This window comes from Mycena indigotica (assembly GCF_014461135.1).
Source record: "Mycena indigotica strain 171206Taipei chromosome Unknown Mind.scaff0012, whole genome shotgun sequence".
In the NCBI taxonomy this organism is placed as follows: domain Eukaryota; kingdom Fungi; phylum Basidiomycota; class Agaricomycetes; order Agaricales; family Mycenaceae; genus Mycena; species Mycena indigotica.
In genome coordinates this window covers 2282381-2354094 of record NW_023503011.1, presented here as the reverse complement: position 1 = coordinate 2354094, position 71714 = coordinate 2282381, and the positions used below count along the sequence as shown (strand labels likewise).

At 50.8% G+C, this 71714-nt stretch overlaps 6 protein-coding genes across 6 annotated transcripts; 2 read left to right on the top strand and 4 right to left on the bottom strand.

The window, feature by feature from the left end:
• Positions 1-6111: 6111 nt before the first annotated feature.
• On the bottom strand, positions 6112-6842 carry MIND_01246800 (PX domain protein; the record flags this gene model as incomplete). The annotated part of the gene is made up of 4 exons (XM_037368954.1): positions 6112-6282; positions 6333-6436; positions 6485-6650; positions 6696-6842. 4 exons carry the CDS (start codon positions 6840-6842, stop codon positions 6112-6114), a joined length of 588 nt encoding a protein of 195 aa, XP_037214922.1.
• A 13816-nt stretch (positions 6843-20658) lies between these two features.
• MIND_01246700 (uncharacterized protein) lies at positions 20659-21123 on the bottom strand (the record flags this gene model as incomplete). The annotated part of the gene is made up of 2 exons (XM_037368953.1): positions 20659-20844; positions 20896-21123. The coding sequence occupies 2 exons, from the start codon at positions 21121-21123 to the stop codon at positions 20659-20661; spliced, it is 414 nt and encodes a 137-aa protein (XP_037214921.1).
• A 1937-nt stretch (positions 21124-23060) lies between these two features.
• On the top strand, positions 23061-25308 carry MIND_01246600 (Glycoside hydrolase family 76 protein; the record flags this gene model as incomplete). Its single annotated transcript, XM_037368952.1, has 8 exons — positions 23061-23141; positions 23193-23449; positions 23503-23517; positions 23571-23734; positions 23791-24189; positions 24239-24348; positions 24397-24658; positions 24710-25308. 8 exons carry the CDS (start codon positions 23061-23063, stop codon positions 25306-25308), a joined length of 1887 nt encoding a protein of 628 aa, XP_037214920.1.
• Positions 25309-45835: 20527 nt separating this feature from the next.
• On the bottom strand, positions 45836-47176 carry MIND_01246500 (uncharacterized protein; the record flags this gene model as incomplete). Its single annotated transcript, XM_037368951.1, has 1 exon — positions 45836-47176. One exon carries the CDS (start codon positions 47174-47176, stop codon positions 45836-45838), a length of 1341 nt encoding a protein of 446 aa, XP_037214919.1.
• A 14432-nt stretch (positions 47177-61608) lies between these two features.
• Positions 61609-65360, top strand: MIND_01246400 (uncharacterized protein; the record flags this gene model as incomplete). The annotated part of the gene is made up of 9 exons (XM_037368950.1): positions 61609-61893; positions 61945-62146; positions 62195-62423; positions 62471-62600; positions 62644-62819; positions 62873-62969; positions 63230-63563; positions 63711-64120; positions 64572-65360. 9 exons carry the CDS (start codon positions 61609-61611, stop codon positions 65358-65360), a joined length of 2652 nt encoding a protein of 883 aa, XP_037214918.1.
• Positions 65361-67627: 2267 nt separating this feature from the next.
• MIND_01246300 (uncharacterized protein) lies at positions 67628-68149 on the bottom strand (the record flags this gene model as incomplete). Its single annotated transcript, XM_037368949.1, has 1 exon — positions 67628-68149. One exon carries the CDS (start codon positions 68147-68149, stop codon positions 67628-67630), a length of 522 nt encoding a protein of 173 aa, XP_037214917.1.
• Positions 68150-71714: the final 3565 nt, after the last annotated feature.

The following is a 71714-nucleotide window of genomic DNA, read 5'->3' as shown; positions in this document are numbered from 1 at the left end:
ACTCTTCTGTTAAAGCGTTGTTAGCCATTTTACCCCTCAGAGGTAGTTTGAGTTTGATACTTAAATAGCTCCGGTTGCCCCTTGGAAACCGACATCGCTCCATTTTGAAGAAGCTCCGACATGTCAGCGGCGGTCCAGCTCGGGCGGTATGTCAACCAACCTTAAGCGAGCTCCACGCCTATAAGAACCCGCATGGCCTGTCAACCTCGCGCCCGTCTCTCTTTCCCTCCCCCATCCACTTTCGCCCCGGTGCCTCGATTCGTTGACTTGGCGCGCGTCATTGCCCTTGTCCCCGAAGTCATCGTTCCCTTTGCCTTGTTGCTCACTTACCTCTTCATAGTGTCCTGCGTCTCATCGTTCGCCAGTCCCGTTGCCCTTCTCGATCTCCACGCTCACCGCCCGGCCGCACTCCCCTGGATTTTCAGTGGTTTTGGCAGCAGAGGTACTTGTCTTGCCTACTAGTACCTCGGGCCACATTACTGACCTCGTTCCAGTGTCGTTTGTCGCTCAGCGCAGCGGGATCGGGATTGGCCAGCGGGGGAGCAGCGGGGAGAAGGGTTTTGCGTGGTGGTTGACTTTTGGCACGTGCTCGGATCTTCGCACCCGAGCGCCGGATGTCCTCCCACGCTCCCTCTTCCTGACTCCCACATACTTCTCTTGCTCCCGCTTCCCGCTGTGGGCCAGCGTCGAGTGTCTCCGTCCCCGGCGGGCGGTCGTCGGTGTCTCTGCCCGCCTCTGCCGGCTCTGTTCGAGACCGTTGTCGAGGTACGCTAACCGCCCTGGCCGCCCTCATGCATTGTCAGTGTTTTTTGGCGGTGGAGGGTACGAGTCCAGCATCCCTGGGCCACGTTGCTGACCGTTTTCCAGCAGCATTTGTCGCTCGGCGCATGGCAGTATCGCGATTTGCGAGCGGGGAAGCAGCGGGGAAAGCGGTGGTGGTTGACTTTTGGCACGTGCTCGGCTCTTCGCACCCGAGCGCCTAATGTTGTCCCACGCTGCTTCTTCCTGACTCCGACATGCTGCCCTCGCTGTCGCTGCCCGCTGCGGCCGAGAAGCAGATGTCTCCGTGCTCGCACGGTAGTGGAGGCCACTGCCTGCCTCCGCCCGCTCTTTTCAAGAGGCTGCAGGTTGTTGCCGATGGTGAGTCGTCACCATCGTTGTTTTTACTCTTGTCGCTCAGCGCAGCGGGATCGGGATTGGCCAGCGGGGGAGCAGCGGGGAGAAGGGTTTTGCGTGGTGGTTGACTTTTGGCACGTGCTCGGCTCTTCGCACCCGAGCGCCTAATGTTGTCCCACGCTCCTTCTTCCTGACTCCGACATGCTGCCCTCGCTGTCGCTGCCCGCTGCGGCCGAGAAGCAGATGTCTCCGTGCTCGCACGGTAGTGGAGGCCACTGCCTGCCTCCGCCCGCTCTTTTCAAGAGGCTGCAGGTTGTTGCCGATGGTGAGTCGTCACCATCGTTGTTTTTAGTCGTCTGCTTACCATGTTGCTAGAGGACCAGAGTGGTGTCGTCGACATCGAGGCTGAAGGGAGGTGCGTGGTCAGACATTGACGACGGCGCGTGCTTACTGTTCTTGGTAGACCTGTCCGCCGATGCCAATGGTTAGCCTGCGCTGCTGGATGTATTGTTGCTCACCGGCTGTCGTTCCCAACAGAGTCCGTCGTCCTCCGCTCAGCATCGCCTTCCGCTCCTCCGTTGCCCGCCTCCGCCCGCTCTGTTCGAGAACATGGTGCTTGTTAACCAAAGGTGAGTCATCACCTTCGTTGTCTTTGCTCGTTTGCTTACCGTTGTTCGGCAACGCTGGAGGTGCGTGGTTAGCCTCGGACATTGACGACATGATGTGCTTACCATTCTTTCTAGATGTGTCCGCCGTTGCCAATTGTGAGTCTGCGCCGCTGCATTTACTTGTTGTTGCTCACCGGCTGTGATTCGACGGCGCTCGTCTGCTTAGCGTCGCCTTCCCCTCCTTCGTTGGTCCCCGTCATTGTTTATGCTGGAGGTATGCTCCGACCTGTCGTCCGCCTTCGAACGCTCGCGAACTTCCGTTGAACGGCGAGGCTGTTTCTTTTGTTATGTTTTTGCTATGGTCCATTACAAGGCTCACCGTCTTGCAGCCCCACCAACGTCTATCCACTCCTCGGTCACGCAAAGCGTCGTTCCGTATGTCTCCGCTTGATTGCCTTGCTGACTTTGAATTCAATCCCAGTCGTAGAGCAAGAGTCAGGGACTCGGATTGCATTCGCGCAGCCATACCTTGTCATCGTTGTTGACACGCTGCCAGGTCGGCAAATGGTAAAGGTGCGTGTTCTGCTCGTGACGAGCTGCGCGGCGCTGACTTGTTGTCAGAGCAAGGCGAAGGTACTAGTAATCATACCATTCTGCGCTAGCGCTTCTCTCTCCCCTGCCGTCTCTCTCTCTAGCCGTGTGCTAACCGTCACTTTCAGGTCTTTCTCTCATGTCTTGTCCTTAGCCGGATGCTTGGTGCGTGTCTCGTTGATCATCGCAGCGTTGCGCTGTGCTTCACAAGCGCGATTCGAACGGCTGCGAGGGCGGTCTTGGCGATGAGAGTTCTTCGGGGGGTCTCGGCAAGAAGTAGTAGTTAGCGATGGTAGACAGATTCGGCAGGATTCGGCGTTGGTTTGGTGGCAGCCCGGGCCCGGCTTGTCGCCGAGCCGTTTGCGGGAGGGGACCGGCGCGTCTCAGGCTCTTAGCGGGAGGCGGACGTCGTGTGGTGCAGCCCCTGCCCGGGCCGCAGGCGCGCTGGTCAGTGCAGCGAGCGAGCCGTGTCCTGCGTTCCCGCCAGCATGCGGACGATTCTGCGGCAGGTTTCGGGCAACTTGAGCTCATCCAGAAGCTGCGCGCCGCTATCCGCGGCGTTGACGCCCACGCGGAGGAACTCGAGCGCGGGTGGCACGCGCACCATGTGATCGCGGACGAGTACAGACAGCGGTCTGGTGGAGGCGTCGACCTCTATGTCGATGACGAAGAACCACAGGCGGCGGAGGCCGGGATGCGCCGCCGCGACGGTCTCGAGGACGTCTACGATGCCGCCTGGTTTCGCATCGATACGGAGGGGCATCAGAAGGCGCAGGGTGTGGCACCTCCCCGCGGCGGCGTTGATAGCTGCGTGTGGCGGCTGTCTATAGTCTTCGGCGTAGCTGTTCACGAGATTGAGCGTGGTGATGCCGAGCCTGCCGTCAAGGAAAAGCGGGACGAGGCCGGGGGGCGTGGTGAGGGTGTGCAGGCTCGGGAGGGCCGTCGGGGGGAGCCGAAGGAGTTGGATCAATCGTGTCATCTCAGCTCCGGCAGGCTCCAACGGGGCCAATGGGTGGAGGTCACGGCGTTCGGGGCAGTACAGCGCGAGCTCGGTGAGAGATATGCATTGCGCAAGCACATCGACGACTAGTTCCATGTACATCTCGCTCGACAGCTCGAGGTACAGGTAGCGCAATACCGGCATCGGGCTTTGACATAAGCCGCGCAACAGCGGCGCGAGCGTAAATGGTGCCCGGAGGCTAAGCTGCTCGATCGTTGCAGGGTCGATGAGGCGCAGCGTCGAATCAGAGGACCACATGTCCAGAAGAGCCACTGAGTTTGCCGTGAACGAGACCTGTTCAAGGGGGAGAAGGCGGCCGTTCTAAGACAAATGTACGCACTAACGGCGCAAGAGTGGGGTGCTCCGTTATGTGGATGACGCGATCAAGAAAGGCGGAAGCTACAAGCGGGGGATCGCACTCGAGATCAGCGGGATCCCAACGAAGGATGGCCAGCAGATCGCGGAACAAGGCGGGAAGGGTGAGGTTGCGGAACGCATGGCATACGAGGGCAAGACTGCGCAGGTCCGCGCGGTCGAGGAAAGAGATGCTGTGTTGCCAGAGTTCGACGGCCATGGCGTCCGGCGGATGCATGGCAGTCGGGGACCGAAGAATGTCCATGGTGGACGTTAGAGTAGGGCTCCAACCTTTTTGTTTCCGTTTGTGGGTTGAGACAAATCAAACAGAAAGGGTTCAACAAACGTTTTAAAACATTTTAAATAGTTTTAATACAGTTTAAAAATCATTAATATATTTTTGTCTTCCTTATATGTAGAAAATGACGGAAATATGATATAATTATTATGTTGTTATGGCTGCAGGATGATAAATTATTCTAGGATAGTATTTCTGTGGTCTAGAGACATGAAATCACTGTGAAATTCCTTATAACAGACAATCATCAGTATTAAGTCAGACATGCTGACTAGTGCCATTGATATCTCTATTCCAGAAACCATATTCAGGTGAATCATTACTGAAACTAAGAATAGTTTCTTGAATTCAGAGAGCAGGTAAATTGCTAATGACTAAGTCATTAACTTTTGTTATAGTCTAATGTATGTACTTATTGCATACAACTAGCAAATGGGACAATTCAAGAGGAAACACAGGATATCTATACATATACATTGGATATTTTCTAATCATATTATTATGATTATTATTTAATATTGAGTAACCGTTTAAACCTTTTGTTTTCTTTTATTTACCATTTGCTCAACCCCACAAATAAAACGGAAATAAAAAGGGTTAAAACCGTTTATAAAGTTTGTCAAACGGAAAGTGTTGGAGCCTTACGTTAGAGACAAGAGGCAAAGCATTTGTCAGCCCCACGTGGTCGGAATGAGTCTGTCGCAGGCACGTGGGATGATCGATCCACATGGTCCGTGCGCGCCGTGATCCAACAAGATTAAGTAGTTATGTGCAATATCCGAGTCATAATGCTGCGCATGTAGAGAGAGAGCTGAGGGGCCATCAAGATGCACTGGTACCTAGTGATGATGCATTCGAAAAAGTTGGAGCTGTCACAAGGGGGGCGCAAGGTGGAAATTACATACATAGGGCTGAAAGTTTTTTTTTGCGCCCACTGGACCCCCCCCCTCCCCCTCCTGCCTTATATAGTAATGATCTCCCACGAAAACGTGACTGATGCGATCAAAATCGCATCAAAATGATCGATAGAGGTCTTGAAAATGGAAAATGTGATTAAATTAAATTGTAACTAGGCTATTATAATGTTCCTATGCCTTTAAATGAACTTTCATATAAAGTTGTATTGCTTCTTGCATCATGATGATATGTTGATGCTATCAAAGACTGTGACAAGTTTAGTCACTTCACCAAAAAAACTGGGTTTCACTGCATTCAAAGGTATCAAATGGCATTTAACATGGAAGATCTACATATGAAAGGCCTCCTAAGGCCTCCTAAGTACCTCTTGAAGCATCCCTACACCAAACACAAAAGTTTTTTTTCTAGGCTCTGGACCCCCCCCTGCCCCATAGCCGTGATAGGCATCTTGCGCCCCCCTTGAGCTGTCACTGGAAGACTTCGCTATACCCTGGCACAGCAAACGGCTGCACTCCCTCCTCAAGCCGGTGAGGGCAATACCGAGGGCTGTGTTTCGGCTGTATCGGCGTCGAGCGAACCGGGGAATGATGAGGCCAGTGAGAGCGCGCAGTCAAGTCGGAGGCGGCTCCAGACAGGACTGTGATGGCAGACTGGCAGGGACAAGGCCCGCACGACTTGTTCCAGTTCTAGTTCCATTTTTGCGACCAGTGCACGCGTCAAACAAAACATTCGCATGGAGAAAAACAGAACACAAAGCTCGTGCCACTTCTCAAGTGCTCGACGCCGCATCGAACGGCGAGGCCCGACTGATTTCTGCGTCGCTCAACGACAGGCCACGCAGGGACGCTAACAGCGCCGCTGCCACCGAGCTTGGTGGATTCCCGCTGCGGTGGTCGCCTTCAATACTGAGGCCGCCGATTGCGCGGCGCAGCACGCTGGTATTGGATAGGCATAGGCATGGCATGTGAAGAACTAGCGGGCGGCGGGTCGCATAAAAATTTGTGAGCTGAATTCAAGAAATTTGTTATAGAGTTAGAGGGCAACTCGACCCCGCTCCGAACGGTCTGCGGGCCGCGGCGCGGAACGAACGACGTTGGCGCCAACGGGCTGGCGGGACAGCACGTATATGCATTAGCGATACAGTCGAGGAGCAGGGATACATAGGAAGGTCTATAGCCATGTGATGCATCAAGCAGCACTTTTGCCACGTCAAACGAGAAAAAGCACTACGATGTGACCCAGCGTCGCGCGGGTTCGCAGCCGCCGATCTCTGGGTGCAGCAGGATCGTCGCGAGCCAGTACTCCAGCGCGCGGCGGCGGTTGGCGAGGAAGGCGGCGCGGTAGCGCGCGAGCGGGGACTTCGGGGGGAGGGACGGGACGGAGCGCCGGAGCGGGGGCTGTCGGAATACGATAAGCGTGAGCGGGAGTGAGATAGGCTATGACGCACCGGCAATGTCCTCAGCAGCTCGTGCTCCAGCTTGACAAAGTCGCTGTAGCGCTTGTGCGCATGGATGGCGAGCCCCTCCTTCGTCTTGATCACACAGTCGTACACTGTCCATCTTGCACTCAGTTAATAATGGAGTAAGCCATACTACGCACCGACATACGCCCCGCCGCGGACGTCGCCCACGCTTGTCCACCCGCCGATCTCCACGGCCCGCGCAAACGCCGCGCTCTCCCCAATATTGTCCCCCAGCCAGATGTCGTTGCTGAATATGCTCGGCGGGCCGGGCGACGGGTGGCGCGGTGTGATCGGGGACTCGTCCTAGCGAGAATTCAGCAGTCGCAGCGGAACAGCGGGAGAACGAACAAAGACGATGTCCTCGTACAGCCGGGCCTCCTCTTCGATGTCGATGCCCGCGGGGAGCACCTCGATGCGGGCGCTGCTGTGCGCAAAGGGGTGCAGTGGAAGCGGCGGTGGCAGTGGGCGCGTCTGTGCTGGGGCGGGCGAAGACATGGGTGTCGGGGAAGAAGGAGAGGTATGTCAGCATGAATGTGTCAGCGGCCCCAAAGAAAAAAAAATGACGTGATAGGACTTTGATGCCGTAAGGTTTAATCGGGACGCGTGGCACTTGCCTTTTGACCACCACCATCACCACTAACCAGCATCGAGATGCCCTGGATGAAACGATGTCCGCACGACCACCGAATAGAGTCACCAGACGGAGGTGCGTGTCGTTTCTTTTCGTGATACTCGTCATTGTCAAAAGTAAGCGTAAATCAATGTTTTACTCAGCGTACAAGAAAGATAGTATGGTACAAATGGTATGGACGTGTTCAGTAGCGAGTATGGCCACCCTTTGCGGCAATTACAGCAGACACGACATCTGGCATTCGGTCGATAAATGGATTGATTTCATCACATGTGATTTTGGACCAAATGTCAAAAACTGTTGCCCGTAACGTCTCCTCGTTGTATGGACGTGGCTGATACTCTTGGAGATGCTTCTTGAGGATGTGCCAAACAGGCTCGATAGGCGATACATCAGGAGATGTCGGTGGATGGGGGAAAATTGGGATGTCTCGATCAGCAAGCCATTTCTTGGTGATGATGGCGCCATGGGATGGAGCGCCGTCTTGCTGGAAGCGGAAGAGAGGTCGAGTTAGCTTCATACGGTGGTAGAACTTGAGGAATGGACCCTCGAGCACCTGCGTAATGTAGCGCTGTGCTGTCATTCCGCCGCCTCGGCCACCGGGGTACTCAAGAACCACGAGCGGGCCTTTCGGCGTTCTTCATCACAATTCCCCACACCATGATGCGGACTGGGCTCTGTGGCACATGTGGGACACAGCACTCATCGAGTAGCTCCTCCCCCGGTCGCCGCGTCACCCAGATCCGTCCTTTCTTGTCATCCAGGCAGATGTAAGCCTCGTCGGACCAAGCAATATTTGACCAATCATCCTCGGTCAATTCCTGGGCTTCTCCCTTGGCCCAGGCAAGCCGTTTTGCCTTTGTTTTGTCGGATCGGTATGGGACCTTCTTCGCCACACGCCTATGATAGCCCTCCTCGGCCAGAATGCGCCGGACCGTTGGCTCGCTGGCTTTTGGTGTCAGGGAGTTGCCGATGTCACGGAATGGCTCGCGGCGATGCTCAACAGCGTAATCTTGGATGAGAGCCTTCTCTGGGGCTGAGAAGAGGCTCTGACGACCACTTCGATGTCAATTTTTGGTCGTACCAATCTCCTGGAACTTTTTCCAGATCGTGTGAGCTGATGAGATCGGAATGTCGTGATCGCGAGCCGCACGGCTGACATTGTGATGTGTCTGCACCGCGCCAATGAAACGATTCTTCCTCGGGGAGTCATACTGTCGACGCGTAGTCTTGGGGGGCATTTGGTGGTAGGAAGTGAGTGGAGCAGAGTCACGCGCTATGACGCAGCGCGTTCATTTACGCTTACTTTTGACAATGACGACTCGGAGTATTCTGATGGCTGGACTTGGCGCGGGAGAGAGAGGGCTATTTCGCGCGCGTTCCACGACGTGTACGCGTGTGTTTGGAATCCCCCTCCTCCTCCATAGCACCCATAAGATGCTGATGAGACGTAGACTTGAATCTCTTGCGGCCTTTCAACCTTCCAGTTCCCGGCCCCACCTGGACATCTCAGCAAACACAAACTTTGCGCACTCCAGCTTTGGGCCATGGGCCATTCCAGTTTCTGAGGCCATGCGAACAACAAACTTGAACCAAGTGGCAAGACACGGGGCGACCTGAGGCCGATCTCCAGCACTTCGTTCCCCCCCAAAAACATCTCGCGGCAGCGTAAAGTCTCAGACTGATCTGCGGACCACACGAAACACGTCAACAGGCGTCTACTTAAACGGCGCAGCAGAAGGGAAAGCATTTTCTCCTTCAAGACTCATTGCCCTGTTGCCCTTGCGTTTTGTTCCACTTCTGCTTGCCTCTAAGCCTTGCCAGTGCGCAACGATTGAAGCATTCTTGATGTCGTTGCTGGCGGTCCCAGTGACGATGGCGGCGGCGCTACGCTGATGAGTCGGGCGAGGGTGAGCGACGTCACTGTGAGTGCGTGTGTTTGTCTCTTTTCGCGTGACTTATGGTCAACTTGAAGTTGTTTTCTGCAGCGGACGACATGCTCAACAAGCCTCTACGGTTAGGGAAGCGGGTGCGCGGACGTCGGGGTGATATTTGCGCGCACGCGGGCTGTGTCCCGTTCGCTCGCCCGTTGCACCTGTTAACAGCCATCTAGTAGAATTGATGTCTGGCTCGACCCACAGTTCCAAGCAGCCTCCTGGGCAACAAGGTTGCACGCGTTCCAGGGCATAGTGGCGCGCGACTACCCAGTGACACTCCATGGCTACCTTGGTGAAGGCGTCTCTCTCCGTGGCGCGCGCTTGCTTGTGGAGCTGCTCGACTTCTACTCCAATGCATGCCCTAGGACGCTGCCTGTCGTCTCTAAACATTGCTCCGGACCTTGCACCGCGGACGCGGCGGTGATCAGCATGCCACGGCCCACCTTTGCCAAATGGCACTGGCTGCATCTCTAGGAGGTGCGGGCATTGTGCGGGAATGGTAACATGGGTTGGGGGTTCGATTCCCCGTACAGCATGTATAGCCAAAGAACAACTTTTTGTTTTCATCTGCCTGCCTCCGAGTCCACATGCAGACCCGCACATGTGAAATATCTGCTGATCTCCCAAGCGAGAGTTTGGTAATAGCCAGTGGCCGTTTTGTACACTTAAAAGCAAATAACCTCCATTTCTGCCACCAGATGCCACTAAGATGATGGCATAGATCATGACTCAGCATGAGGAAAACACTTCGTATCATTCTTATGTGAAACACAAATATCTGAGCTGAATACCAGAGATGGAGATGGATTCTGATGGATTGACCTGAAGTGGTATAGATATAAGAGGTGCCAAGAATTTCCCAATTGTAAGGGCATGTCAGGGGAACCTCCCTTTCGGCCCCTCGGAGACGATCCCGATTCCGGTCCGACTCCGGTTCCGACTCCGGTGATCGCATCACCGCCTCCGTCAGGCGCATCGCCGCCCCCCGCCTGGCGATCCCCCTGCAGGCATACTGCACGGAGCAACGATCAACCTTGGCGCGTCAAGAGCGCAGTATATAGTTCCGCTACCTAGCAGGCGGACCCTTAGAGTTTCTTCTCTTTGGATCCTCCCCTGCTAGGTCAGCCTCACTTGTATTTGCTTACTTCTATTCACTCTTTGGATCCTCCCCTGCTAGGACCTTGATCTCAGGCCTCCGGGGTTGCCCTTACAGCAGAAGAAACTCTCTACGGGATCAACCGGACAAGATTGCTAGGTTCGGCGCTGACTCAGGCTCGGAATACGAGTCCGTTCCGCCCTCGTCACCGCCCCTACCACTTGTCCCCTCCTCCTCTGTCACTCCTGTCGTCCCCGCACCTGTCATGCCTTCCGGAGCTACTCCTGACGCTGACACTCGGCTGGATGCACTCGAGGCGAAAATCGACCGCCTAACTGAGGCCCTTACTCTTCTCACCACCCAGGCTTCCGCTGCCGCTGCCGCCGCTAATACTGCTGGCGGATACCAAACAACACCACCCCCGGAGACGTCGATTCCGACTCCGACTCCGGTTCAGGGCGATTCCGAAGCCCTCTTTGGCGACATCAACCCAGCTGGAACACCTGGTGCAATGCGCAACATCTTGGTTATAACCCAAAAGTGCAATGCACAACATATGGGATCTAACCCAGTCTCCTGCAACACAAGAATTATTTTATTTCATTTTTATCTCTTTTAACTGTTTTGGTGTCTTATATCATATATATAGTGATGGGATCAATGTTCCTTGTGTAATCTATTGTGTGTGGAACCATTTTTGTAAGAGATCACTGATTTTGATGACTGTGTGATCTTGCATCACTCCCACTTAATTTAATATTGATATTCTCTTTCTGCTCTATTAAGTCCATAATATTACATATCGAATCATCGGCCTGAAGAAAAGGTGATTTACCTTCTTATATATGACCTTATATTAGTCATATCATCTTCCCTTAATATAATATATCAAGATATAAGAATAGCCCACATGTTGTGCATTGCACTTTTGGGCTATAACCCAGATGCTGCACATTGCACTAGCTGCGAGAGGTGATCAACCTCGCCTCAAAATTGGTCTTGCGACCAAACCCTCCGTTCACCTTCAACGGCGATCGGAAACGCGGCCGCGCGTTCCTTTACGCGGTCCGCACCTACGCCCGCCTTGCCCCTGAGGCCTTTGTGGTCAACGGAGAGGCGAGTGAGGAAAAGGCCGTCCGCTATGCCATGTCGTTTATGGCAGAAGGACCCGCTCAGCAATGGGCGGAGCGCCACGGAAGCAAAGCCCCGTTTCCGTTTCCGTCCTGGGGCTCGTTCGTTTCCGAGTTTCGACTCCGGTTCGTCGAGGAGAACGAGCAAGATCATGCTCTCTCCAAACTGGAGACTTCCGCCTATCACATGGGCACAAAGGATGTCTACCAGTACACCGACGACTTCGAGGACCTGATGGACCTCGCCGGATTCGAAGACGCGTTGGTCAAGGTGACCAAGTTCCGCCACGGACTTGACCCCTTGATCAACAACGGAATCACGTCCTCGAACGACCCCCGGACCTCCGGGACTACCTTAGCTGGCGCACCCGGGCCTTCCGTCAATACGAGGCCCTGGTCCGGGCCAAGCTGATCAAGTCAGCCGCCCCCCAAGACGCCTGGCGGTTTGATTCGGACTCCGTTTCCGGTCAACCGCATCCCGGCTCCGGCCCCTTTCCGCCCGGTGGCTCCGGTCGTGCCACCCGCGGCCCGCGCCCCCCGCTCCGGCGCCTCCAGCTCCCGTCCCCATGGAGTTGGATCGCACTAGGGCTCGGGGTGCCCCTCGTCGCGCCTGCTTCAGGTGCGGCGACCCAAACCATCTCGCCCGGGATTGCCCCCTCCCCGCGGACGTCCGCTCAATGGACATCCTCGACGAGGTGATCCAACAACTCGGTGACGAGATGTTAGCGGAGTTGATCGCCCGCTACTCGGACACAGCTGCGCTGCCGGAGACGGCTGCGGAGTCGATGGCCGGAGAGGATTTTGTCCCCCGCGACGAGTGACTGGTGTGCCCTCGTTCGCGTCCATAAATCGTTTCGCTTGTTTGTATGACGAATCAATTCCTTTGCCCTACAACGAGCCTGAAACGAAAGACATACCCTCCCCTGTCCCCATTTCGACTCCGTCTCCGACTCCGCCCGCGACTCCGGTTGTCGTCCTTCGCCGCCTCACTGCCTGGGAAAAGAAATTGCCCAAGCAGTACACTGTCGCTGCCTCCCCTGGAGTAAACTCCCTCCACCTCCCGTTGGAGCTAGAGTCCACCACCAGTGCGTTGAAGCTCTCCCTTTCTGGGCTTGTTGACTGTGGTGCCACCTCCGACTTCATCGACACGAACTACGTCGCTCGGAATGGCATTCCGGTCCGCACCCTGGCGCAGCCGATTCCGGTCTTCAACGTCGATGGCACTCCGAATGATGCTGGCTCCATCAACCAGATCGCGGACTTGGTCCTACGCTACAAAGGCCATTCCGAGCGCGTTCAACTCGCCGTCACCCATCTCGGTAAACAAGACCTCATCCTGGGGTACTCTTGGCTGCGGAAGCATAACCCAGAGATCGATTGGGAAACCAAGGAGGTCAAGATGACGCGGTGCCCCCGGCTGCTCCACTTGCCGCGAGGAAGAACGCGTTGAACGGACTGAGCTACGGCGACTCCGGCTGCTCCAGAAGCGACTCCGCTCCGGCCCGTTCCCCTCGGTCTGCGCCATGGACCTTTCTGGGTCTGATGACGGAGACGATTCCGTCTCCGGCGACGACTCCGGCCTGCCTGATCTGACGCCGGACTCTGACGACGACGATGACGATGGTCAGCTTGAAGATGGTGACCGCATCTTCTACACCTCGTTCCGTCCCTCGGAGGAGATACGCGCTGGCAGTACTGTCTCGCAGCGCCTGGCTGAAGCCTTCGCCAGGAACTCCGCTCCCCCCGCCTCCGAGATCCCGGACTGGGCTAAAGAGTTCCAGGACGTCTTCAACAAGGAGTCTTTCGACACGCTCCCGGAACGGAGAACCTGGGACCACGCCATCGAACTCGTCCCCGACGCTAAGCCGGCCAACTGCAAGGTGTACCCCATCTCGCCCCTTGAGCAACGCGAGCTCGACGCGTTCATCGAGGAAGGGCTGTCGACGGGCCGGATTCGCCCCTCCAAGTCTCCGATGGCGTCTCCGGTCTTCTTCGTCAAGAAGAAGGACGGCGGACTCCGCTTTGTCCAGGACTATCGGGCCCTCAACGCGATGACCGTCAAAAACCGGTACCCCTTCCGCTGATCAACGACCTCATCAACCGGCTCAAAGGCGCTCGTTACTTCACCAAACTCGACGTTCGTTGGGGCTTCAACAACGTCCGGATCAAAGAAGGTGATGAGTGGAAGGCAGCTTTCCGGACTAACCGAGGCCTGTTCGAGCCCTTGGTGATGTACTTCGCCTGACAAACTCTCCCAGCGACGTTCCAAACGATGATGAATGACATTTTCCAGGACCTCATCCTTTCCGGAGACGTCATGATCTACCTGGACGACATCCTGATCGCCCATTCCGACCTCCGGAAACACCGACAGATCGTCCAGGAGGTCTTGCGCCGACTCCGAGAGCATAAGTTGTACCTCCGAGCGGAGAAGTGCGACTTCGAAAAATCGTCAATCAAATACCTCGAGTCATCATCTCCCACAACCACGTCGAAATGGACCCCGTCAAGGTCGCAGGCGTCTCCGCCTGGCCGACTCCGGAAAACAAGAAGGATGTTCAGCAGTTCCTTGGGTTCGCTAATTTCTACCGCAGGTTCATTCGCGACTTCTCGGCCCTCGCGTCCTCTCTTTGCGCTCACCAAGAAGGACCAGCAATGGACTTGGGGCGACGGAGGCCTCCGCGTTCCAAGCGATCAAGGACGCGGTCACCTCGGAACCGGTCCTGGCGATTCCGGACGACGCACGGCCTTTCCGACTCGAGGCGGACAGCTCTGATTATGCGACGGGGGCGGTTCTTTCACAATCCGCCCCGGACGGGAAGTGGCACCCTGTAGCATTCTATTCCAAAAGCTTAAATGATGTCCAGCGCAACTACGAAATCCACGACAAGGAGATGCTCGCGATCATCCGCGCACTCGAGGAGTATAGACACTTCCTCGAGGGTGCCGCGCATCCCGTCGAGATTTGGACTGACCATAAGAATTTGGAGTACTTCAGGAAGACGCAGCACCTCAACCGGAGACAGGCCCGCTGGTCCCTCTACCTCTCCCGGTTCGACTTCACGCTGCACCACAAGCCCGGTCGCGACATGGGCCGACCTGACGCCCTCTCTCGGAGACCCGACCACGGAATCGATTCCGACAACTCCGGCGTCGTCCTTTTGCGGCCCGAACTCTTCCACGTCCGCGCACTCGAGGGTGTTTCCGTTTCCGGTCCCGGTTCCGAACTTCTTCGCGACATTCGCGATGCCCTCTCCGGTGAGCCTGACCTGGAGGAGCCCGTCGCACTAGCGGCCCGGCAACTCCTAAAGGTCCAAGGTCAAGCTCGAGGCCCCCCGCTCCTCACGCTCCGACGAGTGGGCCGTCTCCGGTGGTCTTCTCCACTTTCGTGGGAAGATTGTCGTGCCCAAGGACAAGGACCTCCGGAGGCGCATCATCGAGCTCTGCCATGACACTCGAGTCGCCGGACATGCCGGTCGCTTCAAGACCTTGGAGTTGGTCTCCCGGAACTACTGGTGGCCTCAGATGTCTCGCCATATCGGCCGGTACGTCGCGACCTGCGACTTGTGCTGTCGCACCAAGGCGCTCCGGAGACTGCCCCACGGAGAGCTACACCCGACGGAAACACCCCGGGCGCTGGCATACCGTCTCCGTCGACTTCATTGTCGAGCTCCCCGAGGCCCATGGGTACGACGCGATCATGGTCGTCGTGGACACCCTTGGGAAGCGAGCCCACTTCTCCGAGTGCCATACCACGGTCGATGCAGTAGGAGCAGCCCGCCTCTACTACCGGAATGTCTGGCGCCATCACGGGACTCCGGAGAAGTACGTCTCCGACCGTGGCTCACAGTTCATCGCGGACTTCACCCGAGAACTCTGGCGTCTAATCGGCATCAAGCCAGCCACGTCCACCGCGTATCATCCGCAAACGGACGGTCAGACAGAGCGTCAACCAGGAGTTGGAGCAGTACCTGCGGATCTTCACCAACTATCAGCAGGACGACTGGGATGAGCTGATTCCGGCCGGGAGTTCGCTTACAACAACCACGTCCACTCATCCACGCAGCAAGTCCCCTTCATGACGGACACGGGACGGCTTCCGCGCATGGGCTTTGAACCCGGAGCCCGTTCCGCTATGGAGTCTGTGAACGAGTTCCGCGACCGAATTGCCACTGGGGTTGCCGAAGCCAAGGCCGCTCACTAAGGCCAAGGAAGAGTATAAGCGCTACTACGACCGGAGACGCACTCCGTCTCCGGAGTTCAAGGTTGGCGACCGTGTTTGGCTGGATGCCTCTGACATCAGGACGACTCGCCCCTCGGAGAAGTTCTCCCACCGCCGCCTCGGTCCGTTCAAGATAGTCGCGGAGATCAGCAAAGGTGCCTACAAGCTCGACCTCCCTCCGCGCTACTCGAAGCTCCACCCGGTCTTCCCCGTCGTCAAGCTTGAGCTCGCCCAAGACGACCCCTTCGACGGACGCCCCGGCTACGACCAGCCCCCTCCGGACCTCGAGGACGGAGTCCCGGAGTGGGAAGTAGAGGAGATCTTGGACGCAAGGGTGAGGTATAAACGGCTGAATTACTCGTCAGATGGAAAGGCTACGACGCGTCGCGCACGACCAGTGGGTCCGCTTCGACCGCGTCTTCGCCCCGGACAAAATCGCGGAGTTCTACCGTAAGTACCCTGGCAAACCACGGCACATCGCCTCCGCAACCTTCGACTCGATTCCGTTCCGGTCTATGCGTCGGGGACGCCGCATTCAAAGGGGGGTGATGTCAGGGGAACCTCCCTTTCGGCCCCTCGGAGACGATCCCGATTCCGGTCCGACTCCGGTCCGACTCCGGTGATCGCATCACCGCCTCCGTCAGGCGCATCGCCGCCCCCGCCTGGCGATCCCCCTGGGACCTGGCCTGCGACATGGCGCAGGCATACTGCACGGAGCAACGATCAACCTTGGCGCGTCAAAGAGCGCAGTATATAGTTAACCCCGGAGGCCTGAGATCAAGGTCCTAGCAGGGGAGGATCCAAAGAGAAGAAACTCTAAGGGTCTGCCTGCTAGGTAGCTGAACTATATACTGTGCTCTTGATGCGCCAAGTGTGATTGTTGCTCCCTGCAGTATGCCCACACTGTGTCGCAGGCCAGGTCCCAGGGGGGATCGCCAGGCGGGGGGTGGTGATGCGCCTGAGAGAGGCGGTGATGTGATCACTGGAGTCGGATTGCGTCGGGCCAAAAGGGAGGTTCCCCTGACAGGTTTTTTTAAACTGTATTAAAACTGTTTAAAATGTTTTAAAACATTTGTTGAACCCTGTTGTAAGGGCAACCCTGGGGGCCTGAGGTCAAGGTCCTGGCAGGGGAGGATCCAAAGAGTGAATAAGGGTAGACGAATACAAACAAGGCTGACCTGGCAGGGGAGGATCCAAAGAGAAGAAACTCTGAGGGTCCACCTGCCAGACAGCCAACTATATACTGCGCTCTTGATGCGCCAAGAATGATTGTTGCTCCATGCAATATGCCCGCGCCATGTCGCATGCCAGGTCCCAGGAGGATCTTCTTGCAGATCCTGATGCATTACCTACATTGATTCCTATCGGTGGACAGAACGATGGTCGCTTGGGCATCACGTAGGTAATTGATGGACAGGTGTCTGATGCTGAGATGCAATGGACAGATGCCAAGGTGGGGGTTCCCCTGACACCTGTGTGTTTGATTTGTCTCTACCAACAAAAGGGAACAAAAAGGTTGGAGCCCTAAGTAAGATTTCAATCAATGCAGCTACTCAGCAACACTGCATTGGTTGGAATAAGTAACTGTCGTAACTCGTTGTAGGTGGTGTACGCAGCCCCACTCAGCCTTGCCGGGCTTTTTTTTAAAAATATGTTGCATTGTGCACAGCGGGATCCTTGGCCAGCGCTCTGAATCAAGGTTCGTATAGGCGACCCCCATATCCATTAAGACCAATGGCTGAATTCGCAGGCTCCGTGTGATGCGGCTGCGGTAATCTATTTCGATGGTTGGCAACGAGTTTCTCATTTTTTTATTTGTGCAGCAGCACTTCTCTTTGTGCCTTGCTCGGAATAAAGCATTCTACAACGCGCGCGTATGGTGGATGATCACCACGGCTGCAACCTCAGAAAGTAATTGTGTCTCACGCTGTGGGGGAGGGGAGGGGAGGGGGGGAAATGGTGACCTGGGTCGTTGCCACAGTATCTTTCGACCCGCTCGGGGTTCGATTCCCCGCCACAGCACTATATCTTGATAGCGTTGTGCGTCCTTTTTAAGTTAGGACACTCTTACTCCACTTAGCTCTATGATTGGACTATGATCATCAGACGCTACATGAACGAAACCCCGATATGTATGCCGATTTTGTACAACCTTACTTCTGTATCAGAATCTGCATTTTGATAGGAATTCTCAGGGTGGGAAACGTGCAAAGCAGGGTAACAGATACCAGACTCATTTGTCTTCATTTGAGTACAGGAAGATGCATAATATCACACAGGTTTGCTTTGCATCCTACCTCGCCTAGTTTCCCTGCCGATCGATGTATTCCTTTACTTGTTTACGGTTCTGCTTTGATGCTTTCCATGCACGGGCGTCTGCCGGCGAGCGGGCCACCGGAACGATCCGCTGACTGAAGTTCACGTTCCGCAAGTTCTCGAACACACGGAGAAGGAACTGCGCGATGCCCTTGGTGTCCGCACCGACGAGGGAATTCCGGAGGTGCAGGCGGGTGAGGGCGCGCTGGGGCAGCTCATGAGCGGCGGCGGAGACGCTGTCCAGCCCGGGGACAACCAGCGCGTCTAGTTGGAGGCGCGCACTAACGAGGCGGGAGAGGCTGGCCAGCGGGAGCAGTGCGTCGAGGGTCAGTGTCGGCCAGTCGGACGACTCGATCGTGAGGTCCTCGAGGTTTGGCATGCTCTCCGCCAGACTGCGCATGGTGGCGCTGGTGAAACCAAGCGCTAATCCGGAGGTCAGATTGAGGGAGCGCAGGCCCGAGAAATCGCCCAGGCTCTTCATCGACGCGGGGAGACTGATTTTGCCGTCCGTGATAAGGTGCAGGGTGCGCAGTCGGGCGCGGCCAGACAGGGCGCTGATGTGCTCCTCCGCAATCTGCCACTGGCAGGTGCTATTGGTCCTGTATACTGTGCCGATTCCGATCTCGAGGAGTGTCGGGGACGCATGACTTATAGCCTCGAATGGCGGGTCGAAATCCGCCTGGGTGTCAAAAGGAGAGGGTACGACGTGCAGGGTCTCGGCAGAGATATTGCGGAGCAACCACTGTGCCGCCCGGCGGCCGTTTAGGAAGCACGATAGAGATTTCAGTGACTCCAGAGAGGCCGGTCGGCGATCCGTGAGCAGTTCCGATCCTTCATAGATCTTGAAGACGCTCCCAACGAACAGATATTTCAGCCGATGCATTTGCGCTATGTAGTGAAACAACGCATCGTCTAGTGTTGGGATTGTCAAGCTCGTCAGGGCGCCGGCGGCGTTCGGAAGTGCGCTGATAAAGCGAGACACAGGAAGCACTGGCAGTGAATTCCCCCCCATGTCGACATCATGATGCACCGATCGTAAAGCATAAGTGGCTCGTTGGGCGATAGCCGGGAGCGCAGAAGCAACGAGGATGGCATTGTCGAGCACGACCGAGAGTACTTCGATTCTTGGCCCCATTAAGGTCCTGATGTGTCCAAGGGAAAGAATTCCCATCCCTGCATAGTTCCGCAGCGTGAAGGACTTGAGATTCGCATCAGGAAAATGACAAAAGGTCTAATGTAACTTATTCTACTTAGAAAAGACAAAAAAGTTTCAATAAGACATCATAAGATCCATAAGATCCATAAGATCTTATGCATCTTATCTTAGCTAGGTCTGATTCTAATATAAGTTGAATAAGATGAATAAGTTGTTCCAAGACAAAAATAAGATGGATAAAAGACAATTTCTAAGTGGCCATAAGACACTCTAAGTGCCTATAAGATGTTATAAGGCTGTGCTGACAGACCACAAACACTATAGAAATAATCCAAATATATTGCAGAAGTACTTGAATACACGAGGTAACACAATACAACTTGGTAGACCTTACTAACCCTTCATTTGCTACCCCGTTCCACGCTATGGAGACATCAGGACCGTGATAGCTCCTGCGAGGAAGTGGCGGGCGAGCGGCTGTCCCGGGACAACCGCTGGCCCGTTCCGGCTGAAACTTTGGGGGACACCCCATTCGTGCTAAACGCCTGGATTTCGCGCGAAACGACCCAGAGATGAGCACGGGGTAAGCGGGGAAAGTCGAGGAAGGTCGGAAATTGGAAGTGGCGACAGGCAGGAACGCGTGGGGCGTCGCCCGCCGTTTGGGGGGTATTTAGAGCGCACGGGAGGCCGAGTCGGACGGTAGAGTTTGGGGTCATTCGGCTGAGAAACGCGCCCGGGGTGGCCAAAGCAATTATGGGCCCACCCCGGGCACTGTATTGGGCGGCGGGCACGAACGACGGGCTCAGTCGCTTCGGCCTTCGAGATGAGGGAAGGGGTGGGGTGTCCCGAGAGATGTTGAGAAGATGGGGGCGGTCGGCGAAGAACTGATCCCGGGAGAGCGGGGACACAGTTGAGTGGCTGCAGAAATAAGCCGGTTTGGGCACTCACCCTCTATCCTTAGCCTCCCTTTCCACGCTCTACACCCCCCAGCCCCCCTTGCCGACTGCTTGCTGGAATTGGACGCGCAAACACCGCTACAAGTGTGATAGTCAGCAAGTGCTCCATCGAGGACAAAAGCACCTACAAGGGAGCCCAACTGGATGAATTCAGCCACAATGCAGACAGAGGACATCAGTAATGAATCTTCCAGCAAGAGACAAGACGCACCTTGACCGTTGGCGTCTACAGAGGAAGATGGGAGGAGGGAAGAAAAAAGACCGGCATGTAAGTGACTGCGGAAGCGATGATGTGATGGGACGGAGCATATCCGGCCGCTTCGTCAGCTCGATGTGTCATAGAGCTCGGCTCGACTTAGCACATTTCATCCAGATATCGGGTGTCTAGTACTGGTCTAGTAAGTCAATGAGATTTCTGTGTCATCATATCTGTAATATATGTAGTTATCCCACTGGCATTGAGTATACTAGAGTTGCCAGTACAAAAATTCCTGTTTGGTCAGCTCTATTCTGACCACAAGGAGATTGATGCTATAACCCTCAAGACAAGACAAGATTGACATATATAACTCAAAAGGGGTGGATTCACTCATAGTTCAAAGGTCTACCCTATCATCTTAGAAAGGGACTTAGCTAAGTTAGGAAAGATACATAAGATCTTAGGGACCTTTTATAAGATCTTCCAAAAGACATATAAGATGCATCTCATCTTAGAGAGAGTCTAATTCATCTTAGAAGACACTTAGAAAAGATGCATAAGAGCTTATGGAACTTTCATAAGATCTTACAAAAGACATACAAGATGTATAAGATGCTCTAAGATCTTAAATAAGTTCATAAGTGAAATAAGGTGATATAAGATCTTCTCTAAGACCCCTCTAAGATCTTGTCATTTTCCTGATGCGGGAACAAGGAGTCGGCTGGGAGGCTGAGCAAGAGGACAGCAAGTGTTTCGACAGGCACTGTGTTGGCGGTGTACGTGAAGTGGCGCACGCGATGAGCATAAACCAAAGGTCGTTCCCAGTCAGTCTGTAATGTTGGCCGCGCGATGGTCTGTCGAAGACAATCAACTCGACACACACATTTCGATTGAAAGGCACGTACACACAGCATCATCAGTCTACTCCCTGGCCAGCTCAGAGCATCCTCTGGGAAGCATCGCAGCAGATAAAGAAGGGTCAAGTCCCCCGGATCGTCCCACAGCGTCTCGAGCGCTGGCGCCTCGAAGATGCGGCAGCTCGTTGCCAGCGATACGAGATCGCGTTTGTCGCCCTCCTTCACTTTCGCGGCGATGGCAATGCGAATCTCTGCGATGTCGAGGCAGTGGTGCATCGTCTGGAGGACGGGAGGAGGGATCGTTGGCTGTCGACGGTGGAGCGAAAGGAAGAGACGCCTGTCGCTCAATAGCCGATCTGATTAACAAAAAGAATCATGATCCATCGATGCCAATCATCACACTTGTCACGCTGACGTGTCTTTTTTCATTTCGACTCCCATCTGTTTCTGGCAACAAGACTCCCAGCCCCACATTCGGCCCGGTCACAAGCTGCACGAGCGCCGTACCTATGCACTTTCACCGTCTCATCGCGGTCTCGGCCTCGCAATTCATCTAGGGACAGTCATGGGTGGCCCTCCACAAGGCCCTCCATGGGTGGATTGCAAGCTAGATCGGCACTGTGGCAGTACTTCGTCGGCGGGTCGCAGCTCCCTGGAGATTTCCGGCCACTCATATAACAAACCTGCCGCTTCCTAGACTACCTGCTCCTCACACCCATCCCTCGCTTGTTCCTGAATGTCCGCAGCCTGTTTAGCCATATCACGCGATGTGCCAGGAACCAATACAACCGCCGTCGGCCCACAGCGCCGTGCGGCGGCGTGTCAACATTGAGCGAGTCCGAATTTCGTGCGCCTGTCATTCTTGTTACTATTATTCGGATCCTAACTCTCATTTAGCACCAATAGGCTGTCTGGATTTCACCGCGGACAATGCAAACGACCATTCTAAATGCCTCTCTCAATTCTAAGTATCGATCCCGTACCCCGAGTTGACGAGAATCGGCGCTGGGGCGACATTTGAAACACACATTTCAAGACGGGACGTTGGCACTAGTGCTCCGGGGTCTAGAGGTGCAGTATAAAATGCCGGTCGCGGTTTGAAGAGAGTATCCTGACAGCCTCGTCATGCAGCTCAGCAACACTCCCCTCGCCCTCTTTGCCATAGTGCTCACGGCCATCGCCACTGTCCACGCCGCGCCGCAGCCTGCGCCGGGCGGCGTGTCGTCGTCGCTCACCAAGCGCTGTAAGCAAGCGGTATACCGTCGGTTCTGCTAACATGCAGTGTTTCCAGGGTGCGGTTTCCCGAAGACCTGCGACTGCAAGTTCGATCGCGCCACCGGCTGCGTGCCGCACTACGACAAGTGCGGCAAGACGTGGTACTGGCCGGCGTCGTGCACCAGCTGCGAGCCGTGTCTTGAGCTCTGTGTGGACTGTGAGTTCATCTCACTCTTGTTGTGAATCATGGACTAAGGAATGATCAGTCCAATGCACCACGCCTGACAATTAAATTTGAATGTTAGTAGCCTCCTGTACTACTTGATAGAGTCTACTGTTAATGTGTGGGTCGAATAAACATCGGTGTCGATTCCTGTGAACCTTTCAGTATTTTCGGCTCAATGGACCCACGATACAAGTACACTTGTCCACGTATCAATGAATCACTGATTGGAGGGACAGTTAGCATGATTTGTTCTTTTTTGGCATTGAATGCCTTTAGCCAAACTTGAGTTGACTTGTATTTTCAGTCTCTGGTGGACCAGTGTCGGGGCCCTCGGACGGCCGCGCTTGGCATTTATGAAACCTCACGCGCATCACGTCTCATGTCGCCGCCGTCATTTTCATTTCCGGGGATTGTCGGTGTCGGCCGAACGAGTCGATCCTTCAATTCAGTGTAAAATCCCAAAAGTACACGCTGCTGGACGAGGTCCTCAGCGACGCTCCTGTACAATCGCCAGCACCTAGCCGAAGAAATGGCCACCTGGCTCACTATGACACTATCACATCAGTCCCGGCAATCAAAAACGCCTATCACGCTATAGTGCACCGCCACATCGATTTTCACTTCGTTTCGCCGCCCATGTCCCACCGAGAACAAACACACGCAAGACAAGCAAGCGCCCGCGTAGGATGTCGTATAAGAGCATTCGGCACGCCGCCCGCGCCCATTACTTCCCTTCCTTTTTCACCTCCCCTCCGACCGGCTCAGCGCCGCAATGCTGCCCTTCGTTTTTGTCGCCCTTTCAATGGTGGTGGTGCCGGTGGTTCGCGCGGGGATTGCAGCGTCGTCATGGAGGGTGCGTCCACGCTTTCAGAGCTTCACGAAATCGGCTTTACATTGAGGCTAGGAGCCGTCATTCATCTACGCAAACACGCCGCGCACACACCAGGCCTTCGCAGCGCTCATCCAAGCAATGTCGGTCTTACACACCCCGAATCTCAAGTACGACGGGCAGAACTACGAGTGGTTCGCGCATGTGATGGGACAGATGGCGGAAAGCGACTTTATCGGCAACGGCACGGCCCCGTCGACGTCGTATGAGGCGGCGCTGGCGGACTACTTCCGCCTCACGGTGAAGGACCGGCCGAGCTTCCAGGACCAAAAGTGCGTCATGTCATTCAACTGCCGAAACTCAGGTAGCTAAATACTTTTGCTAGTGTCGATTATGCGTTGTACGCCCCTTCTGTCTCCCCAGTGTCAGTCTGAAGCGTTAACGGCTCGATAGAGCCTGGGGATACGCCGCTGCCCGCGCATATTTCACGCTCAACAACGCCACGTTCTTGTCTTACGCCGTCCAGTCTTGGGAGTGGGCGAATACACTTACCATACCAGCCGCAACGACGAAGTTAGGGAGCAAGGCGCCGGTCATGGCAGCTACGTGCTCCAATGGTGCGTCGTCAGCTGTGGTCTTCTCTAATACCCGCTCACCAAACCCCATGTAATAGTCTCGATGGCGGGTGGTACTTTCGCTAGCTCCGCTGCCTCTTCTGCCCTTGTTTCAGCTCGGTCCACGGCTTACTTCTCCCTGCTCTCTGCCATGCTCGCCCAAGCCACTTCGAATGCTACGTATCTGACCGCGGCTGTCTCCTCCGCGACGTTCATCTACACGCAACTGTGGGACACGCAGAACTCGGTCCCGTTCACCTCGCTCGCGGCAGATTCATGCGCCGTCGTAGATGCGAGCCTGAACTCGTACAATGCCGGATTGCTTATCGAAGCTCTCAGTGTTATGAGCGCCATCACCGGGAAGGACGAGCGGGTGGGGAAACTAGTCGATGCGCTGATCATCTCCGTGTTGGGATATGGAGGCTGGCAGACGGGGCAGGGCATCCTTGCGAATGGCGGTCCGTCTATCCCTCCATTCGGATCAGTTTACTCTGACCAAGATTGCAGCCGATAAACTCGGAGACGGCCTCCTCGCGCGCGCATTGGCCTGGGCGTATGTCTATGACGCCCCGACTGCGGGCACGAAGGGCTATGCGCATGATTACCTCGCGGTGCAGGTGAGCTCCCCTTTTCCTGCGTCGCCCCGCTCTGAGCGCTTGGCGCAGTACAATGCCTTGCTTGAGCTCGCTACCTCCAACACCACAACGCCTGCCGCTGGCGCGACGTCCAACGCGACGAATATATACGCTGGGCAATGGACCGGTCCACCGCCCGCACCCCAGGCAGCCGTCTCGTTTGCTAACCAAACCAACGCTGTCAACCTTCTCTATGCTGCCTCGTGGATCGATTTTCCGAGGAGCCCCGCGCCGCCGACCGTCACCTTGGCGCTAGACAATGGAGCGTTTATCTTCCCGACGCAAAGCCAAGGTAAATCGCGTTCCCCTCCTCCCCTCACCTCTGAAGGACATTCGCCTCCAGGTCCCGGTGGCAGTCCGTCGCCTCCTGCAATCAAGTCCCCAAAGCCCACATCCCACATCGGAGTTATCGTCGGCGTCATCATCGGCGCACTCGTCGGCCTTGCGGCCATCACCGGGGTCTTGTACAACTGTCTTCGTCGCAGAGCGCGCCGCAACACGGGACGTCGCAGTGAAGACCCGCAAAGTCCCTCCTACATCCGGCCGTTCACCGACAGACGATGGTATTCGGACGAGCACGATCCAGACACCACGTCCCTGATGGGACCAGGCGTCGTTCCGCCAACCCCGTGCCCGATCCACGACCTGTATGCGTCAGGTGACCGGCTCAGCGCCTCCCATGGGCGGACGCATTCGCATGGCACTTCCGACGTGCCGGACTCTCGGTCGAGCTCGACTCTATCTGCTAGCTGCCCACATTGTGTCTATCAGCAGCAGCACGCTGCGCGCCCGGCCTCGGGGTGGCTTCGGAAGAGTGCCGCTGCCCCGGTGTTGGCCCCGGTGCGGCGGCAAAGTAGTGCACAGACACACGAGGTTCAGAGGAGAGGTGTGTCGTTTGCTGACGGGATGGATGTGGAGGAGCCGCCTCCACAGTATGCTTGATGGTTGATGCTTTTCCGGTTTCAAGTTGCGTTATCTATCACAATATGTATACGTTCGCTAATCTTTTCTCACTTCTGTCCGTGTACTAGTAGTATTTGTGTACTTGTTGGATATCTGTCTCAACGTGCTCGGGACCGTGTGAAACGACTCCGCACTGTAGACACATTGTGGGTGTTTGAATCCGGATCGGGTCCTCAAGCGCATGCAACACTCAGGTGTGCAGTGGCAGCAGTGCGGGTCCCGAACTCGATGGGTGTCAGCTGTACTGTCAACACCTGGGTGTTGCATGCGATGGAGCTTCGTTCATCTGCCACATCTGCACTGGCATCTTCCCTGATGGGCCACCGTCCCACTCACACATGTGCACTACTTAGTATATGAGCCCCCAGCCGTAGACTCTCGCCCCTTGCACCTCCCATTGAACCATGGTTTGGTCCCAACTCCTACGGAGGCGGCAAGCATTGTCTTCAGAGAATAACAGTGCTACGAGTGCTCCAGGTGGGTCAGCCTCTCTCACTACTCAAGGTGTCTAATGGGTACTTTGTCAGGCTTTCTAAACCATCTTTCCCTCTCCTCGGACTCCTGCTTCGTATTAAGCCTGCTCTCCATCGGCTTGCATGGCCTGCTCATTGCAGTTCATCTGATACTCTTTATCATCTGGAGTCAACACTGGGAGAGACATGTGGTTTTTTCATTAGGTGCTCAGTCCCAAGCTTCTGCTGGTATTACAGCCATTACAACTGGTTTTGCAACGGTATGCATAGCTCACATTCATAGGAAGCTTAAACTGATATTAGAATCAGGTGTACTGTGCGAGCTTAGTGTACATCACACAGAAATTGGCAACGCAAAAGTCACTCCATTCTTATCAGACTCTGACAGCAACACATGACATATCAGTGGCGTGGGCTGGCATTGCCTCTGCCTTCATTCGGCTATATCACCAGTTATCCCTGCCTGCAGCAGTTACCCATGTTCTTTAGGGCTCCAACCTTTTTGTTTCCGTTTGTGGGTTGAGACAAATCAAACAGAAATGGTTCAACAAACGTTTTAAAATGTTTTAAATAGTTTTAATACAGTTTAAAAATCATCAATATATTTTTGTCTTCCTTATATGTAGAAAATGACAGAAATATGATATAATTATTATATTATTATGGCTGAAGGATGATAAATTACTCTACGATAGTATTTCTGTGGTCTAGAGACATGAAATTCCTTATGGTAGACAATCATCAGTACTAATTCAGACATGCTGACTAATGCCATTGATATCTCTATTCCAGAGATGTTCCCATGTTCAGGTGAATCATTACTGAAACTAAGAATAGTTACTTGAATTCAGAGAGCAGAGAAATTTCTGATGACTAAGTCATTAACTTGGGTGATAGTATGAATGTCTAATGTATGGATTCCATACAACTACCAAATAAGACAATTCAAGAGCCTGAGGGAACACAGGATATCTATACATATACATTGGATATTTTCTAATCATATTATTATGATTATTATTGTTATTGAGTAACCTTTTAAACCTTTTGTTTTCTTTTATTTACCATTTGCTCAACCCCACAAATAAAACGGAAATAAAAAGGGTTAAAACCGTTTATAAAGTTTGTCAAACAGAAAGTGTTGGAGCCTTAATGTTCTTATTGCGTTTTCATATCTGGGCGGCATTTTGATACTCCATATCTCCACTCCAGCACTGTTTTCTTTGAAGCTTGTGAATGGGACACGGATGTACAATGTTCCAGCACATGGTCTTCCTGTAATTAATTTTGCAGCCTACAATCTCTCATCCACTACTACCAAGGATATATGCACAGGGGATGATAACAAGCCATCTTTCAATGCTGTTTCTGCATGGTAGCATGACTTTCATATACTCCCTATATACAAGCATCTGATTCTGGATCTAGGGATGATCTTACCACTTATGCATCTGGATCTCTGTTTTTCCTCTCACACATCTTGAGGACCAGCAACCCAGGGATTTACAATCAGACAATCTACACTGTGCCCACAACCTATCCCCAATCAGGATATAGCCTTATTGATGCCACATCCTTGAATATTTCCTGTGGATATATTGCACCTCATCGTGTTTCAGTACATGCTGGAAACTCTGCATTTGGGCCAATGACACTCCTTCTAGATGGTTCAGCCTTGGTCAATGTCTCTGACCATCGATTTTCCCAGATTGACACTGATCCTGGATGTGTTCCATTAGCCGGTCGCTCACCAATCTGTCAACACATGTCACAAGGCCCATTCTACTCTACACAACCAATTCCTGTATCAACTGCAGACTGTCCATATTTTGAAGTTCGGGATGTCATCTTCTATGTGGATTCAAGAGACATCCAGTTTATTGACTCAATGGGTTCAGCACCACCCTCAATCCATGTTGGATATAATCAATCAAAACCCCCAGTCAATTTTAATATCACAATGCTGCATTGCTCACTTCATCTAAGCCAGGATGAAGTCTTGATCAATTTACCAACTTTACTCCCCAATAACATTACTTCACCATCTCCCAAATTGGACAGAACAATGTCACAGTGGTCTGAGGCAGCATTCCTGTTACCTAAACCCCTATGTTTGGACATACCCTTGTGTGATATATTCAACTCTACAGTTTTTGATTTGGTATGTCTCTCTTAAATTGCTCAGTCTAGTGGGAAATTGACAGAATGATTAGTGGCAATACTGGTATACACATATACCTTCATCTCTGTCTTTTCCTGGCCTTACAGAGTCTGATTTGTAAGTATTGTCAAGTACTGTCCTATCTAAGTTTGAAGCAAAATAGGGCTCTCAATCAGCTGTTAGGCTTTGGGTATGGAGGGATATCAAATCCTCCAGATAAAAATCCACCTATAATCTATTTGCATGATCTTGAAAATGTATTGTCAAAGATTATCACTGCTGTAGGCTGGACATGTATGTTCATCATATTTTTGTGAATCTAATCTTCTAATAGTCATTCAGTAGGAAATGTCCAGCCACTTGTCCGGTTGGATCAGTCAAAGGATATAATTGTGCTACAGAACACCACTGTACAAGTATCAGAGATATTTCAGCAGCTTGCCTTAAATGTAAGTGTATTTACTATTTACATATTTTATTGTTGATCTTGACAACAGTTGACTTTGATTGGTGTAAGTAGAATTCACCTCCAAATAGCTTGTACTCAACCTAGCAAAAGCTTATCCCAGGTCTAATTTCTTCAGTGCTTTTATTTCTTATTACCGTTCCACTTCTCCGATTTGGTTGGAACCTACCTGTGAATATGCAAACTGCACTGGATGGAACTGGATTTCTCCAAGCCCTATGGCTATATCATCACCATCCCGCTCACCTAGGTGAATTAATAGATGAGATAGAAGCTCCAACTGAAGAAAACCTACGCAAAGCAGGCAATTCAACAGTCAGATTGCTGGATAGAGTATCATCTGAAGAAGAGATTAGTTAAAGGCTGATATACACAAGCTGATACAGACCAAACATTATTTAAATCAAGAGCTATTGTTTGATAGTAAAATATATATGATATCAACTTGAATTGAGTGACTTTGACCAGGATACAGCAGACAACTCAATCATCTCATTATTACTTTCTCTCAAATTTATTGACTTTTGTTAGTATTTACTCCTAATACTTATGGTACATAGTTATTGACTCAATTTAACATGTCAATATTTTGGTCTGAGAAGAAACTCTAAAGGGTCATCAGTGAGGTAGCTGACTACATATATACTTTGCTCTGGATGTGCCAAGAGTCATCATCAATCTAAGCAGTATGCCAGTATGTCCCAGGCAGTACACAATAGAGGTGTTGGTAGCGCTGGAGATATCTCTAGGCCAGACACAGAAACAGAGACAACTCTGGGGTGGGGAAAGGGGGTTTCCCGAACACTAAGCATATAGTATATACTATTTTACCTATTTGAAATGTAAATATTTGAATTTCATATAATATCCTTATTTGGAAGTTCTTGGTACACAAATTTATTACAACAGAGTGAGGGGGGGAGAAGGGATAATACTGGATGAGCAGCAGGCTTATTTGGAAAAATTGTCAAATAATTAAATTTGTCTGTTATAAAATCTGTGTCAAAAGATGTGTTTCCAGGTCAAAAAACTCATTGAAAAGTCTAACATTCTCTGCATCACAAAACTGATCTAGGTAACAGCATTCATATATAGTTCAGCTACCTAGCAGGCGGACCCTTAGAGTTTTGTCTCTTTGGATCCTCCCCTGCTAGGACCTTGATCTCAGGCCTCCGAGGTTCCCCTTACAAGAAGACTTACACTAATCTAGTCAATCATCAGTGACATTGCTTGATAGAACTATAGTTAGGAGCTGAGTTACAAATGGATATCTTTTTCCTCCAAACTAACATTGCAAGTATATTTAATATTTATGTAGAGCCGATGAAATATTTACATTTACCAACTGAATTATTATGATTACACAGTTTGCACAAGCCATGTATAAGAAAATTATCATACATAATACTGTAAGATTTTATTCAATTCGAATGGCCCGGGGGGCTGTGACACATTGATGTCCGAAATCATTCGTATGATGTTCCCCATTTGGCAATTTGGCGCACCGAAGGCGCCGGAATTGTAAAAAATTACCATTTTGGGAAGCCAAAATCCACTTTTTGCTGTGACATACAAAAAAATTTCGTATAAAATCGGTCGTGTGACATGTGACATACGAATTGAATAAAATCTTACAGTACAAGCAAAGAGTTTTAAGGCAAGAGGAATGCATTTTTTACACATTCTCCACTATCACCAATAGGTCATGTCAGACCTTCTGAATGATCAGAAGCATACTCAGATCTTGCAGATAACAGGATCTTAATGATGCTGAGTGCAAGGAGTCTAAGGAATTGGATTTAAGTGGGAAGAGACAGAGTCAAGTGAGGGCCCTGACCTATTGATCAATGTTTTAGGTGATGCCTAGCAAATGTACATCTAGTCTCAATATACTGATATTTGTTAGGCAAACACCCACTTTGGCCTCCTTCAGACTATCCCAGCACAACCAAGGCATGTCCAGTGGGTTCCCCCTTGGATGCTCTGACCCAACCTGAGCATTATCCATAGCCTTGTTTGCCCACACAATCTCCGATCCGTCAAGAACCTCCCAACAATCACCTTGGGACAAGACACTGCCCAGGCCTTCTGCACTCTATGATGGCAGTTACGAACAGCCAGTATATAGTTGGTGCCCTAGCAGGTGGACCCTTAGAGTTTCTTCTCTTTGGGTCCTCCCCTGCTTGGACTCTTGTCAGAGCCTCCAAGGTTGCCCTTACAATATTCATATTAATTGGTGTGTATGTGTCAAAAGTACAATTAGTGGTACCACAGCCCAATCTGGAACTAAAGTCAATTCTGGCAGCAACACTCATTCTGGGATCAGGGGCACATTATATTCCCAGAATAATTTTGGGTGTCTGGACAACCTGGTTTGTCTGGACTCAGGCCTGAAGCCCAGCAATGTATACATAGTTTTGCTGATGTAATGTGGTGAACAGATACATCTTAGAGGTAGGTGAGATCAAATTGCTTTGCCATTTGGGCCGATGCTCCTGCAACTGTCCACGGAGGTTTTGCAGAATACACAATTACTGACCCATTCCATTCAATTCTGCTGGTCACAGTCACATCAGATTTTTTGGCTGAAATATTTTTGTGGGTCACAGGTCATGGCTGATTTTTTGGTCCCAAAGTGTCCCGAATGGGGAGATCTTTGCAAAGTTTCTGCACTTCCTAATTGGGTAAAAATTCGGCCTGGGGCCAAATTGAACATTTCAGTGAAGCGGTCACAGGTCACTTGTTCAAAATGGGTCAGTAACCTCCCTATAGTGTCTTGCCTGCTGGATAAACACAGGGAACTCAGCAAAAGGTCAGCCCATGGTAAGTGTTTTCACTGAATTTGTGCACCCAGGCAACAAGGGACAGGTTTCCCTAACACCCAGCACATAATATATACTATTTCACCTATTTCAAATATAGCAATTCAGGATTTATATATTCTTTTATTATCTCAAAGTTCTTGGCACACACAAAATTACCACTTTGGGACATGAAATTCTCAAAACTTCAATAACATATGAAAATTATCCAAGTGAGACAGAACCACGTGAGATACTACTCTTCTGGCGACTAAGTATTGACATGAGATAGGTCCTAGTAGCACAACAAACCCCAAGTGGCTCAACAGCTACCCACAAGCACCACAGTTTTGGCTTCATACAAAATCAGGGACCACATATTACTAAAACATTTAATTGTATCAATGGATGGCTGGCTCGACGGATGATGTTGTGCAGAGGCTGTCGCGGCGCAGGCGGAACCCTGAACAGGTCGACATGGGCAACAAGGCCAACGTTGCTGCCCAGGATTTCACTTCACAGATGCGGATCTTGGAGCTCTAGAGATCATGGGTGGCAGTAAAAAGGAGGGGGTCTAAAGGGCTTAATGCTGTGGCGGGGAATCGAACCCCGAGCGGGTCGAGAAGACGCTGTGGCAACGACCCAGGTTACCATTACCCCACCACAGCATGGGCAGCGAAGGCTTTCCCGCAGTGTAGCCAGTGATTGGCGGGTGGATCATAGATGCGCCGCGCCGGACCTATGATGACTGGCCTGTGTCGTGGATGCTAGGTCACAGTACATGCTGGGATGCTTTACTCGGAGCAACACACAGAGAGAAGTGCTGCGGATGCACACGTGGAAAAATCTACGTGCCCAGACCACCGCGGCCGCGTCGAACGAGCGCCGGCGAATGCAGGCATTGGCCTCAACAGTAGTATGTGAGGCCGGCCGTCAAGAATGCAACGCATTGAAAGAATAATAGGCTGCCTACACTACCTACAACGACAGTTATCCAATCCCGCGTTGCTTCGTTAGACGACGACGACGACGCTCGCGACAAACTTGGCTGCAGCGACCGCCTGCCCGTTGTTGCCGTACATAAAGTGCTGCGGCGTCAGCAGCAACAGCTTCGGGTTCGTCTTGAGCGCCATGGCAAACGCGTCTGCGGAGAGGGAGAGTCGGCCACGGAACGCCGCAACGACATTGGGCAGCTGCCCCAGCCTGCTACGCGCCGACGGCGACGGAGGGCAGCTTGGAGAGCGGCGCAATGACATCGGGGGGCGCTCTTCGGGGAGGACGCGCAGAGCGGGTCGGATACGCTCTCGAGGAAGCACCGCACGTTCGTCTTGACGGTTGCGGAGATGGGGGGCGTCAGCTCCTGGAACAAATGTGCGCGGTCGCCGAAGGCTGTCTTCGCGAAGCCGGAGAGATATTATAGGCGGCGTCTTGGCACACGCGTCGGCGTAGACGGAGTGGACTCGCGCCTCGGTAGTCTCCGAGGGTAGGTAGTCGAGCGCGATGACACCGGTTGGAATAGCGAGCCGACCCAGACACCAATGTTACTGGATGGGTGGGTGTTCACAAGTGCAAACGGCGGGCGAAGGAACGGGACACACCCGCCCCCCTTGCCGTTCAACAGGCTCAGCACGTCGTTCGCTGCAGATAACTTCAGCGTGAATCCTGCGACCAGAGGCAAGCACACGCTCTCACGTCGCTCACCTCCGCACGATTCATCAGCGCAGCGCCGCCGCCGCCGCCGCGGGCCAGATGTAGAGTGCCTTCCTCTCCGCGCTGTTTAAGTATACGCCCGTCCACGTGTTTCGTGCGGAGGCGGATCTCCGGGTGTGTGATCTTCATCCCGGCGGTGCTGCCGATCCACGAAGTTGTCTTCGTCCCGGTAAAATCGCTGAAATGTTGGGGGGCATCAGCTTCAGGTCAGCCCCGTGCTAGCCACTTCGTTCAAGTTTGTTGTTAGCGTGGCCCCGAAAACTGGAATGGTACTTGGCCCAAAGCCGGAGTGGAGTATTTTGCGCGAAGCTTTCTTCGTCCCGGTGTAATTGCTGAGATGTCCAGGTGGGGGCACTGGCAGGAAGGTCGAAAGGGTGCGCGAGATCGAGTGCACTTCTAATCAGCATCTTATGCGTGTTATAGACTAGGGGATTGCCAAACGCACGCGTACCCGTCGTGGAACGCGCACGAAACAGCCCTGCCCCCCGAGCTGCAGCGCAGAAAGCAAATTCAGCCCTCAGAATACTACGAAAAAAAGCAACACGCACTGCGGCACCTCTGTCTAGTCGTGCGGACATCCATGGGTCACTTCATCACCCTCCGCGTCAGCGTTGCCCTCGCCAGTGCGGCAGCACATCTCGATGTTTCTGGTGATGGTGATAGTCAAAAGGCAAGTGCCACGCGTCCCGTGCCGATCATCAACTCGTCACCAGGCGACACGTCATCATGCGTCACACGGCCTCTTGACGCCGCACCACATCGCTCACCTCTTATAGCCACTGGCCACTGGCCCGCCTTGAAGCCTCTTCGGTTGCAGCATATGGCTACGCCGGGGTCGATATCAGCATCTTTGAACCGCCCGTCAGACTAAAGTTAGGATGACACGGGGACTGGGACATCTTGCACGGAGCGCGATATTGGCGCTGGGCCTCTTCGCGGCAGTAGGGCTAAGTGAAACCGCTGATATCGATATCTTTCCGGCGCAGCATGTACGGGTTCCGGAAGCGCCACAGCACCGAGAGGACGGGTAACGAGGCGCGGGGGTCGGACATCAGGGACGCCAACCGGAAGGCGCTGAGGTGGTGTGGGCTGTGTGTGTGCACGAGTAGTACCAGGTGCATTTTGAATCCTCGTCTCGTTGCGTCACCGTGACGGGGATCTTACAGGCACTGCAAGAGGCGCCTACAAAACAGGCCGATTGCCTCCCGTCGTCCGCCGCGGCGAGATCCGAGTATCAGACACTGGATTTGCGCGTCTCTCGCCCTCCGGGCGGACCGGGCCCCCTCCATGCTTATATTTACCATTGTACCCACTCGGCGTCCATCCAAACGCATCTCGCCCTTTGAGTAGCTCTATGAAGTCGCCAATTTCAGGGTACTCCAGGGACGGTACCAGGTAAGCATTCAATCAACGCAGTGGAGCCGAACATTCCTCATTATCTAAATATCCCTATCTACATCTGTCGGATGTCATGCCAGCGGGCATCGACTTACTTTCCTGGTCCCGCATTATCAAATCCCGTGCATATAAACCCCCCGGAGGTGGGGACGGCCACCCTCTCTCTCCATATTCTCCTCACCCCGGGCCGGCAATATCGATGGAGTCCGACTCTGCACCTGACGTGCGTGCTACCTTGGGTGAGCGGAAACTTACTGTACCTTCCCAGTCTGTATATTGAACTCCATACAGGAGTAATTCTGATTGGTTCAATCTTCTCCATGATACTTTTTGGTAGGTTCTCCTTGTCATTTGATCAGGCTTGTGCATGACATTCCAGGGGTCACCACTGTGCAAGCATACATCTACTATACAGAGTTTCCAGATGACAGCTGGAGGATCAAGGTCACTGCAGCATTTGTTTGGTATGGTTTCTTATGCCATCTCTTCCCTGTTCAAATAAGTGTAGGGTATGTGAGACTGTGCATGCAGGGTAATAGTAATGTTCGTGAGCGCGCGCGCGATCCGCTTTCGTGAGATTGATCGCCATCATTCGTAAGATTGATCGCACCTTTAGCCGAATATCAGTTTTCGTAAGATCACGGCATCGTCACGTTGACACGATCCACGATCAACGTGATAACGCCCCACCGCTTCTCTTTCCGCAACCACCACCATCTCCCCTTCCCCGACATCGCCCTCCGACACTGAGACCACCAGCCGATGGACCGCGCTGCACGACGGAGGGCAAGAACAGGGAGGAGGCGGGTTGCCCGGTGAGTTGTGTCCATCTACATCCACCTCAGCTTAACTCGAGCATGATAGGCCAGGCTGCAGGCTGATGTACCGTCCGCGACGGGACTACGGCAACAACCTGGGCCGGCCGCTTGTCGCCCCGTCATGCGCAAAACTCGTGGTGGTGGCGTGGGGACAGCGAAGCAAGGCCCAGTCGCGCTGGTGTCGATGAGGGCAAACAGCTGGCCTCGGACTGGGAGTGGATGGACTGGGCCTAGTGCCCAGGGCTTGCGCTGAGTCCCCCTTTTGTCGTTAATCACTTGACTTTCCAGCCACGCCACCGCCATGGGACAGCGAAGCAAGGCCCAGTCGCGCTGGTGTCGATGAGGGCAAACAGCTGGCCTCGGACTGGGAGTGGATGGACTGGGCCTAGTGCCCAGGGCTTGCGCTGAGTCCCCCTTTTGTCGTTAATCACTTGACTTTCCAGCCACGCCACCGCCATGGACTAGCGTGATGAGCCCGGACGGCTTGTGGACGGAACTACGACAGCCCCACTGCAGACGGATGCGGGGGACGCGGCGCCCGTTGTTGGGGCAAAATGGACTTGCGCTGCGACTTCGACCCCGACGATTGTGGTGAGAAACTGGGCAGAGGGGCTGGGGCTGAGCGCTGAGAGCTCGTTGGCGGCGGGCGGAGCAGCTGGTATAGGGCCGCCATGTGTGGTGCGAGCTCAGCGCCGTGTGCGCCAGTCATGGGCCGCGCGGATCCCATGGAAGAGGTTGATCGCACTGAGCCGCCCTGGGCCGGTCGCTGCGGCGGGCGGTGCCTGATCTGACGGCTCGGCGAGTGGCCGTGGGCAAAAAGGGCGGAGGGCCTGCTGATAGAATTGTGTGTAGAACGTAGATCATCAATATACTCAATTCCGGGCCCTTATATGCGCTGAAAATAAGAAATTTCAAACTCAGTTGATGGGATCAAAGTCAGCAACAAATGCGCTGAGCTCCCCTCCCCCACAAACCATTCCTTCGTCGCTCTTGACATCCAACAGGTAACACATGGTACAATGATGGCCAGCTGACAGCTCACGAAAGCTGACCGCGCGCCCGCTCACGAAGATTGCCAGGGCCCTGCATGCAGGATGTGTCGGACGGACTGTGTGGGATCTGCTTATAATGGACTATGGCAAACCAGATGCAATCTTTGGGCACCCTGTCCACACCCTCTCTGCTGTACTGCTCTTGACGGTAACCATTGCAGTTACTGGTGTGTCCTCCCCACCTTCAACCTTATGAAGCTTATGCTGTTGAAGTGCAGGTATTTCTGACATATAGGATATATGTCCTCTCCCAGTCCCACATCATCCCCACCCTTGCGTACATCCTATCTTCCCTACGTTTTGCCACTGGGCTGGCCTTCTTTGGTGTTTCATTTTTGACTAAATCAACACCAGAGTTTATATCCAGATGGCAGTGGCTGGCCCTAACAGTGTGGGGCCTGAGTGCACTTGAGGACCTCTTGATAACAGGCACATTGGTATATCTCCTGTTGGTACAGCGCAGTGGGTTGCATAGACGGTAAGAAAAAATTTGTTCCCTGTTATTGATCCCCCATTGAAATTTTATTGGATAGGACAACCATGTTTGTTGATAAGATTATTGCATGGACAATTGGTGTGTATATGTACAATCCTATTTACTGCAAGTGGAGCTGAGATATCCACTTGATAGAAACTGGTGTAGCAACTAGGTAAGTGGTTGTCATCTTATAAACCTTGGCAAAATAGTTTATTCTCTAGTACATTCTCAATGGTTACCTTGATATGTGTGAGCATATAGATAACAATGTGATATCCATGTCTAATCTCCCTTCTAGTTCCATGTGATGCCTCACAATTGTATGTATGTTTCATATATTATTGTCTTGATCCCTAATTTATTTAGTTGTCTGGATTGCTGCATTCCTTGTTGAAGCCAGAAGTTAGCCCTTTTCCCCCTGCCAAAAATGATCAAATTAATCATTGTTTTGTAGTTTTTGCAAACTCTTTCTTTGCCAGGCAAGCTCAGAAAAGCAACCTTTTTCATAATAATTCTATTTTGATCATGATACAGCCTCAACTCTCGTGCAATCCTGCGCAGAATCCCTTATAATTCAAGGATAACAGAGGCTTTTAGTCAGGAAGTTCTGTCAGAGCAACATCCAATAGAAGAGACACATATCATAGTATGTCATTCTGAAATTGCAAGCAAGAGCAATCTAACTGTTCCCCTTTCAGCCAAGAAACCATTCTAGTTTGCCTAAGAAATCCTAAGAAGGCAAAGTTGAAAGCATTTAAAAATAGCGTGATATATGCTGTACTACATTGTTAACCATATTTGATGTCCATACTATGGGAAACACAAGTTCGGACCAATTCCCTTTGAATTGGCCAGTTGAAGGTAAACAGTCGGTAAATGGCACTCTAAAAGAAAAGTGCTAGAGAAAGGCACATATGTACAGTGACAAAATAATGAGCCTTAGAAGAAGCCAGCATTTATGATATCAGAGGAATAAGTGTCACTGCTTGTCAGATCATATGGATCATTAGAGAGTTTGCAATGAGCTACCTAGTAGCTCTGGTAGCTTATTGATATGTCATTTTCTTTATAGTTTCTCCATAAAAATTTACACAATTTTCAAATAGTGATATATTTACCAAGTGTTATATCATATATAAATCTCTCCCCAATGCCACCTGTAAGGCCAGCTGCTCAGTCATAAGCTGGCTGCACAAGAGCCGGAGCAAGTGACAATTAAGGTAAAAAAGAAAGGGGGGATCTATTCATGATGAAGTGCTGATGCTGGACTGAACTGGCAGGAGCAATGAATAGTAGGGCAAATGCATAGGTGCCAGGGGTCTGTTAAGTTAGTATTAACAGTAGCATAGACAAGCAGTAGGGGTGGGCTACCTGTCATTAGATAGGAACCCCCAAAAAACACTCACATACACATACACAAACAAATACTGACACATTTGATTCAAGTCTGCCAGTCACAGTCACATCAGATTTTTTGGCTCAATTATTTTGGCAGGTCAGACCTACAGGTCACAGATAATTTACTTTTCAGGCTTAAGTAACCCTTAGCCAGTGGAACTAAGGCTCCAACCAAATACAATACAATACTCAATATATTGAGTTATAACCCAATACAATCCATATATATAGATATATATATATATACAGGGTGGCAAAATTTTTGTAGTATAGAGTATATACTGTATAGATACTCTATATTATTGAGTTTTCTCAGAGGCCTATATAGGCAGTATCTGTAGGTTATACAAGGCATTATCAAGTCAACTTCTTTCAGATAAGGTATTTTCTGAGTCTTTGTGACTCTACCTTTTGGGACTATATCTCATAGACTGTGGAACTGACATTTATTAAGGGGGATTAGGGCAAATACTGTTCGTCTACCATACTTCATGGTAAACTAAATGAGATCAAATCAACTATATAACTCAGTACAGATGTTTGTGCATGGAAGGAATACTACACTCCAGCGACGCAGGAATTCGAACGAGCCTGCCCATCACACGGGCGCTGGTCATGACCATCGTCACGAGGCGGTACACGGACCACGGTTCGGCGCAGGCCACACACGGGGTATGTACTTGGGATAGAACATTCTTTTTTGCGCTCTCCTTTCCCCGCGGCGCGGGGGCAGCCGCCACCATGGCTGTGTGGTATCTCAGGCTGCACAACGGAAACTTATCATATCTGCAACAGACTCGTTCGGAGACTTCACACATGGGCGTGGCCAAACGGCGTGGGCCTGCGCCAATGGGCGTGCACGCCCGTGATGGCGTGGGCGTGGCGTGGGCGGGCGTGGGACACCTTCGGCGCCTTACTGACGGCACCAAGGAAGATATTGCCATAGCTTGATGCTTATTTAATAGGATTTCATCGTCCAAATGCGCCCGTCGACTGCAATCAACATCCATCAGAGATGTTTGATCGTCGCCTTCCATGATGCCAAGAGGCCTTGGCAAGCCTCTCAACAGCTCTACGCAAGCTTTCCGGCTTGTGCCAGACTTGCGGGAGTGACGGCGGGCATGGAGCACCCACCTACCACCTTCCGGACGGCGGACTCGCGAGTGCGCTGAGACGGCGCGGCCCGGGGCCCGGTCAATACAGAATGTGACCACATCTTGCACGTAAAGAGACAAACAAATCGAAAATTCATAACCGTCGTATTATCGGCAAAAGCCGACCTTCCCAGCATTGAAACTCCCCATCCTCGCGCTCCCTGCGTCTAATTAAACTGGTCCTCACCAAAGCCCGCCGGCGCACGGTCAAAGCCCCTGGGCGTGCCGGCGCCGTTAAACTCATCTCTGGCTTTATTTGGTGCCAGTGCGTACACGAAACCGCCGAACACCTCGCGCGACTGGGCCGCGGGGCTCAAAGGCGAGGGGAAATTGGCGGCGGACGGCGACGCGAGGATCGAGCTCTTTTCACGTGCTTTTCTTGGATGACTGGGTCTTCGGGATGGGCGGCGCGCCGACTAATGGCAAGGTCGAGGAATACAGCGGGTGGTCGACGAGGAATACGGCCCGCCGCAGATAATCTCGGTGCCCTCCGCACATATGACAGCCCGTCGAGGTCCGCCTCATCGTCGTCGTCCGGCAGCGGTGGTGTCTTCGGCTGTGGCGGCGCGGTCTCGACGTGGAGGAACGGGGCAGGGATGACCGCGTACCCGGGCATCCCCGGCAGGGAGGGCGGGTCGCTGTTCCCGTCGGTCGCTATCCGGCGCATCTCTTTCCGCGCCCTTCTCTGCCGCTCTTCGCTGTACATCCGCTTCCGTTAACTCTCTCGGCTGCACCCGTCTCCTCCCCCGTGGCCCGAGGTGCGAGTGCAGCGATATCGCGTCCGCGTCCGCCGCCTCATCGCCTCCGCCCGCTGCTCGTCGTCCGCCCCAATCACGCAGGCGTCGTCGCCTCATTGTCACCGAGCAGCCTCTCGAGCTCGTCTCTCCATGCTCTAAACCCCTCGCCGTCCTGCTGCTGCTCCTCATCGTCGTCGGGGAGCGCCGGTTGGTCGGTGGGTCGTTCACCGGCAGTGTCGCAGCAAAAAAGCGAGGGAAGGCGAGGGAGAGGCCGCTGCGTAAAGGCCCACATGTGATTGTGACGGGAGACGCGAGACATCCTGCGCAACGATGTTCCGGTGGGGGTGGGGGCTTCGGGGGAGAATCAAGAGCCTATTCCATCCGGATCGGAGTAGCGACTGAAGCTATGCTTAGGGCAGTGCAAAGATCGTGGGGAGGAGGGAAGAGAGAACGTTATGCGAGAGAAAAAAGAAGCGGACTGTGACGCATCGCCGCCTGGCGCACGGACCACCTTCCGGGCACGTGCACGAGGATGCATGTAAATAGTTGGCACTTCACTCCGCACAACCACCAGCAGCGCAGATACAGGAGGCACTGGCAGTGCCCATGTATCACAATTGTAGCTGTCAGCGGGGGCGTCGGGGATTTATTTGCACTGCCCACGCATCTGAGTAATATATATATATATATCATGAACCCCCTGTGATGCCATTACAGCAGTAGAATCTGATGATCCTGCCAAACAGCGACCCAATACTCTCACGCCGTATGCCCGATATAAGACTCCTGACATCCACCTCACATCCTCGCTTCTTCCTGCTCCCCTAACTCACACACCTTTGCCCTGCACACTTTGCGCCCCCCCCCTGCTTATGTCTACCCCACCAGAACACAATACTAGGGCCATAGCAGAAGAGTCAGAGTCCAGTGGGACAGATGCTATAATCCAGAACCCTGGTGCAGGGAACTTCTTCTCTGGGGCCAGCAACTTTAATGTTACGCACAGTAGCTTCACCACCCACATTCATCAAAACCACAGCCAGCCTGGGACAGCATCTATTGATGGAGGTCAGTGTCATAAATATATTGAGATATAACTACTTATTGTATTGAATCCCTGCCTTGCTAGCCAACTTCCGCAGAATTCTCTTGGGAGATGTATACCTTCAACAGGAATTTCCTACATTCACCTTGGGAGCAAGAAAAGTCTACAAAGCACAGCTAAATGGAAATACTGTAACAGTATCAGTTTATCAGGGAAATGCCATGCCAAAACAGGTAATATATCATTCTCCTACATGGCAAATGCTAACTTTTATAGAACTGGGAAGAGGAAGTGAAATTGATGCAGAGGATCAGGTGACTTCCAAATGATGAAACAAGTGGAAAGCATAATTTATTGTCTAGACATCCTCATGTGCAACAACTCTATGGAATTGTCAATGCTGATATCCTTTACATGACAGTTTACCATGGAGGTTGGTAAAGAGACTTGAGATCATCTGTCTGATTTTTCCTTTAGAACTTGTATCATATTCGGACATCCATCATTATCTAACCCCACAGGACCGAATTAAGACATATTTTCATACCGTAAGCCCAAAATGTCCAGGTTTTCAAGTTAATAATTGACTGAGATATAGAGATGTGCTTTTCCTGTAAGTATTCATATTTGTTCAGGCCTTTCCTTGACAAATACAAGGCAGCCTTGGATGCCATTCAGTATTCCCGAGGAGGCACTGATCCTTATGGTTGGCTGAGGCCAGTATGTAAATGCTTTTTAACTTTTACTTTTATAATTGAAACATTCAGGGCATAACAATACAGATTAATATAATGACAAAACAATTGTCACTTGGTATTGATACAGAGGCCCTACCTGATGAGAGCTTTGGACCAAACAATGTAGCATCAGCTCTTGGACATCTTAGCTCGCATTGGATAAATGCACCACCAGCCGGAGATTTGTCCAGTTTGTTTAGGACAGTAACACCTGATGTGCTTCTGGATGCTGTCTCTCTTGATAGCTGTTTAGTATATAAAGAAAAGTGCATAGGATTTTGTCCCAAGAATCACATGGTTATACAGAGGAAGGCCACTCCCTATGCCAACTACACCGAGCTAGTGTCACATAACTGGAAACTCATAGCAAGTTTTCATACACCCAGAAGAATTAAGAACTATAAATGGAATTTCGACAATAACACCCTGAGCTCTCTGCCTAATGGATGGTCATAGTATGTTACTGTCTTTTTCTACTTTTTTGCCCAATTTCACTCTTAACATCCTTTTAGTCATTCTGTGGGACCTAATACATCTCCAGGAGTCTACCATCTATATACCGCCTCAGAACACGAGGATGAGAACATATGGAAGAGCCAAGCTATATATCTGCTGTCTTTGCTGAATGCTCCTATGGATCAGCTTGCATCTTATGGTAAGATACAAACTTATAAATAAATGAAATCTGATTTTGCATAAGCATTTATAACATCTCATAGTGTTATAGTTGACTTTCCAGTAGGCTCTTCTGGCTGTCCCAAGGGATTTTTGATGCTATGTCATGCGAACTATGCACTTTTTAATATGCAAGATTCAAAGGATATTGCATTGTGGTCTCTGGATGCTGAGGGCACACGAAAATTGAGTCCCAATGAAGCACTTGCTCTCAGATTCCCTCCTCTAACTATAAAGGAGTTCTATTTTGGCCAGTATATAAGGCAACCATCATATGATGAATTGTGGACAATACAAACATCACAAGGATATGATCCTACTACCCTAGACCTTGCAAACAGCCTAAATTATCCCATTTATGAGCTAGTGCCAAAACAAAATGAATGTATGTGACTCTTAGCATTATTCAGTCTAAACTGACATATGATAGCATTCTGGGAAGAGATGGGGGGAGAAGAAGGCTTCTTACTGACCCAACTCTTTGAACACGACTGTGATAGTACTGCCAAGATTATAGAAACCAAGACTCTATCAGTTGGCCAAATGCCGACAAAACACAGTCTGGCCCAGTGCAAAGTTATTATGTCCAATCTGACATGGTATCTTCTTACGATGTTGTCTATACTAGCTATGGCCTCTTTGGGACTATTGAGCATCTGTAAAGCTTGATGAGTTATCGGTATATGTGGTAGAGAAGCTGGAATATATACATATATTGTAGTAGTGCCCCGTGGCCGCCATGTGGACTCCACAATCACGTGATATTCACGTGTCACACATTCAGGCATTATCAGCCACCAACATTCTTTCCTCACCACTCTTTTCCACAATTTTCCTCATTCCACACTACCACTTATTCCATTATATCTGAACTCAATGTCACCGTGCGGACACTTGGGTACTGGCTGGACAGGGTTCTAAATTGGGCTGGTTACCCATAGTCAAAGCTGAGGGGAGCAACTACACCTACACGTTATGTCCAGAACCTATTGATAGGACATGTCACGGTTCGGGTCGGGCCGTTCGGGCCTGCGTAGGCCCACACAACCTCCATACTCCTCAACACTCCCCCCATTCTTCTAACCCCTTCCCTTCACCCCTGCAAGCCCTACGCAGCGCCCATCCGATCCATCCCTAATCTCTTAGTGTATAAAAACCATACTTACAGGATATAGTTGCTAGGCTAATATCATCTATTCTCCGGGCTTAAACCCCACTTTTGTGCTCCCCAGACCTACTCGCAGTCGGACCACCCGACGACCCGATACGGCCTGACCCCGATGCTGACAGAATATTAGCCTCCCCCACAAACGCAAAAAGTACGCCAAGATGTCTACCGAGCATGACAGTACGATGGGCACCCCTGTGAACCAGGGGGACGAGCGTGCCCAATTCATGGCCTTGGGCCATAACAAACAACAGGAGTTCCTGTTCGCCTATCTATTCCGAACAAATCAGGAGATGGAGCAACTTAGGGCCGAAAACACCGCCCTGGCAAATCGACAAGTGGCTATCGAGGCCGAGCTGTCCCAAGTAAGCGGGGAATACACAGCTGTACAGCAGGGAGTTACGCAGAGCTACGATTTGCTCCGCCAAGCCAGAGAAGACCTGGCCCAACGACAAAACGGGGGAAACACCCAAGTAACTGTCTCTCCCCCTAAGGGGTTCACAGGTGAAGCCGGGCGAAGTAGATGCCTTCCTGGCAGACTGTTGGCTCGCCTTCGAGGTCAACAGGAACGTCTACAACGATGAGGTACGAAAGATCTCGTACGCTCTCTCTTACATCAAAGGGGGAAACACGGTCATGTGGAAAGAGAATGTTTCCCAAGCCATCAAGCTCTGCACTGCGGAAGCTTACACTACGTATGAAGGCTTCAAAAAAGCCTTTATTGCGGCCTTCCGAGGGGAGTACGAGGAATAAGGCATGTGTGATTGCATAGATTATAAGTTGGCATAATTAAATCTTTATTGCATAAAAACCAGATACCGAAAATAGAGACTGAATCGAAATTGGATCATAAATATACAACAACTTGCGATGGGGCTGGTACTGCTAGACCCTGGCATACATATACAGGGGCAGGGGCCATATCTATCTTTTGCATGGAGGGCCCAGTCGTTCTAATGTCAGAGGCGTCAAGCCAAACCTTGTCGCCGACTTGGATACTCGGGGCGTCCAAACGCTTCCGATTGTAGTACCGTTTATACTTGTCCTTGGCTTTAACGAGCGCGGCCTTTGCTTTGGAGACACCGTTCGCTATCCGATCACGAAACTCGTTTACTGACTCCAGCTCAGAATGGGCGCCTGGCTCAAAACACATTTGGGGGAGCCAACCTGTGTCCGTCATGAAGGGTACCTGTTGAGTGGAGGAGTGAACATGATTGTTATAGGCAATGGTAACAGCTGACCTTTGCAGAACCGGGAAGAAGAAGTGAAATTGATGCAGAGCATCAGGTACCTTGAATGTTAGGAAACAAGTAGAAAGGCTAATTTATGGTCCAGACATCCCCATGTGCACCAACTCTATGGAATTGTTGACACTAATATACTCTACATGGCTGTCTATCATGGGGGCCGGTATCCAGCAGTCAGCAAGAACAATATATTTGATGTTTTCTATAGAACTTGTGGCAAAAGATCAGCTGCACCATTATCTAAGCACACAGGAACGGATCAAGATATGTCTTCATAATATTTCGGCAGTCACACACATCGACAGGAGGCACCGAAAATTTAATTTCGGCGCCGATGTCACACCCTTTTGGCGTGCCGAATTGAATAAATTGCTACAGTATAGAATATTGATTGTCCAGGATGTTTTAGAATGCACAGCCGCAATGACTCGAACTGGGTCATACTGACTCCAACTGAGTCATAGTGCTTCAAGTTCTTTTGTCTGACTTTGATTCTGACTCTGGTCCTCTGGTCAATAGGGCACTTAACAGACGGTCATTGGTGTATTTCCCAAATAAATACTGAACGTGAGTTAAATCCACTCTTGTTGGCTGAGGCTAGCATGATGGAATAATACTTGTCCGAGTCTTGACGTGAAGACGGCCAGGCGGTCGCCGCCTCAGCTACGTAGTACATCTGGGGGTATTGGTATGTTTGCGTGAACACACCTTGGACGCGTACATATCCTCATCGAAAAAGTCGGCGAGTCATCCCCGTCGTATAAGCATCCCATCTCGAACGTACTGAGAACGAGACGCAACGCGGTTCGGCGCCAGCCGCGCGCGGGGCATCGGTCTGGTTGGAGAACGCTTTTTTGCGTCCTCGGCTCGCGCTGGGATCTGCCCTGACGAGAGCCGCCACCCACGCAGTCCAAAATACATCACTCGAACGGAACGTAAAAAGAACAAATCGAAAAAAAAGAAATCATATCCTATCGTCATATCGTCATCAAAATCCCACTTTCCCATTGAAACTCCCCATCCTTGCTCTCCCGCTCGACAAGCCGGCACTCGGGAGCGCCTCCCTGACCACCTCCGCCTCGCCCTCCTCTTGTTCTTGCCATTCAGGCCCGGGTCCGGGGCCGAACCCGCCGGGCGTCCCGTCGAAGCTGTCGTCATGGTCGAACCCGCCGGGCGTGCCGTCAAATCCACCCGGCGTGCCGTCGAACTCCTCTCTCGCTTTACCCTGCACGAACCCGCCGAAGTCCTCGCGGGATTGTGAAGCGGGGTTGAGCGGCGAGGGGAAGGTGGCGGTCGACGGCGACGCGAGGGTCGAGCTCGTCGCGCTGGATTTCGACCGGGTGCTGCGGCGGTCGGATTTAGACTTGGACTTGCTCTTCTTGGACGACTGGGTCTTCGGGATGGGCGGCGCGCCGACCAATGGTGACGGCGTCGACGGGGAATACGGCGGGGCGTCGCGGTACGCCGGGCGGCCGTCGCCGGAGCCCGAGCTGCGCCCGCTCGACCGGGACTGCGTCTGCGAGCCGCCCGCGGACAGTCTCGGTGCCCTGCGCGCATATGAGAGCCCGTCGAGGTCCGCCTCGTCGTCATCATCTAGAGGAATCGGGGTGGGCTGCGGTTGTGGCGGTGCGGTCTCGACGTGGAGGAACGGCGCGGGGATGCCCGCGTACCCGGGCGTCCCCGGCAGCGAGGGCGGGTCGCTGCTCTCGCTGGGGAGGCTGCGCGCGACGGCCTTCGCCATCCTGCGCATCTCCTTCCGCGCCCGCCGCTGCGCCCGCCGCTCCACGTCCGCCTCGGTGAGCTCGCGCGGCTGCGCGTCCTGGGCGGCGCTCGCGAGGAGGTCCGTCGTGCTCCCGCTCCGTGTTAACCCCAAACTCCGTCTATCCCCAGGTGTGCCCTCCTCGCCCTCCAGCCTCACCGCGCCCTTCGCTCTACCACTCCCAAACAGGTTCCACCCCCACAGCGAGATGTGTCGCGGCGTCTTGGGCGGCACCCGCCTTCTCCCCCGTGGCCCGAGGTGCGAGTGCAGCGATATCGCGTCCGCGTCCGCCGCCGCATCTCCTGCCCCTCCTCTCCCCCAGGCGGCGTCGTCGTCGTTGCCGGCGTCCGCGAGCAGCCCCTCGAGCTCGTCCGCCCGGGCTCGCCTCGCCACATAGCGCCCCTCGCTGTCCGTCCTCTGGCCCCGTCCTCCCTGGCCCTGCTCGTCGTCGTCGTCGTCGGGGAGCGCCACCCGCCCAGCGCTCGCGCCAGCGAGGCACGGCACGCACGCGCACCCAGCGGATAGCGCGGCGTGCAGCGTGTCGCGCCACGTCGGGGCCTGCAGCGCCATCTCTGTCTCTTGTCTTGTCTCCTATTCGGTCTCGGTGCTCGGTACTCGGTGTGGTGGGCTGCTGGGCAGCGCAGGCGGGGAAGGCGGGGAAGGGAGGCGGGAGAGGGAAGACGAAACGCAGAGAATCACCTGCCCCTGCCGCAGTCGTCAGCACAGCGTGGAAGGCCGCGTGGCGTGTGGCGTGGCGTGATGATGTGATGTGATATGATATGGTACGATGCAAGTCACCGGGTCCCGATCCGATTCGGCGTGACGTATACCCGGCGACAGCCATACCCGAAGCCTCTCGCTATCCCGCGCTGCGCCGCGTTCGACCCGTCCCGGCGCCGCGTTCGACCCGCCCCGGCGCCTTTTGGATTGGACGTGAATACTTTTTACTTTTCCCACCCGCCCCCATCATCTGACTCCGCCCGTCCTCTCCCCCGTGCTCTTGGCTCCACAACGCGGTCGCCGCCGCAACCGAACGAACGACAAACTAACTCTGCTCTAGCCTCTGGATGTCCACCCTCTGATCCCCAACGGCACCAGATCTCCACGCACTGCAATCTGCAGCAAGCACCGTTTCTTTTGTTAAATACATGTTTATGAAGAGAGCTTGATGTTTACAGCCTGTGTCCCCCCCTTGAAACGCGTGAAATGAGAGCAATGGTGAATGCAGAAACAACTCCACAAACAACCAAAACACCCAAATCAAGGTCTGTGTGTTCGGGGCTCCATGGAAAGTATATCCATGCTGCAACCCATAAGAGCAAGATGATAGTGCCTAAGTTGAGGTGGTGTGTGTGTGATGGCATCACTGATGACAGTGATGATGTTGATGGCTTGTAAGCTGGTGGTGGTGGTGGTGGTGGTGGTGGTGGTGGTGGTGCAGATGTTAGGTTGGGTGGAGAGGAAGGAGGTGTTGATGTAGGATAGGACAGATATGACATACAGAGTATGCCTCTTGTGGCCAAACATCCCCACAACAACAACCCACTCCACAATGATCCCAACCCAAAACCAACACCAGAACCCAAAATGGTAGTGGTCACAGTCACAGTCACAGCTGGTATGTTGTTGATGAAAGTAGATACATTACCTGTCTCTTGTGTTGTCTTCATCCTTGAGAGTAGAACAGCTAGCATCAAGAGCATCAGTTGCCACACCATAAATGGCATGAACAACTCCAATATGGGTCGCTCCATCCAAAGAGGGTGACGTTCCATAAAGGGAAGCGCATCTGAGCATAGTTTCCCCATCTTCATGTCTTCACATCAACCTAGCACTTCAATGTCCAAAATTTGACGATAGTTCCGGTATATCAGACAATTTGGCGATAGTTTCGGCGTTCTCGGGTAGTCTCGGTGTTGTCGGATAGCGTTCTCGGGTTCGGATCACGTAATCACAGCGTTTGTCGTCGTTGTCGTCGATGTCAAAGACCTTTCCACTATGGGGAGCAAGACAACCGCTATGGGGGGCGCATTGAATTCTGGGGTATCTAGCACAAACTCGGGCTCAATATATACTACTCGCTTATCTAATTTTGATGGCCCCGGCCGCCCCGGCCACGGTCACGTGCTGTTTCACTGTAATGTTTCGCCCACTTGCGACGCGTCTCACCTCACGTGTTTGGTTTCACCTCGCGTTTTATCTACCTCCCCGCGTTTGGGTGTGCGTTTGAACCATCTGCGACATGTTTGAGCCCAAACGCGTCCGCTATTGGCTCATTTCGTGTTTCCGGCTCGGCCGGCCGCCGGCCCGGTCCGTATCACGTGTCGGCCAATGTCCGACCGGTCAAAAATGGCCCGGATGGCCGTTCCAGCAGGTTTCCAGCGCTCTACGCATCCCGCGCTCGACACCCTCCCATCCAGCCTACCTGCCATCACAAACAACACCCAAATCCCGGGAACCCGCGCACCACACCTGCACCTGCCGCACGTTCGCCACAGCAGAAGTGCTTATTGAACAAAGATACACCATTTTTTACTTTTTCTCATTCTGTAAACTGCGACATATCCCTCGCTTATACATTGTGGCCGACACCGTCGCTGCACCCATGCACGCATGCTGTCCAAATGAGCACCTGGTGCATACCCGGAAGACAATCCTTTCTTCGTTGTGCTCTGCAGCACCATAGACTGCATAATACATACCAGCTAGCTCCTGTGGATATATCCCCCTGGGGGATCCCCGGATCATGCTGCACAACTGCATAACTGCCTCTATGTCCATGCTGCATGTATTACACATATGTGCCACTGCTGGTTCAACCCAGTCTCTGCTGCAGTGGCTCCTATTGATGCTTACGTGTTTTTTGCACCCCACATATGGACTATGGTATGCACTGTGCACTGTCGTATTTTTCATCACCTGTCCAGCAGTTTTTGAATTCTTTGTGTCCAAGAAGAAAATGGAAAATCGTGATTTTGATTTTTCACAATTTCTCCTAGGAATGTTTTGTAGCTGTGTAACATGTAGCTATCATTTCCCTCGTGATAGTCTGGTGATGCAAAGTCACCTTAAACTATTCTAACTCTATAGCCTAAAGAATATATATATATGAGTTGATAACTGCTAGTCCATGAATTGAAGTATAAGTATCTCTAACTTATGTCACATACAATGACTCTTTTGTTCCCCCTGGCCACCCTCACCCTAGATACCCTCAGCTAGTAGCGACAAATGTTGTCTGCACACAGCCCTCTAGTGTCTAGTTTCTATTCCTGTTGCTGGTTTGACTTGGCAATGGCCATGGTGAAAATCAATGCATTTCCTTTTTTGTTATTCCAATTCTGTCCTTGCACTGGGACCACCCCACTCACTGTTAATGCCAGCATTCATAGCACAAACCCACGATTGTAAGATGCTCACTATCTAAATACCTAATAGCATAATATTGTTTTCACTTTCTTTCTGTATTCATAAGGGATATGTTTTGTTAAACTAAGTGATTAGTAATAAGCAATCAAATACAAATTAAAATCCCAGTCTGACCAGTGTGGGAAAGCAGGTTACATTTATAGTTGTGAACTGCTAGAGAAATATTATGGCATCAACAGTAGAGAAGTGGTTAGCACTTAGTTAGCACAGGTGGGTCTGGAACTTAAAGTTATTACGAGATGCAGTATAGAGGATATATTTGGCATGTGGAGCCTACTGGCTTTTATTCCAAGAGATGAGTGAAATTGGCAGAAGATACAGAGAGACATATACATAGTTCCTATACTATAGTATTTTTTTCAGTTCCCATGTCACGCATCACACTTGCCATAAAATTAGAATTTTTTTTGCATGTCACACCATTCTGCTCAAATTCCTGCCCTAAAAGGGCAATTTCTGATGTTTCTGGACGCCTCCAGAGCCAAGAACTTCCTAATTAGGCAATAATTTGAATTCAAAATTTTATATCAAATGTCATACCATTTTTGGCATTTGAATTGAGTGGAATACTACAGTATATATTTAATGATATACAGATTATCCCTGGGATAGGCCTGGGCCCCATCACATTCAAAAATCTGGTCATCTTGTGGAGGAATTGTATCCATGACTTGAGCAGGACTATTATAGTCCTGTGCAAAAAGTTGTGTCAAGGACAAGCCTTCTTCACCACCCATCTCTTCCCAAAATGCTGCAACATTGTGTCAGATTGAATCAGATAATGCTGTGAATTACATACATGTCTTATGTTGTCCTATTAGTTCTAGAACAGGACAGTTTAAGCTCTTTGCAAAGTCTGGGGTGGTAGGATCATATCCCTTTGCAGTTTGTATAGTCCATAGTTTATGATAAGATGATTGTCTCATAGAGATAGCTTCACAATAGTCATCCAGATCCAGAGGGGGAAATCCAAGCTCAAGTGCTTCAATTGCACTTAATCTCTGCTTCCCCTCAGCATCCAGAGACCAAAATGCAATGTCCTCTGATTTTGCAGTATCAAAGAGTGCATAGTTTGCATGACATAGTATAAGAAATCCCTGAGGGCAGCCATAAGATGGTAGTGTAAAGCCAACTGAGACTTCATAACCTGTTATAAATGCTACCCAAAATATCTCAGATTGAATTCATATGTAATTATTGTATCTTACCATAAGATTCAGACTGATTAGAAGGAACATTCAGTAAAGAGAAGAGATATGTGACTTGGCTTTGCCATATTGTGTAAGCCATATCTTCTCTGTCTCTTGATTCAATCATTGCAATGAAAGAGTAGTCTCCACAAGATGTATCTGGTCCTATGAAAAGACTAAAAGCATGATCAGCATTCCATTCATAAGGCAATATAATAGCTCTTACTATGACCATCCATTTGGTAGATGATGTAGTATGTCATCCCCTGTCCATTTATACTTCTTCATATATGTGGGCGATGGACAACTTGCCACAGGTTCCCAGACAGAGTTAATGTCCCTCTTAATAATCATATATTGCATAGGACGAAATCCTAAGCAATATTTCCTGTCTATGAAATAATAATCCAAAGGGCAGACAGACATGAGCAGATCTGCTGGTACTGTCCCTAAATCTCTGAATGGTGGTGATGTGTTGATCCAACAGGGACCATAGGGACCATAATAATGTAGACACATATCTATAATATATCGAGCATATACGTGGGCAATGTAAGTTGGACCAATGCCCAGACATAATTGCTTTGTTGCTATATTGAATTGAATCACTGTGGGCTGCAAGTTCTCAATAACGATGACAAAGGAGTGTATGTTGAGTTGACATACAACTGTTTGTTGCTGGGGAGCAAAGCCTATGGAAAGGCCTATAGCATGTGCCGCTGACTGGTGGTTGTTATGAACAAAGAGGGTGATCAAGTCTGAATGCTCACTGGGAAGGCACATAGCTTGTTGCAAAATTAGGTTAAGTATGAAATCAATACCTAGATATTCATACTCACAGCATGAAGAGTTGCCTTGATCCAGTCCTCTGTAGATAGATACTGGTACAGCTGATCTTCTAGTACAAGTTCTAAAAGAAACATTAAATGCATGAACCTTAGTAAATTGCATTGTGCCAACCTCCATGATAAACAGCCATATACATTACATCAGCACCGACAATTCCATAGAGTTGTTGCACATGTGGATGTCTAGACAATGAATCATTTCTTTACTAGCTTCATTAGCTGAAAGTTACCTGATCCTCTGCATTAATTTCACTTCCTTTTCCCACTTCTAAAAAGGTCAGCTTTTGGTATTTGAGTGAATGGTACATTACCTGCTTTTGCTTGGTGCTTCCCTGATAAACTGACACTGTCATGGTATTTCCATTGAGTTGTGCTTTATAGACCTTTCTTGCTCCCAATGTGGGGACTTCCTGTTGAAGGTATACATCCCCTAAGAGAATTCTGCGGAAGTTGGCTAGCAAGGTAATTTAGCACAATAGTTATGTCCAAATATCCATGGCACTAACCTCCTCCTGCAATAGCCATTGTTTCAGACTGGCTGTGGTTCTGATGGATATGGGTGGTGAAGGTACTATGCATAATACTGAAGTTGCTCTATGGGGGCTCAGCAGGTGCTTTTATAACCTATGCAACCACCTATCTTAGGTAGTAACCCCACCTAGGATAGGTTATATTTCAACCTAGTTAGGTTGCTTTGTAGGGTGAGAAATCAACCTAAACTAAGGGTGGAAAACTTACCTAAATCGGCCGAATCTAACCTAAGCCCTACATAGGGAGGAATAGGTTGTTTCTTAGGTTGATTTCAAATATTATAAAGGAAAAGAAAGTATCGAGTTACAACCATATAGTACTCCATTACTTGCTCTAATAGAGAACATTAGACATTCTGAACTCAAAGAACAGCTAACATTTTTATACTTAAATATTTAATAAATGTGCATATAGGGGGTTTGAACCAGCCACAATAGCATTTTATCTAAACTACTTTATAACCACTAGACTAAGAGATAGTAGTCAAAACTATAGCTCTGATATTGATATTGAGACCAAACATTATAACTTGACATAAGGCCTCTGTCATTGAGGAGTTACTTTGGGACTACAATATATAGATTTGGTGCTTACAGTATGATAAGCTCTGTAATAAAGTGTGTATCAATATTCACTGACATTATGCTCTGGATAGGTTGAAATTTGATCTAACAGGTTGTTTTTGCATTAATGTGCTAAACCTCTACATGGGGAAAACAACCTACTCAGTAGGTAGAAAAAGACTTGGTATGAAATTCAACAAAATGGTGTCTATGCTTGTATAATCTATTCAACCTAAATAGGTGAATTTTCAACCTATCTAGGTTGTAAGTAACTTATCATAATTTTTTTTTTCAAAAACCACCTATCTGTTAGGTTGAAAAAATAAATGATTTAAATCTTACAGAAATGTTGTCTTTACCAGTCACCTAAGAGCCACCTAAATTAGGTTGAAGTGGGAAATACCTCCTAAAGGGGGTGGTATTCCAACCTAGATTAGCCCCATAGTGTTGCTGGCCCCAGTAAAAAAGCTCCCAGCACCAGTATTCTGGATTATTTCGTATGTCTCATTGGAGTCAGCTGACTCTGCCTCCCTGGCCATTGTATTGTGTTGTGGTGGACTAGCTATAGGCATCAGTACCAACTGGAAGGTGCGTAAGTGCAATGTCACAGGGGAAGAAGGAAGAAGCAAGCCCGTGGGCTGCTATGATAACTCTTATATAGCGCATGTGGCGGCGTGAGAATGTTTGTCTCTGTTTTCCGGGATCATTGGATTCTATTGCTGTATGGCCATCATCGTGATATATCAGCGCAATCTGAGATTCATATGTGCGCGGCTCAAACAAGTCCCCGATGCCACGCTGGGGACGCTCCTCCCCGTGTTCACGTGTCTGGAAGGTGGTCCGTGCGCCAAGCGGCGATCCGCCTATCGCTTCTTTTTCCTTCTCCCCCGCAATCCTTCTCCCAGCTTAAGGGCTTTGCCCGCCACCCTCTGGCCGGCGCCGGCTGCGATACTTGGCCGGCTGACACTGGGATTCTCCGCTGCGTCACACGATGTTCTCCTTGCCGCGCTTGGGCTGTCGCTCCCACTTTTCGACCCACCGGCACGGAGGCAACGCTCAGCGCTTGTGGCCGGTATCGTGCCCCAGCCATGGCGAGTCCAAGTCGACGGGGCGGCCTGGGCGTCCGATCAGGAAGGCACCAACCGCGGGCGCCAAGTCTTTGCGCCGTCCGCAGTTCGCTTGGCCGAGTTATCAGAGCTACATTCGCACTCCCAGTTTCGACCGTGCGGCGGGATGGAGCACGATGGGCAAGAGCGGAGGAGCTCGACGGGCTGCCAGCTGACAGCAACTCAACGCCGGCGCGGCTGGGGGAAAGGGACGGGCGATGCGGCGGCGGTCGCTCCCACCCAATGGGCCAGAGAGGGAGATCTGGACGAAGGCATCAGTAAAAGTGCTCAAAAGTCTTTTAGATCTTTCTGGTCTTGCCCCAAGACCAGAAAGATCTAAAAGATTTGAAAGACCCAAAAGACCATAGGTCTTATTCCAGCAGCGTCCTGGTCTTGAAAAAGACCAAGTGTCTTCTACAAGACCTACTCATCTTTCCCAAAGACAGTGTTAAGATACTCAAAGACCAAGTTTAAGACCCAAAAAGCTTTTCTTATATAATTATAAAGACTTCCCAAAATAGTAATATATTTCCAAATGCGTATATTTTACTACTCATCCTCATCCTCGCTGACAATGAACTCAGGAATAGAGATATGCTCGCCTTCTGACTCAGCTGCACTCGAAGCCGAGCTAGCACAACCACGCCGCCTCCGAGGCTCCTCCTTCCATTCAGCTGCATCCTTGATCAAGGTTGCCCACGCCTCGTCAGACCAGTCCCGGATCGTAGGAAGGAATTTTGAAGCTCGGTTGGCATGCTCGGTGTTCGGGATATCACCCCAGTTGTCGTATGAGAAGGCTTCTGGCTTGTCGGGGGTAACAAACTCGCCGGTAGACCAGGCCCGGAGGACACACTCGACCTGTCGGTATCATCAGTTTTGGCTCCTAAGAAAGCGGGACTTACAGCTTGTACCGAAAGGAGCATGGCCCCATAAGGACGTTTTGTTGACCGCATATTGGCTCGGAATGGCGTCTAGGGTGGTAAGATGGTAAGAGAATGTCGACATAATGAGGCTGGAGCGGAGGAAGCCCTGGAATGCCATGAGAGAAAGTTAATAGAAAGGATAAACTCACCGATTTCCGAATGCCATCCTCGGTTTCTTGATACTTGTTCCAGTGAAATCGTTTTGTGCGCTGCTTCGTGTCCGCATCTGAGAGCCATAGCTTGACAAAGCCTGCCATACCCTCCTTGGTCGACAAGTCGAATTCTAATTCGGGGTCTTCGATGAAGTTGCCCTCGTCCTCGTCACCCTCAAATGGGGGTTCGCCTGCGATCGAAGTGAGTTACTGCATGCAAGAATAGGTACCATACCATTTGCTTGACGCAAATCTCTTGCAGCCCTTGCAGCGCGAATTTCCGCGTTAGATTCCTTGATGCTCGTATTTATGCCAACGAGATAGTCGATGATGCTCAAAACTGCCTTCTTGGCTTGGTCCATAAAGCCACGGCGCCAGTCGCCGCGCCCTATATCCCATCTCGACTCCAATGTCAGCATTTGGCCGAAAATAACTGAAGAAACACATACCAAGCCATACCAAACCTCGCCTTGGACAGCCTTATGAACCCCACGACCAAAGACGGCATCAAGAGCATGCTGCACGTCTGAGAGGGACAGGTTATCCCAGGGATGAAGCTCCCCCAATCGCTCCTTGATGAGCGGCACGAGCTCGTTCTTGATTGCGCTCATCAGCATGGGTGTCAGCATTAACCCACTTCTTCGTTCCCCCGACGAGCTTTCTGAGTTATTCGCGCGGCCTACTCATAGCGTACATGAGTGGACAATGACGGCGATGATCACGTACAATGACACGCGGCACGCCTCTCTTTACAACGCTGCCAGCAGGCTGCTCGACGACCTCATTTTCGTCGTCGTCGTCTAGCGGGGCCGCCCGGACGACTACCCGGCTCGGGGACAGCAAGCGGGGGGACCTTTTTCGGTGCAGTAGCAAGCCCACTGAGCTTTGCTTTGGTCTTCTTGCGGGGTTGCTCGCTGTATGGTATTCAGGTGCGTAATTGGGCGACGACAGAGGTAATGCGACTCACTCTGCAGTACTAGCTTTGCGCTTTGCGCTGCCAGCAACGATGGGTGTGCCGCTTGCGTCCGAAACGCGACGCGCTGTGTTGACGTCCGTGCGGCGGGCCTTGGAGAGTTTTTTCTTGGGTTTGCGCGCAGGTAAGTCGCGAGGCAGCTCTTCCTCGGATTCCGGCTGACTCTCCTCTGTGTAGACATCCTCTTCGTCGCTGGGTAGTCCGTCTGACAGCATATCGACATCTACGCTGAAGTCAGGCAGTGCTCCGTAAAAACAGCATTCGCACCTTGATTCTCAACCAGAAACTCCGTCGTTTCAATCGCAGGAGACGGGGGAATAGATTCGACAGAAGAAGTGGTCGTCTTGGGTTTTCGTGGAGCGGTCTTTGGACCGGCAGGGTTTCTCGCAGCAGTACGGCGGGCCTTCATATGGTAAGTGGTCTGGTTCCATATATCATGCTGCTTACTGTGTCTTCTAGCCGGATGCTGTCCTCCAAGGCTGCAACCCGGTCGACGTTGGCCTGTTGCTCTCGCTCCTTTGCCTCTTGCTGCCGGCGGGCGGCGGCCTCCGCCGCCGATCGATCTCCTCCCTTGTACGACGAGGGGTCGGATTTTCGCTGAACGAGCCCGGCCTTGATAGCTGGGCGGGTTTCCTGGTTGGTTGTGCGCGTGCCATAGCGCCGTCCAGGCGGTGGGACGTTCAGCATGGAGGAGAGGAAGAAAGTGGCGGCAAAAGGGCGAAGGGATGAGCATTCTAACAAGTCTGCAGGGGCCCATCAGCATGGTGCTGGCGATCATCCGCAGTCGTGGCGCAGGCTCACCCGTTTGCTCGCTCGTTCAGCCATGAAGCGTTTGTCACGGATAAGACCCGGCCCGTCCGCTCCGGTGCTGGTGTCGGGCCATTGCGGGCCCGCAACACGCAGCACGTGACGACGGGGAACATGCGCCCCAGTAGGAGGAACGCACACGTGGGAAGCACGTGACCGAGAACGACGCGTCGAGCCGTCGCCGAGCCCAACTCGACACCAGGGGAATGGGGAGGAGTGCTAGGAGGTCAGGAGTAGCGCCTGGCCCGCAAGGGATGTGCGATCGTCCCCTCTGCGGCCAGGAACGGGAGCGAGGAGGAGGAGGAGAGGCCAGGGTGTCCGATCACCCCCTTTGCGGGCCCGCGTATATAATGCGCGATAGTGTACCCTGTACTCTATCGCTTAGATCGTCTGAAGAACTACCTTACTCTGTGCGAGGAGACGCTATCGACTCATCGGGCCCGATACGACCCGATTCGAACCTTCGACCACCGACTACGGCAAGGGACCGAGTTCACGGGCCCTTTCGGTTTCGATCTACCCCGCCCGCCATACTTGCGGGCCCGACTATTCGTCTGTTCTGTTCCGGGCGCGCGTTCTTAGGAGAAGTCCTTGCACGGCCCGACCCGCAGTCTGACAGCGTTCATTGTGCCGTGTCCTGTGTCTTCACAGTGAGCGCTACTATGAACGCTTAACGTTGTTGACGGCGCGGCGGCGGCAGCTGGCTAGACATCGACCTCCGAATGACGCATTCTGCTTGCGGTGATTGGAGGCCGTGGCTCAAGCTTGGCGAGTGCACAGCTCATCCGTGAAGTTACGGAGACCGGGCATTCGGGGCGACTATCCCCGGATTGACTTGGACGAAATTGTCTCTTCGCTCACTCAGCACCGTCATCTCCTCCGATGCTTCGGTGCCCTTACTGGCAGCAAGGCTGCAAGCAGCTCTTCAAAAAATCATCTGGGCGAACCAACCATGTTAACGCAATCCATCTGGGTGTCCGCAAGCCTCGATCGCCTTCTCCGCCTACGCCTCTACGCTTTGGCTCCGAGCTACCAGAAGCAGGAGTGCCATTCGAATCGCTAGACGACGCCCAGCTCAACGCGAATGCCGATGCGAGTCACAAGCCTGGTGTACGCGTCGATTATCATCCTCATCTCAATGGTATGTGAATCATATTCCCCCCACCTGTTAATCCCAATTATCTCTTCTAATTAGAATGGACCACCCATGCGGGTGACCATTCTAATTAGAAGAGATAATATAAAAAGCCCTATGCTGCAATAAAGGGGGCTATAAAACTGCAATATCTCTGGGACCCCAGGCTCTAAGTCATTTCATGTGTTATCGCACAAGGTCAGTGTGACATTTTGTGACATTTGTGACTGGCATGATACTATTGATCGTGATCTCATATTAGCAATAATAACACCTGTGTAGCCTGGTACCCACTATGAACTGCCAGGTTTACTGAGACAATAAGATGTGACACTGGTATGTCACATTACAAAGAAGCTATCATATAAGTATATTCTGGTATGAATAATAATAATATCAAACCTCCAGGATACAACACTTATGATATATGTGACCTAGTGTGACAAATTTCCCAAAAGGGAAATTTTCACTGTTTGACTGTATGATCATCTGAGGATGTCACAGATCGTCACAAAATCAAAGTTGTATATTTTGACTATACAAACAACTTTCATTAAGTGACCTATACTTACAGCTGAATAATTGTGCTAGCACTGGCTAATTAATAGCTGATCTATATCTAATCCAGTGATATCTCACTCAGTAGATGACTTTTATAGGTAATTGAAGCAATACCAGGGGTGCCTAAATGATAAGATCGATATCCTGGACAATTAAATGTTATTAGTATAGCTATATCGTTTCATGATAATTTATTACCTACATTGATGCTGTAATATCTCCACCAATCCTGCATTAAGTCAGATGATTCTCGTACTGGTAGGTAGGTCATAACTTAGTGCTCATATGCTCTGATGTAAGCATGGTCCTATATCTTGAGACTATGATATTACACTGTGTTTCTCTAGTTTTTCATGTTTCAAATTTGATCAGACTCAATGATTACTTGATATCTTACTGGAAAATCCACGGATAAGCCTAATTCAAGTTGTGCTCCGTTCTAATAGATGGCCATCATAGATATGGGAGCTCCTTATAATTTTACCTATCATATTTACCTCTATATATGACATATATCCTAACACACCAATCTTCCAATAACTGAATTAGAAGTGAGGGATACCCAATGGTATAAGGGTAGGAAGCATGAGAAGGGGTCCCCCTATAAGATTACACTTTTCACACCACATTATATGCATGAAAAATCTTGTTATTTCCCATTCTAATAATGAATAGTACTGCACATCATATTAGCAATACAGCTGTAATCTGCTAGTTGATTATAGATCAAATATGTGAAAGTTGGCAAATGAGGTGTATAAATCTACCCACATACTCTGATTGATCTCTATATACTCTCAGAGGATGCATTGGGGTGAACATTGCAAGATGAGTTAAGTGCAGAACTAGTTTACATGAATTGTGGTCTATAGACTGAGTACTGGACATTGAGATGCATGTATGAGGATATTTGGATATCTAGTAGGACCCCATACTATAATCTATTGTGGTTCTGGCATGTGTTACAGAAGGTAGCTGAAGAGAGGGTAGGTACCTATAGAGCAAAAGAGAGTGTCTTCGCTATTACAACTGGTCAGAAATTAATTTCAAGTATGATCTAAGACATAAATGCAGGATTGTATGGACCCCTAAATGAACCTGTCCAGTACTTGAATCAACTTCATAGCTATTGTGGATCTCTCACAGTACCATTATCAGTGTTATCTATCCCAAAAATGATGAGTTCACCATAGTATGGCCTTGGTGAATCTCATTGATTTGAGTACATCTACAGATAGGGGTACTATGCACCTCCCAGAAAATGGTGCCCTCACCCTGTCAGCTTATCTCCATCCTAGGATATATGGCACCTAAGGTCTCAAGGAATTGACTGACCCTCACAGTTGCTGTGGGGTCACAAATGGGTAGAGATGTGGTAGACCATCCTATGGCTCCAGATCAACTTGGATCATGACATTCCATGCATGTAGTCCCAGGATATCAGCAAAACACTGCTCTACTGAGTATTTAGGCATTCTTGGCAGTGAATAAATGAAGGTAATGATAACAGAAAACATGGCTGATGGGGCTCAAGGATAGTAGGATGATATATCTTTCAAATGAACCTTCTCCCAGCTTTATCCACTAAGGCTAGCGGGAGATATGGGCTTATCTTTCAGAGGTGATGGAGATCAAAGGCCACTGATGAGTGAATGCATTGCATTCTTGGTGCCACATTCGATGGTACTTAGGAGGATACATACCAGAGCCTTATGTTGGAGTAGCCAAACTCACAAGTTGGCCACCTTACATTTTTAAAATACCAAATATGCTCTTTGCAATAACTGAATAGTCAATATGGTAATCCTATCATATGATAGTAATCAAAATACCTGATCAATCAATGGTCCTTTTGAGACCCTTCCTGCTAGTTCTCAATTCATGCTCTTAGCTCAAGCAGCTATGAAGATAGAGGTCTATCAGTTATATATGAATTAGTGATGGGCCAGTGCTAATATATTTATTGAGCTGCCACTATATGTTACTTAATGAAAGTTGTTTATATAGTCAAAATACACAACTTTGATTTTGTGACGATGTGTGACATTCTCTGATGATTCCACTGTTGAACTGCAAAAATTCCTTTTTAGGAGATATGTCACGCCTGTGACCTCCTATGACACAGCAGAAGTATACAGAGTTGAAACCAGCTATTGATCATCAATATGTATAGTATAACATAGAGATATATAAGAAACCTTGGATGTCATGTCACATACCACTGTCACATACCAGTATCACATCTTGGTTTTGGGGTAAACACAGGCAGGACAGGGGTTATAGTGGTCAATATAAGATTATTGTTAAGTTACCATACCTTAGTATCTACCAGTCACAAAATGTCACACTGACCTCGTGTGATAATGCACGAAATGACTTAGAGCCTAGGGTCCCAGAGATATTGCAGTTTTATAGCCCCCTTTATTGCAGCATAGGGCTTTTTATATTATCTCTTCTAATTAGAATGGTCACCCGCATGGGTGGTCCATTCTAATTAGAAGAGATAATTGGGATTAACAGGTGATTCCCCCCTTCATTTCCCTGCCGTCGTTGACTCGATGTCTGCAGGACGTCCATGCGATAAGGAGGGGAACTTCGTTGATCCCACCACCAAGCCGCACAAACAGTTCCCTCCGAGGAATAACACATCACCGTATGAGACAGTCGGCGCATTTCGAATGGCGGACTTCGTCTATCGCAAGGTCCAAATGTCCGCAGGCGAGATTGACGAGCTCATGGAGATTTCTCGCGAGGATGGGGGATTCTCGCATTTCCGTGACCACGATGATTTGTGCGACACAATCGACGCGACAGAGACCGGCCACATTCCGTGGCTCGCCTTCGACGTCTCTTACGATGGACCTGATGCAAACGAACCCCGGCGCGCCATCATGGAAGCGAAAGTCATATCGAGTTTACCACCATGATGCCCGCAAGATTATGCATCGTCAACTGGGGAATCCCGACTTCAAAAACGAGTTAGACTACGCGCCGAAACAGGTCTACGATGCGGATGGAGGGCGGGTATATCAAGACTTTATGTCGGGGCAGTGGGCATGGCGGCAGGCGGTTCGTTGGTCCTTATCTTCCTATCTTGCTCTTCTGATTCTTTGCGTTTAGGACGAATTGGCCAAAGATCCTCAAAACCATGGCGCTGTGATCGTACCCGTCATTGGGGGGAGTGACAAGACAACGACCTCGGTCGCAACGGGCCAGAACGACTTCTATCCGCTCTATGAGGGTAATGGCCTGACCCCGAACACAGTGAGACGAGCCCATCGGAATGCGATGTCGCTTCTGGGATTCTTGGCTATTCCGAAAAGTAAGACTGACTTCATAACTCGTCTTCTCAGTTCTCATCGTCTGGCAGCCGACCGCGAGCATGACCAGAGCAAAGAGTTTCGGACGTTCCGACGGCAGTTGTTTCATGCGTCGCTGAACCATATATTCAGCTCGCTAAAGCCAGCTATGATATCGCCCGAACTCGTGCTCGTCGGTGATGGTCACTATCGATGGGTTATTTACTGTCTTGGTCCGTATATTGCAGACTATCCTGAGCAAGTTTTGCTGGCGTGTGTTGTCCAGGGGTGGTGTGCTCGGTGTGTCTCGAAGTTTACAGCCAATCTAGATACCAAGATATTTGCAGATGTACCGCGTCAAATAAGAATCTTGACGGTATTGGTGGAAGACGAACACAGGCACATACGGAAGCGCTTTTCGACGCTTTTGACCACAAAACACTTTGGAATGACTACGGAATCATTCCGGATGTGCTGGTATGCCCTCTCCCTTCCCATTCATTTACTCGCTTATGATTAGCCATATACGTGGGACTTTCCACGTGCAGACATCTATGAACTGCTCTCACCGGACCTCCTTCACCAAGTCATCAAGGGGACATTTAAGGACCATCTCGTGACATGGGTCGGCGAATATCTGGATGCTCAACATGGCAAAGCATATGCAAGTAAAATTATGGCTGATATTGACCGGTCGTCTGTGTTCTTTTGCAGAATTTATTTTTGAAATTAAGTAAATAAAATTATAGAATCGCAGCAGTGCCACCATTCCCTGGACTTCGTCGTTTTCCCGAGGGACGGGGATTCAAGCAGTGGACTGGAGATGACTCAAAGGCTCTAATGAAGGTAATTTGCAGTATTGATCCAGCTTAGTTACTGAATGAGATTAGGTCTACCTGCCTGCTGTCGAGGGGTATGTCCCTGCGCAGATGCTTCGAGCGCTGAGCGCTCCTTGACTTTTGCTATCTTGTCCGTCGCAACACTATTACCACAAAACGCCGCCAAATCGAGGCAGCCCTGGCCCGGTATCATCAGGAGCGCACTATTTTCGAGGAAAGTGGTGTTTGTCCCAATGGATTCTCACTTCCACGCCAGCACTCGCTTAGTCACTATCCCTATTTGATCACCGAGTTTGCGGCCCCAAATGGACTGTGCTCTTCAATTCGGAGTCGAAACATATCAAGGCAGTCAAGGAGCCCTGGCGCCGGTCGAGCAAGTTCGAAGCAATCGAGCAAATCCTCACCATTAATAATCGCCTTGACGCTCTTGCCGCAACCCGAGTCGATTTCGAGGAACGTGGACTTCTCCGACCGACCGATCCCGATCCAGTTCTTCCTACCCTTAACCCCACTCGCCCTGATCTTCTAGCAGAAGATGATGACGATAATCCAGAGATGGAAAATACTGTCGAGGCGACTGTTGTATTGGCTAAGCGTCATTGTGCGTACCATTTTGGTAATATACACTCAACTGACATCTGGGCAGTCTGAACATATCCCAAGGACCCGTTTCACCTTTCCGAATTCCTTGGCTTTCCCACGCTCCCATCCCTTATCCGTCGTTTTCTGCATGGCCAGACATTTCCAGATGACGACCTTGATCTTGTTGATCCCCTTTCATATCCAGACGTCCCGGCTCGCATCAAAGTCTTTCCCTCAGCAATTGCCGCATTCCATGCACCCAGTGATGTCTGTAACTCGGCAGGCCTTCTCCGGGAACGTATCCGGGCGGTGCGGTCATGGCGTGGTGCCGAACCCCGATTTGACTGTGTTTATGCCTCTGGTAGCGATGAGGAGGGCTTCCGTGGTCTGCTTGCTGCCCGGGTGCTACTTTTCATGTCCTTCACCCACCGCCATGTCGAATACCCCTGCGCTCTAGTCACTTGGTTCTCACCAACGGATGATATGTCTTGTCCAGATGTGGGTATGTGGATGGTTCAACCTGACCTTGATGATGCTGGGGACCGCATCATGGACATCATCCATCTTGACACCATTGTGCGTGCAGCACATCTCATTCCAATATTTGGTCAAGATCCTCTACCTACTGATTTTCATTTTTCTCTGTCACTTGACAGTTTCAATGCTTATTATGTAAATAAGTATGCAGATCATCACTCACATGAAATTGCATACTAGCTTATTTTCTATACTCAAGTTCCTTTTCATATTTAATTTATCACCCTGTTTTTCCAAATTACTAAGACAATTTATAAATAAGATCCAAGACCAGCTGGAAAGACCAAAGATTGACCAGGAAAGCTCAAAGATCATCTACCAAAGACCTAAGATCAGAAAGACCCTGCCATAAAGATCAAAGACCCTCCCCAAAGACTAAAGATCTGAAAGACTTTTGTGCACTTTTACTGATGGGGTGCCCCCACGAGTCGGGGCCACGACGCCGACTCGGAGACATCTCTCGGTCTGGGGTTGCGGCTCGAGGGCGAAGAGAGCACGTGCACTGGCGACCAGCGGAGACGCGAGTGCCGCGCAAGATGCGCAGCCGAGAAAGTTGACGGAAGCGGATATGGAGAGGCCGGCGCGGCGGCGGGCGCGGAAGGAGATGCGCAGGATGGCGGACTCGGAGGCCGTCGCGCCCGGGTACGCCGGCATCCCCGCGCCGTTCCTCCTGGTCGAAACCGCTGCACCGCCACAGCCGCAGCCGGACGACGACGACGAGGCGGACCTTGACGGGCTGTCTTACGCCCGCCGGGCCCCGCACTTGCGCTCCGGCGACGGCCGCCCGGCACATCGTGATGCTCCTCCATATTCCCCGTCGACGCCGTCACCTCTAGTCGGCTCGCCGCCCATCCCGAAGACCCAATCTTCCAAGAAGAGCGAGAAGTCTAAATCCGGGAGCGACAGACGCAGCACGCGCCCCAAATCCAGCGCGACGAGCTCGACGCTGGCCTCCCCGTTCACGGCCACCTTCCCCTCGCCTTTGAACGCCGCTTCTCGCGCAGAAGAGTTCGGCGGGTTCGTGCAGGGCAAGCCAAGAGAGGAGTTCGACGGCACGCCGGGCGGGTTCGACGGCGCGCCCGCGGGCCTAGGCTTTGGCGAGGACGACTTCGACGGCCCGGGGACGCCTGGCGGGTTCGGCACCGGGCACGAGCCGGCGTGGGCAGAAGAGGAGGAAGAGGGAGAAGTGAGTGTTGTGAGGGAGGCCCTCCCGAGTGCTGGCTTGTCGAGCGGGAGGGCAAGGATGGGGAGTTTTGATGGCGCGAAGGTCGGGTTTTGAGTGATGATGATGTGTCATGACGGGTTAAGATTTTTTTTTCGATTTGTTCTCTTTACGTTCAACTTCTGGAAGGCGTTGGTGACCGTGCCGGCGCTCGTCAGTGCAACTCCGGGCGGGACACGCAGACGCAAAAAGGGTTCTAGGACCAACCTGATGCCCCGCGCGCGGGCCTGCGCCGAACCACAGTTCGTTTTTGGTGCCAAGGTTACGTCTGAGATACGACGATCAGGCATCGTTGTGTAGATATTTACGTGCGAGATGTGTTGTCACTGAGGGGAAAAAATATACTCACGTTTGGTTCCACTCGACTGATGCGCGCGCGCCCGCGACGAACCGGCGCGCGGCGAGTCCTGCCTGCCAGTGCGGGCCTGTCTTCGCCCGCCCATTGTGCTCTGGCTGTTGTACATGCGGACCGTTGCAGCTGCTGGGCTGCACGCTGTAGATGAGCACATGTAGGAGTCACGTGACATCACATTGGCTTGACCGAGACCTTCGGTGAGCGCGAGTGCCCCGAGCCTCCTCCGGCGTCTCCACCGTACACATACCGTCTGCTGGTGAATGAGTACAGTTGATTGGTCTTACTGTATGTGTTCAGCATACTAATAATTAACTGCAAAAGGTTTTTTGGCAGTATGGGGCCGACTTAGGTGGGGATACCACCCATCTTAGGAGGGTTTCCCTCTTCTTGCCTATCTTAGGTAGCTATTAGGTGATTTTAGTATGCTCTATTTCTGTGAAAATTATATCATCATTTTTTCAACCTATGATATAGGTGGCTTTTGAGCTTGTAACAGAGTCACCTATAGTGGACCAACCTAAATAAGTAGGTTAAAATACAACCTATCTAGGTTGAAGTGAAGGAAAAGAGAAGAAAAGTCAAATATATAAATAAATGATAATAAGAATGATTTTATTGTTCATCAATCCATAAAGCACATGGTAGACTACCTGATTGATCAATTATCCACCAACGCTGACGGTCATCCTCTACTTGCCCAACCAGCGCCTGCAGACAGGACAAATCTGCAAAGTCCAGTGCCCCATCGCCCGTATATCGGTGGATGCCAAGATTATCCAATTTTGGGTCGGAAACTATAGTGCAGGATCGAATCGCCGTGAGGACAAATGTGGTAGGCTTGTCGAGATTAAGTGTAGGAACGGCGTGAGGGAATGAGATATGATAGATGTGTGTCAGCTGTCCAAAAAGGTTTCTTGAGTAAATTCAGGCTCCTGGTTCTTCTGCCGGGAATACTTGTCCACAAGCATTTCATACTGTGAACCAATCAATGATAATAATTTGAATTCCAAAGACAAAGATACCCGAACAAAAGTGGTGTCTCGTGCATCCTCTGTGACTGTCCCAAGGGACGATGATAGTATAGTATCACCTGCTTCAGAATCAATGTGCCGAATCTTACCCCACTCATCAATTGTTGCATGCTGAAGAGCACTATTAACTGCTGTGACATCGGAGTCGGTGATTGTTGACAATGCTGCTGCAAGTCCGCGTTGAAGACCGCGATCAATCACGATGGCACAGGAATGAGGCGGGAGAAGGAGACAAGTTGGATCTGAGATAACCAATTAACAGTCAGCTTTATTAATTGGTGGACACTGACAGAGAGGGTCAACAAGGGAGCCTGGAACCATCCCAGGAGTATCTCGTAATGAGAGTGCAGCGGTGCGGAGTGAGCGACGCTTGACTAGACTTGGGAGCTGGGGTGGGCAAGTTGAAGCGCTAGAGTCGTTTTTGGGGAACGGGAGCCACGACGTTGGCAACATTTCGTCAAAGCGGAAGTGTTGTATATTGCCTTGATTTGTGTCAGCTGTGCATTCTCAAGCACAAACCGATCAAGAGATGCCCAAGGAGATCGTCGATTCCAGATTGCAGTTTGGAGAGTCCCACAATACCGCTCCATTGGGAATGCCCAATAGCACCACATAGGACTAGCAAATGAGATACTATTGGCAATATGCAAGAGGGCATGAATGGTGAGCGGGCAGGTGGAGATTCGGTCTGGTGAATACTGGTAATAGAATCTGGAAACATAAGAGGTCGATTGAGACAGAGAGAATTTTACTTACTGCTCGTAAAGCTCCACCCAATTCACAAACCTGAGTCGCACTTCTTCGATCTCAGCATCCGTAATTTCGAACTGAAGACAAATATTAAGCAAGCGCACAGGCTCGATGAAATGATTATAGTATCGCTTTTTCTCGAATCGATTGCGGAGAAGGACTGGACCAAGAAAGAGCGTCCAAAACGATCACATCTCTGCAAATATAAGGCCACGATTGTCAGTGATATCCGGAACTCGGCTTCCATATGCAGAGGGTATCGTGGAACCTGCATTTGTGGTACGCTTTCCGATAGCGGCCCACACTGCCTCGCCGAGCTCATATTTGCCTGACCCTGCATCAAGTCCCTTGAAGCTCCCCGTCCATAACAGCACAAGATTTTTGACCAGATTTTCCCAAATGAGATGCATGAAGTCGAAGGGGAAGGACTGTGGGAACGAGATCGAGCCGAGGTAAGACAGTAGTGGGACCCCCTTCACGCCATACTTCTTTGCGAGTCGGTCGGACTCTGCCATTGATGCAGCTGACTCCACTTCACGGCCTTGATTGACGATTTCCGCGTGTGTGCGAAGGGGAAGTTCTTCGGGATCGTATTGCAAGATAGAGTTATTGTCGGTTATAGTGGCCGGATGGGTGGAGCGATTGTGAGGTATGTAGTGGGCTGTATTCCGAATCACATTGGGAATTTGGAGACCAATGATCTTGCACATACGGCATGGGGACAAGCCGTTGTGCCCCTTTATGCGCATGAACATGGATACCGCTGGAATGTCCCCGAATACAAGGATAAGAAAGGCCGGAAGGACAAAGAGCTTGCCAGTCAAGTCGTTGAACGCACGAACACCGACAGCAAGTCAAAGCATCTCCTTGACAAATGGCCAGAGAAACGAGTCGGAGTCTTTGGGCTTGTGAGGTCCTGGTATCACACCAAGCGCAAGAATGTTGACAAGATGGAAGGCGGAAGGTTATAGTCGAAGAGAATGAGTGGCCAAGCAGTTTTCTTGCACTGCCGAGCGACCGAAAACAACGAATGCACTGAGGGCCGAGGTCGAAGCCCTGCGAAATGCGCTTAACCGGGAATGCCAAAAGCTTGAGCTTGAGCGTCGCCGGCTCGAAGGAATGGCTGCTGGTGATAACGCGGATGGGCCCCTCGAGCAAATTCCACGGCTCAGTGGCCAAGCAGGCACCAACTACACCCTCCAGAGCAAGATGGGTCTGGGTGTTGGCGCTGAGAACCAGAAGATTTATTTTGCTTTGCGGGTGAGAGTATCTATACGTAGGAGCTTAGGTAGAAAGTGGCCTATTTAGGTGGGTTTCCCACTTGGCCTATAGGTTGGCTTACCACCTGTAAATGTAACCTATGTCAGTGGATATGCCACCTGGCCTAGGTGGATTCCCAACCTGGCGTAGGTTGCCCGGTAGGTTACAAACCCACCTGCCGCGCCCCCATAGAGTCGGTGAATACAACATGTGCGCCTGATGGTGCTGCAGGGCCGCTGCAAATATAGGCCTTCTAATAGTTTTCCACCAACATCAAGAAACACACCCCTGGGAATTTGGATGTGGATGTGGATGTAGATGTAGATGTATATACCTAGAACCTTCAACATGGCAGGCTATATCAGTATGTTAACCTCCCATCAGTCGCCTGATGATGGGCCTGCGACATAGTGGGCTATCCAGGATCATGGCCTGAAAGTATATATATATATATAAGCATGGGTTGGAATTATGTAAACGAAACCCAGCAAACATAGTCAACATTCTGACACAAAAAATGCCTTATCTAATGAAAGGTACAATCTCCATAACAGAAAAAAAATGTCTCACATAGAAATAGGCTATTCCTGCTCCAGATTCAAAGATGACCAATGTGCGCCTCCCAAGCGCCTCCTCACCTGTGCATCCTCCCTACTTAGGATGAGCCTGTCAGGGGAACCTCTCCTTTAGCCCAACGATTCCGATTGCAGTGATAAGTTCACCACGCCATGGAGACCTGGCAAGTAGGTACAGTATATGTGTGTAGTCATCAAAATGTCAGTGCTCAGCTGTTAGGAGCTTTGCTGGCGTGTAGGCTGAATAGAATTTATGTTGCACAGATTTCAGCTGGAGTCTATAACCTATTCAACAAGGTGTAGATTTTATTCAGATCAAACATCTTATTTCTTTTGGAAGGAAATATATATAAAAAGTTAATATTTGTGTTCATGTTTCTATGGGAAGAGAAAGGTTTGAAGGTCTACCTGGTAAGATGAGAGAGACGATAAGGACTGCAAATACATTAAAGGTTGGATTGTTGAGAGCACAGAAATATTTTTTGGCTGGCTACTATATATATTTACCATATCTACTTACAACCCCTCAGGCTCCACGGATGCTCAATTGTCCGAAAAAGGCTACAGCTTATATAGCCATCATGGTAAGAAGATACCATGTTAAATTGGACATAGTTACTTTGCCCTGGGCAAGACTGTGTTTTGTCATTATTTGACCACCTGGTGGAGTCTTAGCTTCTATGGCCTTGGCAGTACTATCACAGTCATTTTCAAAGAGTTGGGTCAGTAAGAAGCCTTCTTCTCCCCCCATCTCTTCCCAGAATGCTATAATATATCAGTTTAGATTGGATAATCCTGCAAGTCACATACATTGGCTGTGTTCTGGCACTAGTTCATAAATAGGATAGTTCAGGCTTTTTGCAAGGTCTGGGGTAGTTGGGTCATATCCTTTCGATGTGTGTATAGTGCACAATTCATCATATGATGATTGCCTTATACAGTGGGCTACATAGAACTCATCTATAGTTATAGAAGGAAATCCATAAGCAAGTGCTTCACTGTCACTCAATTTCTGTGTGCCCTCAGCATCCAGGCACCAAAATGCAATATCCTTTGAATCTTGCATATTAAAAAGTCCATAGTTCGGATGACACGGCATCAAAAACCCCAGAGGACAGCCAGAAGACCCTGCTGTAAATGTAACTCTGATGTGATGAGAGTTTATGAATCCTTGTCAACACGTGAAATTATATTTTAATTATTTATAAGTTTTTATCTCACCATAACATGCAAGCTGATCCATAGGAGCATTCAGCAAAGATAACAGATATATAGCTTGGCTTTTCCACATGTTTTCAGCCTTATTGTCCATGTCTGTAGATAAATCATAGTCTCCTTGAAATGTGTCAGGTCCAACAGAATAACTAAAAGCATGTTAAGCATGCAATTGGAGAAAGACTGTAGCATACTATGACCATCCATTGGGCAGAGTGTTTAGGGTGATTTTGTCTGAATCCCATGTATAGTTTATGATTCTTCTAGGTTCATGAAAACCTCCTCCATTGGGTAGAGGGTTTAGAGTGATTTTGTTTGACTTCCATCGATAGTTCTTGGTTCTTCTGGGTGTATGAAAGCTTCCCATGAGTTCCCAGTCATATGCCACTGGCTTTGTGTAGTTATCATACTGTTTTATAACCATGTGTTCTATGGGACAAAATCCCATACACTCTCCTTTCCCTATGGACATCATAGAGAGAGAGACAGCATCCAGAAGCACATCCGGTGTTACTGCCATGAACAAAGTGGACAAATCTCCAACTGGTGGTGCATTTATCCAAAGGGGCAAGAGATGTCCAAGCGATGATGCTATATTGTTTAGCGGCAAGCCCTGGCCAAATGGGGCATTGGGATTAATACCAAGTGACAATTGTTTTGTCATTATGTTAATCTGCATTGTTATATTCTGAAAGTTTCAATAACAAAAAACAAAAGTGGATGAACATTCACACACCACCCATGGCCGAGCATAACCACCAGTGCCTCCTTGGGAATACCAAATGGCATGAACAGCACGAGCAGCTGACTTATATTTGTCAAGGGAGAGCCTGAACAAATACAAATACTTACTCGAAAAGCACACCTCTATATCTCAGTCAACTATGAACTTGAAAACCTGGACACATTCAGGGCATACGGCATGAACATATGTTTTGACTCTGTCCTCTGGGGTCAGATAACGATGAAGGCCAAAATATGACACAAGTGCTAAAGGAAAGATCAGACAGATTATCCAAAGTCTCTCCACTAACCTCCATGGTAAACTGCCATGTGAAGGATATCAGCATTGACAATTCCATAGAGTTGTTGCACATGAGGATGTCTAGACAATAAATTAGGGCTTCCACTTGTTTTATTAGTTGCAAGTCACCTGATCCTCTGCATCAATTTCACTTCCTTTTCCCAGTTCTACAAAAGTCAGCTCTTGCTATGTAGAAGAATG